The sequence below is a fragment of the Thalassophryne amazonica genome, chromosome 4 (genome assembly GCF_902500255.1).
Source record: "Thalassophryne amazonica chromosome 4, fThaAma1.1, whole genome shotgun sequence".
In the NCBI taxonomy this organism is placed as follows: domain Eukaryota; kingdom Metazoa; phylum Chordata; class Actinopteri; order Batrachoidiformes; family Batrachoididae; genus Thalassophryne; species Thalassophryne amazonica.
The window spans coordinates 109,263,086-109,318,990 of NC_047106.1; the positions used below are offsets into that span (position 1 = coordinate 109,263,086).

At 41.3% G+C, this 55,905-nt stretch overlaps 1 protein-coding gene across 2 annotated transcripts; it reads right to left on the minus strand.

The window, feature by feature from the left end:
- Nucleotides 1-3,994: 3,994 nt before the first annotated feature.
- postnb (periostin, osteoblast specific factor b) lies at nt 3,995-34,453 on the minus strand. Of its 2 annotated transcripts, XM_034168406.1 has the most exons (22): nt 34,250-34,453; nt 33,738-33,836; nt 25,253-25,317; nt 24,925-25,082; nt 22,670-22,834; nt 22,435-22,581; nt 22,012-22,153; nt 19,198-19,410; nt 17,646-17,780; nt 13,593-13,741; nt 13,307-13,443; nt 12,998-13,128; nt 11,211-11,341; nt 8,789-8,891; nt 8,630-8,697; nt 7,845-7,890; nt 7,545-7,654; nt 7,448-7,505; nt 7,317-7,364; nt 4,833-4,919; nt 4,714-4,752; nt 3,995-4,621 (listed from the first exon to the last, which is right to left on the minus strand). In XM_034168406.1, the coding sequence occupies exons 1-22, from the start codon at nt 34,366-34,368 to the stop codon at nt 4,575-4,577; spliced, it is 2,397 nt and encodes a 798-aa protein (XP_034024297.1). In that variant the 5' UTR covers nt 34,369-34,453; the 3' UTR covers nt 3,995-4,574. The 2 variants fall into 2 exon arrangements, with proteins under 2 accessions (XP_034024297.1, XP_034024296.1); XM_034168405.1 differs by having other exon boundaries at nt 7,448-7,654; nt 34,250-34,452.
- Between the last annotated feature and the right edge of the window lie 21,452 nt (nt 34,454-55,905).

Below are 55,905 nucleotides of genomic sequence, written 5' to 3' on the forward strand. Positions count from 1 at the left end.
ACTGGCAGCTGCTGATATTTCTGAATAAATTCAAAGGCAGTCACAAATAACAGCGAGCCAGTGCTTTTGTCTAAAATCAGCCTTCTCTCAGCTAAAGAAATCTGTTGACCAGAGAGGAGGAAAAAACAAACAAACAAACGAACAAAAAAACATAATTTACTTTCACAGCCATAGTCTTACAGACGTGTCACAGGAGTCATGCACAACAAGTTTTGACTTATGGTTAAGATTTTAAACAAACTAATTCCGGACAAGTTATCAAAATTAACGTCATTTCGGTCGATTTTACAAAGTGAAAATATCAGCTATATGTTTTAAAGTATTGCACGAATTCTTAAGGTTTGACATTAAACAGACACACGTACCGAAAGGCATTATGAGAAAATTCAAATGACCTGCTCTCATCACCCTCCCCCATCAAAATGCACAGAACGCTGCCATCTACTGGATGGGAGTGTAAATAAACCAACATATTCAGAATGTCTCAATATAAGTGGATCACAGATCACATCATATGTGGGTTGACGTGGATCATATGCGGCGACAGGGACAATTCGAAGCTGGACGGGGCTCAAATGACAGGTCAGGTGGCTGATTAGAGGCTGATACCTGGCACGTGTGAGGTACTTAGAGGGACATAGAGGCTTCTTCATAGTGGATATGTGATAGATTTAGATGTGGATCATTATTTAAATAACCACTGAAATTTCTGACAAATCCGTGCGTGGCTCATTATTCATGGCTTTATTATTCGGTGCGCTTTACGTTTATATTTATGTTTCATTTAAATGTTGTTTTGGTTCATTTCCTATCCAGGAGAGCTTGCTTTTTGTACAACTGAACTTGGCTGTATTTAGTTTACATTTCTGTCAACAGAAGCTTTATTTCACATAGCTACAGATGAAGACATGGGACATTTTGTCCGTCTATTCTTTTCTGCTTATAGCATTTGGAGTGTTGCAGGGACAGCTGGAGCCTCCCCCAGCACACACTGGGCAGAGACAGGACAGGAATTATTGTTGAAGCATTGAATTAATAAAGTGTAACCCTGTGGACACATACCACCCCAAGGAACTCTGAAATTTATGTTGAAGTTACATACAGTATGATAAAAAAAACAAACAAACAAACAAACAAAACAAGCTCATTACATTCTATGTAATTTGCAACTGTTTCTGTTTATACCTTGGCACAGTTACACTCAGACATTTATATATTTTTTATTTTAACTCATTCCATCCAAGAAGCAATAAATCTGTCAGTGAAGGGTTTTCACGATCCAAACAACAGAAATGTTGGACCTGACTCAGATGTCTATACACAGTTCCATATGCAACATCAGGCAAGTATTTTAACTGGGGGGCCTTGGAACAAACTCCAGTTTCAACATGATTTCACAATCCTTCTGATTTGCCATCACAATTTGCCCTTAAATGCACAGCAATAATGTTGCTTATTTCACAAGAGGCACTGGAGTTACTATTGCACAATTACTGATTCAGTTTGAGTCAAAATTCAGCTTCTTTTCAATAAGGCCCCATATAAAACACATTATTTTATCATCCTTGACATCAGGAAAAAAGTCATGAAGGAGGGCAGATTTTTATTTTTTGTCTGATACAACAAGAGAGAAGGATTTTCTTCAAAAGAAGATGTGCAGCTCCATTGTGCAGCATACCACATGCATACTGGTTGTAAATATCGCTCATGGTCGCCTCGGGGGAACGCTCATCTCATACCATGGCTTCAGCTTCTTGGCTTTATCAGCAATCATTCTTGTGTGTGTGATTGTCAGTGACGAGTGGCAAGTTCCCTTGGCTGTCTTTGGCCAAAGCATACTCACCACCTAACAGACGTGCTGGTTCTTACACCAGCTGTATTACTGTCAATTAAATTTTCCAAAATAATAAATACAAAAAATTGATGCGGGCCGATATTGGCATGTGGGCAGGGATGATAATCTAATGTTTTTTTTTAATGAGGCCTAAATGTAATCTATAAAGCAAGAAGCGTCTGTGTGAGTGCAAGTATGTGGCATGCATATCTCTCTGTTTGTCAGATCAACCTCAGCTTTTCGGATATGGCTTGCCCATAGCATGATGATGCACATCCTTTATTATGAAAATTTTGGGAATTAATTTTCAAAACCTTTATTTTGAAATGTTTATTTTGATTAACATTGTAACATCTGTACTTCCAAGATGGCGTGGCTCGCTGATGGTGATACTGGTAGCAAAGTTACACAACATCAGAAAGTTCACGTTGCTTACACAATTTCACAATAAACTGTTTAATGCCAGCATTCCAGCAAATACTTTTACTGTGAAAGGCATGCTGTCAGTGTTTCTTGCGACTGAGTTTAAATTGACAACACTGAGGAGACATTAGCTAAAATCCATTTTTTTGCTAACAACAACAAATTTCCCACAATTTGTACAAAGTTTCAGGAAGTACGTAAGCTGAATGCTGCGAGTTTAAGTTTAAATAAACTGTGTTCAGGAGGTGAGGGTACTGAGAATTTGCTGTTTTAAATATTCTAAATGTTCTGTTTAATTATATATGAGTCTCTTCCAATAACCTGCTTCATAGCAATCCTTATATTTTCATACAATTGATAATAAAACTGATTTTTGAAAACAATATGATATACTATATTCATAATATGTATATGTCGCGGACATAACGAGCAAAGCTCTTCGGCATCTCACCATGTCATTTAGATCCTTCAGACTTTTTTTTTGAGTAAATGCTTCAGTGGAGCATGAGCATGGCTAAAACCTTTCAGCTATTATGTTAGAAAGATTAAAAAGAAAATAAGATTATAAAATTAAACCTTCACTGTGCCTTGTGATAGAATCACTACGATGAACACTCCAAGATGGCGGCCGCATTTCTTGCGGCTCAGCAACCAACGCCGCCTCTGCTCCTCTTTACAATGTCTATGTTTGTCTACCGACTTTTTACAGCTTTTTACGACAACATCGTCCGCCAGTTTGTGGCCTTTTCTCCACAGGGGCTGAATTTTGTGCCATTTCTGGTTTGTGCCTCCGTCTACCACAGGACAAGCTTCGCGCCGCTGCCTGAGAATGTAACATATCATTCAAAACATAGACCCAAATGACATAAAAAGTGCTTATTATCAACTGCATGTCGATCAAATATCTTTAAATTGTGTCAAGTGGCTTTTGAATGTTTGTATTGGATAAAAATGTATATTCTTTCTCCCTCAAATGTTAGAATGTAATTTGTTGGCTCACATGTGGCTCACATATCAATCCACACATTTCACAATAAACCTAAATGTCCCTGACTCATATGTATTATCAATAATAACTACTGTATTCACATCCATATGTTTGTGCTTGATGTACACTGTGTTCATTCTTTCCTATATCTCTATGTGTGTATATATGTCTGACCATGTTAGATGAATGTCAGTCTTTTAAATAACTGTCTGAAATGTTTTAACAAAATAACTGTATTTGCATGTCTCTTTGTATCTCAATGTCAACCATGTCTTAACAATATACTTTGTCTGTTAAAACTATATAAAGAGTAAGTACACCTCCTTATACATCCTACCTTCAAACACTCGTATGACCATCCATAAAAAATCTATTTGAGCTCCCAATTTTCTATAGCAATACAAACTTCCTACGGGCAGTGCACTAGTTTATTTAATTTGGTTGACTACCGTGAAATTCATGTATTATTTCAACTACATTTTCTCGGTTTGAGTGCCCATGGTAAGATGTTTTTAAAAAGGTTCAAATTACACTCTTTCCCCCCAAACATACAAATTCCAATGACCATAAAAATGATCTGTTTAAAGACCTTGCACTTTAAAGACTAAGATACAGATGTAATAATGAGATTTGTTGATATGTTAGACTCTCTTTGTGAGCCAAATCTGAGTGCATAATAGCCTTACAAGGACATGAGAAATCATTCAAAACCAGCCATCTCTTCAGATACCCTGCACAAAGCCGTATCATGAGACAGAGGAATGCACTTTATTGGTAAATATGTGGAAAATAGAAAGTTAAGAGATCTACAGTTGCATAAACAGGTTCAAATGATTCAAGGGTTGGCAAAGTCACATGAACAAAATTAAACAACATTACAGATAAAGCCTGAAAGGAAATCATCCAAGTTTTTCAATGTTTATCATGCTGAGTTTTACAAAGAAATCTTCCCAAGTAGCACAAAATCTTCTTTAAACCTTGAGAAAAGGCATACAAGAGTTTTGGATGAACAACTTTTTATTGCTACTCTAATGGCTTGGATTTTAAAAAGTTTATTGCTACCCCGCCCCCCGATTCTGCGCCTCTAAAGTCATGACAGAGAGTTCATTTGAATAGTTTACATATGTCAAACACACAAACTCTTCTGAGACATTGCACGGCGATGTTAGATATACATTCAAAGCACCATTAAATTGTTTAAGAGAAAGGTTTTATTTCTCAGTTATACGTCTTACAGTATATTTACCAGTGCTGAGGTTTTATTTGTATCTTCAGGATAAAAGCCAATGGGTTGGGTGTGTCAAGGCTGATATTCCCAGCTGTCCCTGCTCACTGATTGGCCTTAACATGAGCAAGTCTTGTCCTCCTCCTACCAGCTGGTTATAGAAGAAAAAAGGAAGAACACATGATCAAATGCAATTCTAACACAATGTTTGCTTTCCATAAAAGTGCTGAATCATCTCTTTACCTGTAACCTTTCGGGTGGGGACTTTTCTTGTGCTACCTCCTACAAAGACAATACATACATAATATTCAGCATTTATAGATTTTGATAGTCATTGAGATGTACAGGTGAAGAAAACTCACCCTGGATCACTTTGCTAATTTTTTCAGTAGGGAGGTTGAGGAGCTCTGGGTTTGGTTCAATGGTGGTAATTTTTGAAAAGTCAGCTCCTTAAGGAGAAAGGGCACAAACCACAGTGAAGTGAATAGTTCTGTATTTGACACAAACTGTAACAATTATTTATTGTCAATGACAATTAGAGTTGAAAGTATGAATTCTAAAAAGATGAGTCAGTTGTACAGATGAGAAATGGGAATAAAGCAGTGGTGGGCACAGCTAGCCAAAAATTTAGCTTCGATAACAGCTAATCAGTTAACTGAAAATTTATCTTTTATGAAGCTAAACCGATAAACCATGCAAAGAAAATTATCGGAAGCTACAGCTAACCGATAACTTTCAGTATTGTCTCCGGTACTCTTGCAACTACTAACAAGCCGATTTGAGTTTTAACACCACGAGCGATCACAAACACAAACAACGAATCAGTACATCTGTCTTTGTGCACCCTGCCCACTGCTGGAAGCTCCTATTTACTGCATATTTTGTAGCAGTGAAGCAGCTAAGAGGAGCTACGCTCAACTCTAAACACACAAAAACCAAGATGTCATTATTCCTTAACAACATATAGCTGTCCCACCATGAGGCAGAGGTCTTGGAAAATAAAGCAGTTTTGACTTATGGTTTTGATTTATAAATCAATCCAGATAGAATAACTGCATTAATGTCAATTCTGTCATTTGTACAAAGTTAAAACACACATCTTTTAATTTTAAATAATGCACTAATTCTGAAGTTTTGTAACAGACACAGACAGATGCCAAAGGTATTATGGGTAAAATGAGCCTCCACTAACACTGATTGGTTGACTCATTCATTCTATGTAAAAACCAACACCTTAATGTGAGGTGTGTGTTGCTGTTTATATTTAAATGTGCTTTTGTAAAATATGCCATTTTTTTATTTGTAAAAATAGCCATTTGCAAAAGCCAAAAGTCAAGTTGTGATTAGACAACCGTCTGATATAACTGGGGTCAAAATACATAGAACACTGCCATTTACTGGTGCCCAGAAACTAAGACCTTAACCCATAATCCTTTGCACACCAGAGAGTTGCTGCAGTTTAAACAGCATAGAGAGAAAACACGGCAATAATTGTAAATTAATATTATACAACCAAATTGTACATTTCTATGCTTTTCATCCGCTGTAGCAAGAGGCTGCAGCAACTCTCTGGCATGCAAAGAATTATGGGATATCTCAATACTTAGGGCGAATACAGCATTATTCCAAAATGATTACATTTATTTTTTCCTCAAAATTCTACACACAATACCCCATAATGTCAATATGAAAAAGTTTTTTTGTTTTTAAGATTTTTGTAAACTTATTAAAAATAAAAAATCACATGTACATAAAGATTCACAACCATTGGCATGAAGCTCAAAATTGAGCTCAGGTGCATCCTGTTTTCACTGATCATCCTTGAGATGTTTCTACAGTTTAATTGGAGTCCACATGGGGTAAAATCAGTTGATTGGATATGATTTGGAAAGGTACACACATGTCTACATAAAAGGTCCCACAGTTGACTGTACATGTCAGAGCACAAACCAAGCATGAAGTCAAAGGAATTGTCTGTAGACCTCCGGGACAGTATTGTCTCAAGGCATCAATCTGGGGAAGGGTAAAGAAACATTTCTGCTGCTTTGCAGGTCCCAATGAGCACAGTGGCCTCCATCATCCATAAATGGAAGGAGTTTGGATACACTAGGACTCTTCCTCCTGGAGCTGTGCTTTAGAGGTGGATTTTTGGCTAGTCCAAGATCCAAACACTTTCTTGTGATGGACGATAGAAACACATCAGCTCTGCACTCAACTACACCTTTTTAGGCAGATACCCACAAAAACATAAGGCTGTGGGCACTGGGTGTAAAAATGACATCCGCATCAAGTAGAAACTAGCAATGACAGTAGTATTATGCTGTGTGTTGCATTGCACCGGGTGCGAGATGAGTCTGAGTAGCACTCACAGACCTTGTGTATACAGTAGGTGAGCTATTATACCAAGCACCTTATTGAGGATTCTACAAACTCTCAGGATGTCCCAAAAATCAACCCAACTAACCAACTGTGTGACAACCAACGCAAGATTTAAAATAGCCCTGTTAATGTTCATTGAGCACCCACAGAGGTAGGATGTGCACATTCATAGTGTATAGTGCACAAGTGTTTGCACATTACAAAAAAAAAAACAAACAAAAAAACTCCTTCTCACACTCACACACACCGGGTGCAGTTTCTCGTTCAAACATTTTAAACAAAGACTTATCAAACCAGAATGTCTGTGGGATTGTGCTGTCCAGTTAGGCTTTTAGGCCTCACAATCTCATGGCGACTTTTCTCTCTCCACCTATCTGACAATGCTTATATTAACATACCTCCTGTCGTAACATGTGCAACAATTTTCATTAACTTCTGTGGTGAGATGAAAGATGATTTTCACTGACCATCAAGGTTTACATTGGTGGTTCCCCTGCTGATGGAATACTGAGGACCTGCAGGGAACATTTGTTAGTACTTAAGGTAGCAGGTGTTGTACTTTAAATATACTTGCACTGATTCAAGTAAAATATTTTACCTGAGACTACCCTGGTGACTTTGGTGAAGACAGGGTCACCTTCAATCACTCTGGTGACCTTTGTGAAAGATGGATCCCCTTCAATGACCCGGGTAACCTTGGTGACAGATGGATCCCCTTCAATGACCCTGGTAACCTTGGTGACAGATGGATCCCCTTCAATGACCCTGGTAACCTTGATGGGCTCTCGTTGGATAAACCTTTTTGCTTTGGGCACATAAGGAAAAGAAGGCAGCAATCATTATGTGACAAAATAATGGCACTGCCCTTTGACACAGTGAACATACCATTTGCATGCAAGTGTAATGACAAATGGACCTTTCAATTATTGACATTAAGAATGGCATCTATGAGTTGAAACTACAGTGATATAAAGAATACTAAGGTAGCAACTTACTCATAAATGTAAGGGGGACTTCTTGATATCTGAATCCTGAAATGTACTGTAAACACACACACACAAAGCATTACTTAAACTGTATGGTCATATGATTACAAACACAGCCCATAATTAACTAGAGTTTCACAGAGTAAAGGGCTGACCCCTCTTAGGTCCATTTGTTGATTTCTATCAAATTTGGTAGGTCAAGGCTGACTCGAAAATTGCCCTGAAAGATGTCATTTTGGCAAAGTTCAAGGTTAAGGAATTTGATTTTCACCCTAATTTGGCCGAAATGTGGCACCGATTTGCCCTGGCAAGGTCAGCCCGATATCAAGGATTTAGGTGGTGATGTCCTAGTGGTTAAAGCATTGGGCTTGAGACCAGAAGATCCTCGGTTCAAACCCCAGCCTGACGGGAAAATCACAAAAGGCCCTTAGGCAAGGTCCTTAATCCCTAAGTTGCTCCTGGTGTGTAGTGACAGCCTTGCATGGCAGCACCCTGACATCGGTGTGTGAGTGTGTTTGTGTGAATGGGAGAATGTGAGGCTTAATTTTAAAGCGCTTTGAGCATCTGATGCAGATGGAAAAGTGCAGCAGAAATGCAGTTCATTTACCATTTGGGTAACGGTCAGGGTTATGGGGTCAAATGTCAGATTCCCATAGCCCTTACTGTCTTCTTGCCCATCTGTGCTGCTGCCGAGTTAAGAAAGACACCTGTACCTACATGAATTGCATGTCCAATCCTGCCCTTTATAAAGCCCTGCGGCTTTAATAATAAGAAGTTAATTTTGATTATGACACCTTGATCTGCATGTAAGTGATGAGCCGCTTCAAAAGTGTGAGAAGGTTCTGGCTGCCAACGGGGATATCTGGAAGAGAGTGAAGCATGTCAGCCAAACGCCATGGCAGAGTTACAAAAGAAAGGGATTATTAGCAATGTTCACTGGCTGAAAGTTGTACCTCCGGGATACAAGAGACTGTTGACAAAGTGAATAACTCCATTTGTGGCCATGGTATCAGAGTCAGGCACTTTGACAGAATTCACCAGCATGGAGTCATTTGCCTGAGGGATATGGTTAAAAGAATTAGGGACAGGAGAACAGCAACATGAAAGACTCACATGAACTTGCCTTTGGAAATATCAAATAAAATATCAATGGTGCATTATTTATTTTTAACATGAACATTGAGTTAGCAATCAAAAGCAAACAAGCAAATTAAAATTCTTGTACCAGGCACAAAAACCTCAGAAGCTTCTTGTGACCACTGAATAGACTATCATAGGTGAGATAAACACGTGCATGTTTACCTCATTAAATGTAATCAAATGTTTGAAAGCTACTCTGTAAAACATTTTGAAAACATAATAGTCTTACTTGAGCTTAGGCTATCTGTTCTGCTCATTGCTGTGCTTGATTCCTCACACAGTCCAAAGATGTGGTTTATTAAGGTTATGTTACCTCTTTTTATTTCAAGATCATGATCTTTCAGTTTGAGAAAATGATTTATTAATTTTACTCATTCCATAAGACACACAATTTATCACTCAGATCTTCTATTTCTTGTTTTTCTTCTTCTTGTTCTTCTTTTATGACTGATGGTATCCAGCTTCATGGGGCATTACCACTGTCTGCTCTGGTGTGTGAATCACAATACCTCATTCACGATACAGGAGCAGCTTATGGAGCATGTAGAATCATGTCCTCTTGTGGCCATAGATGTGATATATATATATATATATATATATATATATATTCTCTCCCAGAACCCGGGGGAGCAATCCCTAACCTGGTGGTGGACGCCGGAAGTAAGGGATGCCGTCAAGCTGAAGAAGTACTCCTACTTGTCTTTGTTGGTAAGTGGGACCCCGGAGGCAGCTGACAGGTACCGGCAGGCCAAGCGTGCTGCAGCCTGTGCGGTCGCAGAGGCATAAACTCGGGTCTGGGAGGAGTTCGGGGAGGCCATGGAGGAGGACTATCGGTTGGCCTCAAAGAAATTCTGGCAAACCGTCCAATGCCTCATTAGGTGGAAGCAGCTCTCCACCAACAGCTTGCACCTTATTTCTTGGTTTTTGTTTTGTATATTTATTCTGCTGTGTTTTTATGAACTTGTATGATGTGTTTTTATGAATGCAATTTTTACTGCTGACTGCACCTGAATTGCCCCCATGGGGACTAAATAAACGATCAAATCAAATCAAATCAAACCAACACTGTCTATAGTGCAGGTTGGGAGCTGTTGACCCTGACTGGGGATGTTGTCGGGCAGTGGAAGGAATACTTTGAGGATCTCCTCAATCTCAACGTCACGTCTTCCGAAGAGGAAGCAGAGACTGGGGACTCAGAGGCGGACTCATCCATCACCCAGGCCGAAGTCACCAAGGTGGTCAGAAAGCTCCTTGCTGGCAAGGCTCCTGGGGTGGATGAAATCTGTCCTGAGTACCTTAAGTCTCTGGATGTTGTCTATTCCAGAGTGCTGGAGAGGAGAATTCGACCGATGGTCAAACCTCAGATTCAGGAGGAGCAGTGTGGTTTTCGTCCTGGTCGCGGCACACTGGACCAGCTCTACAACGTCCATCGGGTGCTCGAGGGTTCATGGGAGTTCGCCCAACCAGTCCACATGTGCTTTGTGGATCTGGAGAAGGCGTTCGACCGTGTCCCTTGAGGCGCCCTGTGGGGGGGTGCTCCGGTGGTCCGGAGTCTGGGTCCTTTGCTAAGGGCTGCTTCTTCGCATCAAAAGCAGCCACCTGAGGTGGTTCGGGTGTCTGGTGAGGATGCCCCCTTGTCATCTCCCTATAGGGAGGGTTTCCAGGCAAGTCCAGCTGGGAAGAATCTCAAGGGTGACCAAGGACATCCTGGAGGGATTATATACCCCAGTCAGCTTGGTAACACCTCAGAATTCTCCAGGAATAATTGAAGGACTTGACCAAGGACAAGCAAGTGTGAGTTGAGCTCCTTTGTCTGCTGCCACTGAACTTGGATAAGCGACAGGATATGAATGAATGAATGTATATTACACAGGGAATATGGGGAATAAGTTAACTAAAGTATTGTAAGGTTAGAATAGTTTTTAGGTTTATAAATGAAAATAATCACTTGATTCCTTTGTTTGCCTTTGCATTTATTATTTAGGTTGGATGGTCTGTTGGTCCTTCTGTCTTTCTTTATTAATGTCATGATTGCAATAATTACAGTAGCTACAGGGAGCCTGGTCTCATTCCCAGCTGTCGTTGTAGATTTTTTTTTTTTTTTTTTTTTTTTTTTTGGTGTTTTCTTGCCAGGACCATTTGACGTGTTCAGAGGAATGCATGCAGTTTGGCATTCTGCAAGGGGAGGAATGCATCTGACAGTGTCAAGTGTTGAGTCTTACTATAAATACTTACATATATCACTTTGATGTTGCTTCCTTGAAGAGACTTGAGGAGGTTTGTCACTCCAGTTTCCAAACCACCACCAATGAAGACTCCATTACTGATGTGATACAGAAGGATGGTTCTGAGAGCATTTATGTCACCTAAAATACAATCCAGTAGTACAGTTCAATGCATCATCATCATCATTATTATTATTATTTGCACTACTAGCACTGCAACATTGACTTTTAGGGGTAAATGTTAGGTTAGTTGAATGTAATTTGTAATAACCAATGCATTTGAATAAATTTACAGAAAAAAAGAGTATCACTAGCTGAATAATTTTCCTTGATATTTCATGACATTCAATTTTGATGCACATTCTACCAAAGCTACTTTAGTCATCTGAAATATCCAAAGAGAAGGGGGCAGTTAGACTTTCCCATTCAATTGAGAGGGAAAATGTGTCCACACATATGACTAGTACTGCATGCAATTTAAAGTTTGTCCACCCGAGTGAGCAAAGTTCTGAATGGGAACATGCAAATAGGTGAGGTTTGCATATACAACATGATTTATCAAGGTCATTAGTAAATCTAGTGGGTGCTGATAGCATCTGAATTTGGTAAATTTGAAACCGTGGCATTAACTTGCACATAATTTAAAAAAATGATATATTTAACTTTACTTAATGTTGTTTCTTTAAGAACAACTGTCTCTATGTGTTGCAAGTGAACCACACACAGATACATATTGGAGTCTGTGTGGGACATCACAGGATGCACAGTACGTGAACATGCTCATGTGCTGGCTTTACAAGAAACAAAAAACAAAAAAAATCCCAAAACAATCTCCTTTTTTAGAAATGTAATTTTTGTTCCATCTATATTAGGGCCCTGTCCCACTGGCGTTTAGGAGGATTTGCGGATGGAATGCGCACAAAAGTGGCCCACATCCGCCAAACAACCGCAATAACCGTGTAACATTCCTGTATGAGTCGGCCGCCATCCGAACACGTCCGTGATCATCCGCAGAGGCACGCATGTCCGCAGCCAGGATTTTTGAGTGGCTCAAAAATTCTGCTGCGGATGAGATCCGCATCACTGCCTGAACACATACTGAAGACATATGCAGGACATACACAACCAACGTGCCGCATATCCCCTGTCGTTCGCTGATATCCGCAACCGACGGGTTGGCGTGGCTTGGCGGCGGACCAGGACAGCGTGCAAAACAGATATGATGCGTGCCCAGCACGGCCACATCACGGTCACAAATGGTATGTCGCGCATGCAGACAGAGTGGGCACGGATGAAGCGAGTGCATCACGGCTGCTGTGCCCCTCATGGGGGCGCCTCCGCGGTCGCCTTCGCTTCTGTTCCCTGTTATATCTGCTTTTCTTCCTCATGTATTCGCTGATCCACCCCGGGACATTTGTCATTTCCGCCCACCTTTGTTGCGGACGCTCAGCTTTTGTCTCCTCATTTCATGTGCAAATCCTCCTAAACGCCAGTGGGACAGGGCCCTTAGTTAAACAAACTGGTCAGTAATTATGCTGCATTCTGCCAGTGGAATGCAGATAACCATGTACACAGTTATACTTATTCACTCATTCTTGACTCTGTTTTTTTTTTTAAGTTAACAGTCTGTGAACATGCTCGTAGTAAATGAGGGCCGAACTGTCTTTACCCACAGTACTACATGCTTCCAAACCCGTTTGTTTCACTCAAGCACACAGTGAACGTTTGCTGTTCTCATCACAAGTAAGACTGTGACATAACTTCTGGCTTAAAAAATGATGTGTGTGTGAGACCTACTCTTCAACAAGCTCAAGTCGCTGTCACTCAGGCTTGCAAAAGCTTGGTCGCTTGGGGCAAACAAAGTAAAGTCTCCTTCCTGTTCTAACAAGTCAGTCAAGCCAGCAGCTTCCATGAGAGACAAAAAGATCCTAGGGGACAGAGAAGGAAACAGTTGCTTGGCTGTCCCAGAAACCACTGCAGCAACAGCACTTAATCATTCCCATATATTCCATGCAGATTTAATGGAAAGAAATAGAAAGATGCGGTTTGAAAATTCTGCTGTGTTTTAATACCACAACCCACTTCCACTCATTGATCTGCACTTACCTGAAACCTCCATCTTCTGTCAGAATCTCAAACATATTTTTTTCTGCTGGTTTCATCAGAGTCCTCATAAGATGAACGGCACCATTGCTTCCTTCTTTACTGCCTCTCACCAGACAGGAATTCTCAATGCACACAGCCTGCAGAAATAAGCCACAAATCAAAGTCAGATGATTAAAGCTATCTCTCAGAATTATGAATTGAGACAAATAAAAGAATCACAAATATAGAATGTTTTGTGGACACCAGCTGCAATTTTTGGGCACTGACATCAAAAAGGAAGACATACTGTGCGATAGATAAAGACCCGAAGAAGTTTTCCTCCAATGGTTTCCAGCCGTTGGCCATTGTACAGCTGTCCCAACATGATTTTTTTCTTCAAGATGTGGTTCTGCAAGATAATCCTGAGCAACCTCTGATCCATGGACATTACTTTATCTGAAAAAGAAATACAAATACATGCAGCGTAATTTTGAGAACAAATTTACAAGCTTTATTTGAGGTACGTCACAAGAGGTGTAGCTGCAACACTGGGTGATTACCTGCTTTCTGTAACTTCAATTACTGCACTGTTCAGAACATTAAATAACTCACAAATCACTCTTTACAATATAAAATTTATAGACAGACCTGCACATCCAGCTGTGACAGGTACAATCTTGTAAATTTGTAACCCCATATCCTTCAAACATCAATGTTTCATGGTTTGATTGTGGTCTCTGGGTTTTGCAAATATGTATTAAGATTATTTCTGATGGTTTCATTAGTGCAGCAGATGGAAGAATATTTACAGAGGGATCCTGCAAATGGTGAAAGAAGCACAAAGCAAAAAAAAAATAAAATACTCTTTTGGGAAAAAAAAAAAAACCTGATTGGCCACTTGGGTTTTCAATAGGAAGCCAGGTAGGGGTCAACTGAATAATTACACAGAGGTCAAAATTAAAAGATGCTCTAATCATATTGAAAAATAAACCACATTATTTATCTGATCACAAAGATTCCAAAAATGCATAGTTTGGACTATCTGTGACTGAATGTTATGGAGTTATAGGGTAAAAACTGCAAGAATGCTGACAAAGGTCAATTTTAGTTTGTACAGGGGTGAAAAGTTAAAGTTGCTCAAATCTGGTAAAAAGTGATGCAAATTATTGATTGAGTTAATAGGGTTTTAAAAAGGAATAGTTTTCACCATGTGTCATGCCATGTCATCACTACCATCCTCTGTTCACTTCACTGGCTTACTGTTTCTGCCCAGATCACATACAAAATTTCACTGCTTACTTTTCTTTGTTTATACGGTAACGCCCCATCATACCTAACAGAACTCCTCACCCCTCACAGTCCTGCACGTTCTCTTCACTCCTCCAACACCCATCTTCTTCTCATTCCTAGGACTAAATCCCACACCATAGGAGACCGTCATCTGTGGAATGCCCTGCCTCTTCATCTGAGGACGCCACGGACTGTTGAATCTTTGAAAAAGGGCCTTAAAACGTTTCTTTTTACCCAATGCTTTAACTGACATTTGAATTTTTGCTTCCCCTATTGTTCTATTGATTGTTTTAATAATTTGCCTACTTTTTGTTTCTGTTTTTATCAATCTTTCCTTTTAAGTGCTGTAGCACTTTGAGATTTATTGCAAATGTACAGTGCATTAGAAATTAAATGTATTATTATTATTATTATTATTATTATCATGCGTAGTTATCACGTTATGGTGGAACATATGTTATAGAATCCAATGGATGTCGACATTGTTTGACCTTTACTTTGCAGACCAAGCTTTCAACACAGTCAAAACTATTCCATTAGCTCAACCAATAATTTGCACCACTATACCAAAATTGGAGCAACTTTAACTTTTTATCCCTGTACAAACTGAAACTGACCTTTGTCACCATTCTAAGACCCTCATCACACATAACAAGAATGCGCAGGAACCAGGATGACTGAGGCCAACATGGAAAAAATGGCCATAATCCGGATGCAGTCAAGAGGGAAAGAGGCGTGTAGACTGTGGGCGGATCCCGTCCAGACTGCCTCGTCTGGGCGGCGCTGCTGTCAGCGGCGTGCACAGCAAGCACAAAGACTAAGCACAAAGTCATATGTGATTTCACTGTTTGTTTCTGCCTGCAACATATCCTATGCAAATTAACATCTACCCTCAGAGCTTCTGTTAATGCCTTTTTCATGTCCCATGTCTGGCAGCAGGTAACACATCGAGGTGCAACGTGTATTTGATCCAGACATTAAATGTCTCCTTCACATCCCCTACGAACCGCTGGTGGCAGTGACCACCTGTTCTCCATCAGATACAAATGATCAACGGCACAAATCAAAGCCTGTCGCCTGAGTCTCACTGTCCATCCTGTGTTGATGAAAACAATTTCCTGCTTCATTGTTTGTATCTTGTATAAATGCTGTACATCTGGAAAATAAAGAGAGTCTATTCACTTCTAAGCTCATTCAGTGTGTGGACTAATTTTTCTCTCACGCTCACCTTCCACAGCACTGAGATATGTAGAGGTCTTGCTCAACGGGACGCTGCCAGCCTCCAGCAGTCTGGCTCCAAACCTCCAAAGCTCCACACTGGCAACCCACAACTTCTACAGTGGCGCTCCAGATGTGAGCCACTACACTGGTACCCCACGACGTGAGGCGTGAACCTCTACAAGTGCATGCATGAGACCAAATATTCCAAATATTCTGTGTCTGCTACCTTCAACCTGCATGGAATTTAATAAACACAAACCGAAGTTCAGACATCTAATATATACATTCAGTAGCCAGCAGCCAGCTCAACCTGAAGGTTCCTAGATGTCGAACTCAGGTTGGGATTCGAGCTTTCACACATGCTGTGCCACATGTGTGGAACTCTCTTCCCAGTGACATTAAAATCCTAGATTTGGACAATTTTAAGAGACACTTAAAGTTATATTATTTTAAACAAGCATTTTAAGCTAATATTATATTTTATCATTTTAATTATATCTGAGTTTTACTTTTATTTTTATTTAATTTATTATAAGTGCATTGAGATGTTTATTATTATGCACTAAACAAATAAACTGTTAAACAGTATTACTCTGGAATAAACAGGACAAACAATGTTGTAAAGGACAATAATCAGGACGTTACAGAGCAAACTTCACTTTCCACCAGAATGACATGAACAGGAAGTGATCACAGCTCACAGCATTTCCCATTGAAAATAACAGAGAAACAACTAGACATTCTCGCATGTTTACATAAAACAAATACAATAACAACGTCTACAAACCCACATAATATATTGATGAGAGTTTTAGGCACAATATACAAAGAGTTTTACCTTGCGATGTTAATACTGTTGTCTGTGTGCAGCAGTTAAACTGCATCATTATTGGACTGTCTCAGTGCATTTCTCAATGTTACTGACATCTCTCAGACCGGCAACCTTGTTGAGATTTTGCGGGATTTGAAATCTCAATAGGGCAAACGGTAGAACAGTGTTGGGAGTAACATATTACAAAAGTAATGTAATTACAGTAATGTGTTCCTCTTTGCTGTAATGCAGTAATGTATGGCAAAACTAAAAATTTCAGTAAAGTTACACTTGTTACATATTGCTGTGTAGTGCATTACAACACACTTCCAGCCTGAAAACAGCCTTGTGGGGCTGTGGAGTGCTGCTTTTCTGCATTCATTTCCTCAAAACCTACATTGATAAATCCACTATGTGCCCTATTGACGAACAGATCTAAACTCTGATTGAATCTGATAAAAAATCAGGATGTTAAACTTGTTTTATTGTAAAATTGTGCATGCATCACCAGGGGGAGGTGATGGTCTAGTGATTAAAGAGTTGGGCTTCAGACTGGACAAATCACTAAGGGCCCTGGGCAAGGTCCTTAATCCCGTAGTTGCTCCTGGTGTGTAGTGAGTACCTTGTATGGCAGCACCCTCACATCGGGGTGAATGTGAGCCATTATTGTAAAGTGCTTTGAGCAGCTAATGTAGATGGAAAGCTATATATATACATATACATATATACATATATATATATATATATATATATATATGTATATATACATATATATATATATATATATATATATATATATATATATATATATATATATATATATATATATATATATATATATACACACACACATTTTTGAAGACATTTTAAAACAGTTGCACATAATAATAACAACAACCAAACTGCACTACTTTGGAAAAAAAATAATATTATATTATATTATTATTATCAACAACAGAGCAGTTTGGCATCATATTTTTCACCTGCCAAGAGGAAAGCCTATGTATGTAATGATGTAATTGGTACAATGTGACTCACCACTGAAGGCGGCATTGAGAGGAGCTAGTAAAGTGTAGTCAGTCTCTGGCTGCATCTCAGCACTCAGGCCCATATCTGACACCATGTCAGTAAAAGTCGACTGAGAGCTTCCCAAGAGCTCCATCACCTGTTTAGCTTCAATGCCACAGGAAATAACACTGCTATTAAATTACAGGTTACACGAAAAATATTCAGAACCTAAAAGAGCACTCATTACAGAACACACCTCATTACCACCTCAACAACAACAACAACAACACAAAAACCCTATTTAAAAACTGTATGATTCATGGAGTTTCCTCATTCAGTTTTAACTTTCAATTAATAGATTTTAAAATAGAAATAAATCCAGATTAAAATGTTCTTTAAATAAAACAATTATTTAAGGGATAATATTGTACAAAATAGCTTTTAATGTATCTTTCACAGTTTAATGTGCTTGAGAAATCTTGTTAAATAACCCCAATGTCCAAAAAACTGTCTCACTGAAAATCTCCTGTTGTAAACATTAATTGGAGGACGCATCTCATTTCAGGCTTCTGTGACGTGTAATAAACATACACATAAACTGTAATTTTAACTCAGATTCTCAACAGACTACCCCACCCTCAGCATCATGGGATTGCCAGTATGAAAAAGTCATACTGAAATTATTTTGGAATAAATCATTCAGCCCTAGGTTCCACAGACACGGCTGCTTTCACAATTTGAAATAATTTCAATTTATTTTGAACGTATTGAGTTCACCTCTTTATAAAATGTCACTTCAGTGATATTGGAGACTGAACATCTCCAGCAACATAAAAAAACAATTCTGATAACATGCTGTATATGTATTATTGTTTTTACTGCTACAACAACAACAACAACTACTGAATCAATTTATTTTTGGGATGTTGAACTCCGAAACTTTGCTGCTGCAGTTCCAACTAAAAATATAATGGCCTCATTCTAGAACAGGTCCAACACTGCTGTTAAGTTTTAGTGGTAAAGTAATTTATTTTGCACTGCTAATGTTATTTCATAAAACAGCCTGACAGTACATCCAGAAGTGCCACAAATTTAATGGCATCTATTTCTGGACAGAGTCAACCTTGTCTTCAAATCTCATGAAAAATGGATGTGTGGATGCAGATCCAGAATAATTTGTGAATCTGTAATATCTCCCATTAATTTTGATTGTATTTGTATGTGGAAAAGATTAATGTTAATTAAATTAGGTGGTGAGGTAGCTCTTGAGTCAAAGATTTACTTGAATAAATAATTAACCAAAAGTAGATCAACAATGAATTTATATTTTTATAATGTGTCCCATTAACTTCCATATTATTTGTACTTTGGTCTTAGCTATTAGTTACAGGAAGAACAAACAAAAGGCTGTTGGATCTTGGAATGTGCACTCCAATTTATAATACAATCAGTTTTAAATTTCTTGTCCTCATTCATTTTTTTTTTGAGTAAGCTTCTGAACATTTTTGCCAACAGAGGCAGGTGTCAACACAACATGAAGGTTAAAATCATTAACCCTAAAAGGTGGAGCTGGGAGTCTAACCTGAGTCAGGCATGAGAACTTGGTCAATAAGGTGGATGACACCGTTGGTGGTGACGATGTCCTTCTTGCGCACCATTTTGATGCCGTTAACTGTGAGACTGTCGCCATCACAGCCGATCTCAATGCTGTTACCCTCCAGAGTCTCATAAGAGCTGCCAGACATGATGGCCTCAGAACACTGCACGGAGCCCAGCAAGTGGAAATTCACGAAGGCTAAAAAGGTGTGAGACAGTGTTTCAAATTAGTATTTGGTGTTTAGGTAGATGCATATTTCACTGCTTATAATGTCGTCTGGCTGCATGGGGTCTGTTCTTTCTCATGATGCACTGCAGCTGACTATATGAAGCCTTGGGAACCTGAAGACCCTTTGGATCCCTTGGGTTCTTGAGTGAAGGGGGCATGGGATTTTTTTGGTATTTTTCTTTAACTGTGTGTAACATGTTCTGATCACATATCATAGGGTAAGCTGCAGGGTAATAAAATGTTTTGGGGCAGTGCTAATTTGTCCAGCTTGCTCAAGTAAGCAGCTGTTTCCTACATCTCAGTGTTGACGCCAAAAAAAAAAAAAAAAAAAAAAAAGTGGAGATGGTATGGTCTTTTGTTGTTTTTTTCCCCCCCCCACATGAACTCTCGTGACTTAAACAAAAATAAATAAATAAATACAAAAATCTTTGCACTATACACTGCAAATAAATAAACAAAACAAAACATGAAAATACTGTTTTTACACACACACACACACACACACACACACACACACACACACACACACACACACACACACACACACACACACACACACACACACACACACACACATTAAAAGTACAGTAAAACATGTAAATACCTTTACAGAAAATACTGTAAATTGTAGAGTATAAAACCTTTCTAATATGCAAAATAAATAATAAAAAAAAATAATAAAAGAATGCGGTAGGGTTAGCCTTGAATCAGGGATGATGTTTTTGGGAAGCAAGTACACAAATTGTGTGTACCACATTTTGCTGCATACTGTGATTTATTGTGGTCTGAAATAGCAGACTGTTTCCATCCTATTGGTATTTACCCTGCTCTAAACAGATGGGTTTTTTCCTCAGAAAACCTAATTTTAACATAATTTGTGCAAATACAGTAAAAATATATACCATGGCAATATGACATGCAATTAATTGTATTTTCAGAGTAGTTCCTATTGTGTGACAGCACAATGGCACAGACTGTAAGCATGATTGTCTCCTAAGTGAATTATCCCAGGTTCAAGGTTGCCTGATGCCAGTTCTCCTTATATGGCTGGAGCTGTGTTAAGAAAACCCAAATCAACATGTGACTCCCATAACAAACCTGCTGTGGTGACCAGGAGCGAAATGGGAGCAGCATAATAAAATCTCATTGAATGGAATTCAGTGTAAAATAAGTAACAGCTGCATTTAAATTCTACAGAAATAATTAGTTTTAAAAACAGCAGATAATGTTAATTTACCTATATAGATATACAGTGGTCACTCGTTTATCGCGGGAGTTACGTTCTAAAAATAACCCGCGATAAGCGAAATAGTAGTCAGCGTTAGTTTTTACAATTATTATAGATGTTTTAAGGCTGTGAAACCCCTCACTACACACTCTATACACTTTTCTCAAACAGGCATTAACATTTTCTGACTTTTCTCTTGTGTGTAAACACTCTCTTTTTTCTTCTGGGTGAGAAGATTATAAACAAACACACGCAGACCTCTCCCTTCGCTCACTGCCTCCGGGGTATGGATACGGGACCCGTAAAGAATCCAAGTCCTCTCTCGGTGGCTATCGAGCTCTGCGGCTGCGGTCAACATCCGCATCAAAACAGCGAGTGTAGTCTCTGGACCTGTTGCCAGAGTTGGTCACAGCTCCGCACAGTAGAGAGGGGGGCGGTGTGAGTGGCCCGCTGCGGCGCTTACCGAGCCCGCAGACTCAGTAAGCGCATCGGAGGCAGTGAGAGCAACCCATGCTTACTCCAGTCAAGGGGCTTCTGGAGCCTATCCCCGCAGTCATAGGGCACAATGTGGGGTGCACCCTGGACAGGATGCCAGTCTCTCACAGGGCCAGACAAACACATCCACACACACACACACACCTATGGCCATTTTAATGTTTCCAATTCACCTAACCTGCATATCTTTGGAAGAAGGAGGAAGCAAGATCACCTGGAGCCGGAGGGAACAACCCACGCAAGCATGAGGAGACCATGAAAACTCCACACAGAAAGGCCCCAGGTGGGAAGCGATCCCACGACCTTCTTGTTGTTAGGCAACAGTGGTAACCACTGCTGCCTTATTTATTTTATTTTATTTTTACACTGTATCAATCTGTGCAAATGTCTAGGAATAAAAGTATCTGCAATGGACTGACCTGACCTACTCAACCATTAACATGGCATAAGTGTTAAATGTTTTTATGCTTGTTCAGACTTTCCAGACACAATTTTATATATATGTATTGAAACTGGAGAGTTCGTTTCATTACTCATTGCAAAGTAATGTGATGGACAGCTTGCCAACTGAGCACAGGCTCCATATCAATTGTTTAAATGATTGTGGTTTCATCTGTTTTGTATTCAAAAAGGTTCAACAAGGAAAAAAATAATCTCTTGTGGGCGACATGAACCGAGCAAACATGGCACAAGGGAAACATTTTTATTTTCCTGTATCTGCATCACTGAATATGAATATAATTCTGTTTTACTGCAGTTCATATGAAGCCAAAAAGTCAAAGAAATAAGATTTAATTTGAACCATAGGAGAGGAGAGACACACATCTATGCATTAAAGTCTGATTGACCTTGAAGTACTTCCTTGTCGCTCTGAAGTCTCTCCAGCACACCGGAGCCCAACTTCTCAAAGGCTTCGTTTGTGGGGGCAAAGAGCGTGTAGTGTCCTGGCTGACCCAATTTTTCCAGTAAACCACTAGCAAGAGCAACTTCCTATAGAGATATGAATAGAATAGAATAGAAGAGAATGAGTGCAAAGGCAAAAATATTTGCATGAGTTGAAAAATGAAATGTTAAAAAAATTAATCATTAAATGCAATATTTTCACCAGTGCTAATATGAATCATATCTACAGTTTTAGTTAGAAAATGCACAAACTATTAAAACACAGCTCCGCTAACTGTGCTAAGTCTGAAGGGAGTATCTTGCTCTGCCATGTCACTTTAATTTCTTCTGACACTTCTTTTGCAATGAACATATTTCTTTGTACTTACACTGAAGGTTGAGAGGTCATCCTCAACCTCAACAGCATCCTGGATGGTTCTTCCAACCGCACTGACGACACGGTCAATCACGTGCACCACTCCATTGGTGGCAACCTGATTGCCATAGATAATCCTGGCACAGTTGACAGTCACCACCTGCACATAACATCATCAAAACAATTACACCAGTGAAAAACACTGACTTTAACACAAACAGAAAGTGACTGATTATGTTACCACTTACTCCATTGGGGTAGTGGTTGACGTGGAGGCCCAGGTCACTGTACATGGAGGTGACGGTCATGCCATTCCTCAAATCTTTGGTCAAGAGTCGTTTGTTGGCCATGTGGTATTGAAGAGCGTTGTACATTTCAAGGTTGACGTTGCTGACCAATGCGTTCCTAACTGACTGTATATATGAAAACAAGACGTAAACACGCATAATGTAGATTAGGAACATTGAAGTTTTAGGCATCCACAATTCATTTATGAGGAGCAAATGTTCCAAATTCTCCATCCAGAGATGGGTGTGGTGTCTTCTTCTGCAACCCTCCTGTCCTCTGTACCGGCAAAATTTCCTGTATATTCGTTTTGGAATTTGTTTTGTAAATTGTGTCAGTAGCAAGGCCCAAGCAGAGGGTCACCCCTTTGAGTCTGGTCTGGTTGAGGTTTCTTCCTCAAATCATCAGAGGGAGTTTTTCCTTACCACTCTTGCCTGTGTGCTTGCTCTGGGGGTTGGCAAGGTTAGACCTTACTTGTGTGAAGCGCCTTGAGGCAACTTTGTTGTGATTTGGCGCTATATACTGTAATTGAAATAAATTGAATTAAATTGAATTGAAGTGAAGTATTACAATAGAGATGCAGGAACTATGGCAGCAGCAAGAAACCAACTGTAAAGGAGGGAAACTACAATGACTGCAACTTTGCATACAGCAAAGAGCGTTAGTGTCAGTAATGAACAGCAAGTCACAAATTAAGTTACTGCAAAATACAAACTACATCTTGTTCACTTTAGTTACACAGGGACATGTAACCTCATACTGCCTCCAGTCAAGCATTTTAGTTCTGTACATTACATCTCAGCCAGGAGACAAGACTGCATGGACTTCATAAAAGCTACCACACATGAGTGCCACATGGCAAAAAGCCTAGGTTAGTGTCCATATTGGGCAGGGCTAAGTAGAGTTCCCTGTAATTCAGTTTTGACCATAGACTCTATGTACTCTACAAACACAAGGTGGCTTCTCCCATTGCTCTGAAAAGCGGTTTCAAAGGTAAAATGGGGTTGTTCCAAATGTTGTCATTTTTTCAGTGCTGAACTCCTCCTAAGTCCCACTCAGGTCATGCCCACGCTCCATGTCCTTACTCAATAATACGTTGGCTAAGAGTTAGGCATAGCCAAGCTGGTGACTTTTGGAGCCACCCCATTTGAGTATAAACTGTTATGTGTCGGACGCAGCTCGGAGAACCGACCAGCGTTTGAAGGACCCAGTATGAAATAAGCAGAGCACGGTACAAAGGCTAACTGAATTTAATACATAACAGTGATACAAAAATAACAGAAAGTGCGGTCTGGCGTGGTGCGCTCCCAGCAGCGCTAACGGTCCGGAGCCAGAAGCTGTTCGGACCCAAGGACCCCGCCGACACCCCCCAGGTGGCCGCAACAAACCGAGTCTGTGAAAGAAGGAACCATTATGTGAGTCCACACTCTACACACAGAGAGAACACTTAAGGTGTACAAACAGCAAACACTTCCTGGCTTGATTACTAATCAGCTTCCCAACCTGCAGGCATGGAACATCCAGTTCACAAAACTCCACTGCAGTGGAAGCCGATACATGACTAACATACAGCTCAATATAAAAAGGTGTGAGGGACACCACATTTACTGACTGTATAAATGTTAGTCACAAAATCTAACGTACCTCAGGAAGTGTGCTGACGAGCGTGAGACCTCACCCCCTCCTCTTTCACAGACCGTGCATCAAACCCTGGACGTTCTCTGCATCCACTGATGATGAGATGGCTCCCGAGACGACGATCTCACCCGTCTGGTCACAAGGTCGAGTCTCTGGCAAATACACACTGTATACTCCAGTCTTAAATGTCACCATGTTCCAATCCATATAGATGCACCACAGCTGTGAGTCCTGACGAGCCGCAGGTGATCAGGGTGAGGTCCTGATTACCTCAGCAACACAGCCACTCAGTCCCAAATGCAAGCCACCTGGAAGGAAAAACAAAAGACAGAAACAAAAAGGCAGCCAGGCCCCCCAGCCATACAACAATAAACCCCCTTTTTCAGAAAACCTACAAGTGATGTCATGAAGAGTTTGTCCAGTATATATAGTACCAACTCTATGGGATAATACAACACCTCTTATGTGTCTCTTCATCTGGATATCAAGCCTTATCATTTGACAGCTTGGTGGAATTACATTAGAAACATGAAATGTTACGTTAATATTGCTACCGCTTTGTGTTGGACCCTTTACTCACATCCTCCAAAAGGTCCCAGGCCTCATTGCTGGGGGCAAAGAAGGTGTAGGATCCAGGTCCTTCTATCTCAGGCCTCAGCTTAGAAAGGTCTGAGTAATTTTTGGTGACAGTTGCCTTCACCAGACCCAAAGTGTTATAAACATTGTCAATGGGGGCCACTGAGGAAAAAACAAAAAACAAACTTATCAACCTCATTACATATGAAAACAATATGAAAACATTTTTAGTTACAGAAGACAGAATGCATCCTCTACTTTCATTGGTCTGATTTCAAACACTAAGGCTTCTGTACATCTGGAGGATATAGGACAACAATAGCTTATTGTACCTGCAGGGCAACCACGCATGCCATCCAGTTTCATGTAGCCTGGGCAGCACTCATAAAGCACAGTCCTGCAGGCACAGACATCACAAATATCAGTTTTACTCCAGTTTCCCTGCAATTAATGGAGATAGTGAGTGAGTGGATTAAAAAAATTCTACAGGAAACTCCATAAAAATGATGCATAATCAGGTCTGAAATTTGGTCTTCTGATCGAGACAGTGTATCTGTAAAGTATTCATAATGCTTCACTTTTTCCACATTTTGTTGTGTTACAACCTCATTCCAAAATGGAGTAAATTCATTTTTTCCCCACAAAATTCTACCCACAACACCCAATAATGACAATATAAAAAAGTTTTTTTTAGATTTTTTTGGCAAATTTATTATTATTATTAGTAGTAGTAGTATTGTTGTTATAATAATAATAATAATAATAATAATAATAATAATAAAAACTAAGAAATCACATGTACATAATAATAAGTATTAATCACACCCTTTGCTCAATACTTTGTTGAGGCACCTTTGGCAGCAATTACAGCTTCACGTCTTCTTGAATATGATGCCACAGGCTTGGTGCACCTATCTTTGGGCAGTTTTGCCCATTCCTCTTTGCAGCACCTCTCAAACTCCATCAGGTTGGATGGGGCGCGTCGGTGCACAGCCACTTTCAGACCTCTGCAGAGATGTTCAATGGGATTCAGGTCTGGGTTCTGGCTGGGCCACTCAAGGATGTTCACTGAGAAGAAGACTTGAAGCTGTAATTGCTGCTAAAGGTGCATCAACAAAGTATGTAGCAAAGGGTGTGAATACGTATGTGCATGTGATTTCTTAGTTTTTATTATTATTATTTTTAATAAATTCCCCCCCCCCCCCCTCCAAAAAAAAAAAAAAGAAAAATCTAAAAAACATTTTTTCACATTATCATTATGGGGTGCTGTGAGTAGAATTCTGGGGGAAAAAATGAAATTAATCCATTTTTGAATAAGGCTGTAACATAGCAGAATGTGGACAAAGTGAAGTGCTGTGAATACTTTACAGGCAAAAACCAGTACACCTCCTATTTTTGGCTATGTTAACATCTTTCAATGACCACATAATAAAACAAGGACAGACCGGCCTATCACATTTCTTGTGAAGTTTGTTGCTAATCACAGGGAACTGGTGACCGCAAAAACCACTGTTGCTTGTTAATAACACATCTTCAAAAATTAAAATACCAGTGTGATTAATGTGTGTATGTGTTTTTTCACTGGCTGCCGTCCTTGCAGCTGAATCATTGTTCAGTGTTGGTCTTGTGTGTTCCTCATTTCCAGATGAAACTTATTATCTCCTTCATTACCTAAACAGGCCATGTGATTGCTGTCCTGAGCCAAAACCGAATGGAAATGCTGCCTCAAGGGTTACAGCAGTAGCTTTCTTTTACCAAGGCGTCCGATATGAAAGTAAACAATCACTTTGTCAGCATTTGGTTAACCTCAGAGACATTATGTCTTTGGTTTTTCAAAACTTCAGTTTTAGGAAATGTTGGTTAAGAAAATCAGTTTTGCAAGAGTCTGATGTTCTGTATGGAAACCTTGGATCAGAAGAACATTATTCTATTTTTACCAGAGATTTTTGGAGGTTTTTTTTTTACTTTTAGGATATGGATGATGTCCACTGTGACACAAAAGAGATGTTAGTCTTTTCTTAAAGTTGGACAAAAATGTGAGCATAGTCTCCTTTGTGCTTGAATAGCCCAAGGAGTCCTGAAAACCAAAGTGCAGCTGGTAGATATTGTGTCTATGTGTTTTGCAGGTTTTAACATGTTTGAACTTTAAGCCCCTTCATTAACTCTTAGAAGACCCAAATACTTGAAGGTATACCATTCTCTCTTGACTAACTATAAGGTATGTGATAATAAAAACATCATCAAACAACAGATAAAGCACAGAAGATGAATTAATTCCATAAGTGCACAGTCGTCACAGCACATTTTCAACTTCACAAAACACTTAGGAGAGCACTCAATAGAAGGAAACCACCAAGGCCCAAAATATTACACATTGCAATTTAAAAATATTATTAACCCAAAATCAAAATTACTTCTCTCCATATATTCTACAACAACTGTATGGTAATGAAAAAGACATGGTTTTAAGGTTTGATTCATAAACAGTTATGGACGACATCAAGTGGGAGATCATTCCAAAATCTTCCTGCAAATATAGCAAAGGAATGGACTATTTTTTTTTGCGTAAGATGGAACCATAGGACAACCAAAAGTAATGGGGGGTTTTCAAGTTGCAGTAGAGCAGCACCTACAGTAGTGTTCAGAATAATAGTAGTGCTATGTGACTAAAAATTTTAATCCAGGTTTTGAGTATATTTCTTATTGTTACATGGGAAACAAGGTACCAGTAGATTCAGTAGATTCTCACAAATCCAACAAGACCAAGCATTCATGATATGCACACTCTTAAGTCTATGAAATTGGGCTATTATTTAAAAAAAAGTAGAAAAGGGGGTGTTAGTGAGGTTTTGGTCAACAACAGGAACAAGAAACTTTCAAGATTCAAGAAACTTTCTTGTCGCTATTTGGAGTTGTGTGGTGGTAGGAATAGCTTTTTGAACACTTGAATAATGATGTCAGTTTCACAAAGAATTCAAATAATAGTGAAAACATGTTCATTGTGCCTATTGGTCATTGAACTTTCCTAGCAACAAATGTAAAGCCCCGGTCACACGGCACTAACGAAGGACACCAAAGCCAAAACGAAACAAGAAATCTGAACTTAAGCTGACTTCTGAAGACATCATTTAACCGGCGTCCAGTTTCGATTAGTCATGCGCTCCATGAGGCATCATAACATCCGATCAGTCAGCCGCTCAGTGAGGTGTCATAACAACCGATCGGTCAGCCACTCCATGAGGCGTCATAACATCCAATCAGTTAGCCGCTCTGTGAGGCGTCATAACAACTGTTTAGTCAGCCGCTCTGTGAGGCGTCATAACAACCGATCAGTTAGCCGCTCCGTGAGGCATCATAACAACCGATCAGTTAGCCGCTCCGTGAGGTGTCATAACATCCAATCGGTTAGCTGCTCCGTGAGGCGTCATAACAACCGATCAGTTAGCCGCTCCGTGAGGTGTCATAACATCCCTTGCATGACATGTGTGTTGCTTGGTAATGGCACATTCATGGGGCACTTAGAACACGTGGGGCCATTTGCACAGCCAGGTCGAAAGTGGTCACCTGCTCTCTACTCTCGTGCTGGCAGCATGAATGGCCCAGCCTTTTCTAAGTGCCCCACGCTTGGTGTTGGATGTTCATGGGTGGCACCTGGACTTCAGCCGAGACTGGGTCGACTGGCCATTCCTCTGGCATTCGACGACTTTCGACCGCTGGTGTGAAGGCTACTTCGATCGCGGCATTCAGCCATGGTTCGACATAGTCGATGATTTCGTGCAGTTGCTCGGCCACGGTACAATATGTCCAACCTACGTACGACATTCCATTCAAATGCTGTGAACACAAGCAGATGGCAGTGGAACCTCATCTTACCCGCCGTTCGAATGGGTTTCCAGCACGAGCGGCATGCAAACATAGAGCGCATGTACCGTGCCCAAATGAATGTGGCAACTGCTGTATGAGGCGTTCGAATGCTGCTCTGATCTCCCACGAGTGCCATTTGCCTCCTCCTTCGTGCACTATTCTGCTTCAATCGTGTTATGTGTGAAGGGGCCCTTAATATTGTTCTGTGAATAGTCACTACTATTAATTCTTCATTTGGCCATTTATTAGCTGAATAGTGTGATTCACAGAACTGCCAAACACTAATCAGCTCCACAATCACTTTAACTACTGTCAATAGTAAGTCCCTTCGGCTGCTCCCTTGTTTGCAAGCAAATAACTGCATTTTAATAAATGTTTTCACCACAACCAGTACAGCAACAATCAATGCCACATGGAATGAAGCACAGCCACCAGCATGAATTGGTGTGATATGTATTTCAAATTAAGTTCAGCTATTTTAATTTTCTTGTTCAAACAATTCAGAATACCAACTATGCTGAATAGTTTTGTTTGTTTTTTTTTTACAGCTTTGTGCTGAGTGTAAGCTCGGGCCTAATGCGTTTTAGCAGCACATCTAACTTCTCTCTCTCTCTTTCTTTTTTGTAAGAAAATCTATTTAATCAAAGTACCCAAGATATTGCCCTATTTTTAAAATCAAATCCTTGCATTTGTAAAACAGTTGTTTATACCCTGCCTAAAAACTATATATGCAAAGCCAACATTTTCCACAAAACTTTCATCAAATTTGGCTCCACTAATATTGCGTATTTTGTGATTTTTCCACAAACATATGTTTAAGTCCTTGGCTCCGCCCAGTTTTGCAGCTGTGCTCCAAAATTTAATGACATCTCTCATAGCCAGACCCAACCGTTCCCAAAGGTTTCAAGACAACTGGCTCATTAGTTTTGGAGTAATCCTGTTAAAGAAAAACAGCCGGACTTAACCAAACCAACAAATCAACTCCTTATGTTTCACAAAGTTGAACACTTACAAATGTTACAGGGAGACAAGTAGCAGTAGACATGGGAGTGAACTACAAACCACTGAAGTGACCCAGCTGTAAACAACACTAACACCATCAGCAGAGAAACGTGCACACCAGAAAAGCTTGTGTGTTCAGTGGACCACAGTCAGCACGGTAAATACTGTTTAATTATCTTCATGTGATCGTGGTCAACATTAATAAGATTCAGATTTCTATTTGTAAACTGAATATAATCACGAGCAATACAGGACTAATCTTCTCTTCAAGATGGACTCGACTCTAAGCAGAGACTCGTTTTGTGGTCTGGGTCTCCTGGGTCATGACTAACTGTTCCTGACTTACAGCTGCATTTGAATCAAAGCTGAATGGAGCTGGAGGAAGTGGGATGAGATCATAATATGCCCCATTTGGGTACAGTCAGCAAAAGCCTCGCTGTACTGCTCCCCCACACAGACCGACAGTCGGAAACTTCGGACTTGCCGTCACCATGTCTGTGAAACGTGTTTCAGCTGAATTTATGTTACCATTTTCAAACACACATGCCCCCCCACTCCTTTACCTCAGTTTGATCCATCGCTAATGCTAAGTTTGGTTTTTGATTGACCGAACAGTTCTTGGAACTCTGGAAGCACAAATAATCTCAGTGGTTGAATTAAACCTCAGTGGGTGAAGACAAAATTTCCTGGCTCTGTAAAGATTGATTACCAGTGAAACATAAAGCTGAACTCATGCAATGGAGATAAATTAGATAATGTTTCCTCACAGTTTTTTTTACCCGTGGCCAAAATATGGCCATCGGGTATTATGAAGACTTTGCGTTTCTGTTTATCTATCTGTTCTCAGCATCACTCCAGTTCTATTACTGCCAGGGTCTTCAAATTCACAGGGAACATTCTTGGGACACAGACCTTGGACAAGTTCAGATGGCTAACTTTGACCTATTTTAAAGGGGTCAACAGGTCACATTCTGTTTCTGTAAAACAAAACAAATGAAAGTCATGATGAAAGTCAGGGGCAAAACATGAGGTGTTTTTAAGACTATACAAAGTAAATTCTACTGAGTAAAACAGACTTGCCTGGTCTATATCTGATCCCACTCCAAATAATGTCAAATAAACTCACATTGTTAAATCATCTCTGTCACAGAATAAATGACACTTATTAGAATTAGTGTTAAACAACTTCATTTAATAATGTGACCATGCAGTTAACTTGGCACTATATGGAGTCCCGGTAGAGTATCTTTTATTCTGCCAAATATATTGTGGAGTGAGATTTCATGGCATTTTAGTGAAGTCATCATGACATCACTCATGCCACATAATAATAAATGAGACGTTGGCCAAGCCCTCTCAGTTGAAGCTATATCCTGGAAATAACGTTTTTAAAAAGACTGGAACATTATTTCATAATGTCTTTTTGACATCAAAGTGGCATCACTAAGGGCCCCTTCACACATAGTGCGAAGTTTAGACGAAGTGCACACTTAGTGCGCATGACGTAGGAATTGTGTACAAACCGTGTAATGTCGTCCCTGTCGCCAACGCCTCGTATACCTGTTGCTACAACTATTTACGCACAAAGCATCTGAAAGACAAAGTGTGCACTGTGAAAACCCATCGCACCCTCTCGCGGCAGGTGCCGGCCAAATTTCAGGTGACACACACGAACATCTAACACCACTCACATGGCACTTAGAAAATGTGTGGCCAGTTGCATTCTTGGCACGATAGACTGCAGACAATCACTTTCGTATTCACAGAGAAATCTGTCTAAGTCCAACACGAGTGTGGCTTTGGTGTGTGCACTGAGATGACAGGTGTGTCCTCCCACAGAAGCGGCTGTGGAAATCTGTGGATTGGAACAGTCCAGCTGGACACCACGTACTGTGTTTGGATGGACATGGACAAACAACTGCCCAGTGTGATGCACGTGTGTCTTTTTGCTGTTATCAAGTAGACATAAATAAAAGCCTGTGGTGATGTACTGCAGTGAGCGCGCGCACATGGCGCGCACTTGGACAGGCTCCTCCCAGGTTGAAACGGACCCTCAGATCAGAACAACAGGCGTCTCACTGACACGTCACCCACGTGAGCTCTGTTCCACGATGCAGTTTCCTGCAGCGTGTCGTCCACAAGACACATGCACGCGGCTGGTTGGAGACGGGCCAGCAGATGTGGATATGAATGAGACGAGTGAACTGCTTCTCATTCATGAACAGAACGGTAACATATTTGTATTGCTCATTTGATAAATTCTGTGTTTTCATATAGTGTGTGATTTTAATTTTTTTTGTAATACTTCCATGTCCTTCCTGATATGAGGCAGATTCCCACAGCTTTCAAAGAACAGCTCCGTAGCTCAGTGGTATGCTTTTGAAAGGCCTGAGTTCGCGTCCAGTGAGTGGTGTGTTTTTCTCTTTTTTGTTGTAAATTATTCCACATAAGCGGCACGATGTGGTTCCACAGGTACCAGCTGGTTTTTATTTTTACCACATAAGCAGCACGATGTGGTTCCACAGGTAAAGGCTGGTTTTTATTTGTACCTCATAAGTGGTGCGATGTGGTTCCACACGTACCTGCTGGTTTTTATTATTTTTATTTCTACCACATGGGCAGCGCCATGTGCTGCACCTGGCAATGTTCCTGCTTGAAAGACACCAGCAGGTTTGTGCAGGCCTGCCCGTCGGCGCGATGTTTCGTGCGCTAATTTCGAACTGTGTCGCCGTTTTTGTCCAAACACCATCCAAACTTCGCACTATGTGTGAAGGGGCCATAACCAGTGTTATAACCGATAACATCACAATGATTAATTATTGGAAATTGATTATTAACTCCTGCTTGTTGACTGCGGGGAATCATGAATTTGTCTGTTTTTCACAATCTGTAAAAGTCAGTTACATTCTTTAATATGCTATTTCTTTTAATAAAATACAAAAAGTCCTCTGCAACATTACATTTTTGCTTGAAAATGAACATCTTGAAATTTCTAATTTGGTATTTTACTAACAGACATGCAGAAATCCAAAAACATATTTGTACAGAAACACTGATGTGTTACTTTTTCACGCTACTGTATATATAAATTATTCTTTAAAAATTGCAAAACCCACTTGGATCTGCACTAATGCTTTAGTTTTTTATTCAATTTGCAAAATATATAAAAAAAACAACTTTTTCACATTGTCATTATGGGGTATTGTGTATAGAACTTTGAGGAAAAATGAATTTATTCCATTTTGGAATAAGGCTGTAACATAAAATGTGGAAAAAGTGAAGCACTGTACATACTCTCCAGATGCACTATATGTCTGGACTTTTTTGTTTGTTTTTTTTTTTTTGCTGTCATGTTTGATATTATTCCTAAAATTCATAAATCCTGAATAGAATTCTAAAGTAAATGACACAGAACTATATATATATTTATCAGCACAGAAAATAAATAATAATGCTCAAAAATGTAATCAAATTATTACAGAGGGCAAACTTTAGCTGGCTCTAGTCCATGTTTAAACATTAAAGTGCTGAGAAGACTGTAAGAAGAAGAAGAAGAAGAGAAGAAGAAGAAGAAAAAACAGAACACACTCTGTGACATGATTGAGCAGAACATTTTTCCAGTTGGCTTACTGGAGCCACATCACATCTTGGAATCAACAGCTCACCGCCGGCATCCCGCGATGGCTGAGCTCCTTCTGTAACTCACAATTTATAGCTCTGAACAGGACATTCTCCTACACAAAGACCCCCAAATGTGGTTTTCATTTTACATGCTATTAAGAAAGCAGATGTTGGTCACCATGGAAAAATTTTCGTTTTCATGAAATCCTCAGAAGAATAAAAGTAGATGGAAACACTGAATGCTGCAAATCAGACTCAGGTTTGTTTGTGATATCCATCTTCACATACAGGAAACAAGTTGGACTTCTGAAAATATGAAAGCACACTCACGCTTTCTTTCCACAGATGGCCCCTCGGTACCAATTACGACATGTGCTAAAGTATTTCTTCTTGGTCCCCATGACTTGCTGGAGCGCGCACACATTGGGTCTGATGAGCAGCGAGGGTGAGATGGAAAGAGAACATTAATCATTACAAGAAAACTACGACAGCCAATCAGCACATACTGCATGAATTATTAGGTGATAAGTCCTGCTGATAAACATGAATAATGAATGATCTCACATGTTCATCTGAATAAAACAGGACTGCAACATTTAAGAAGTTTCAACAGCAACAACAACAAAAAGCTGTGCAATCCCTTCCTCCCTTTTTTTTATAATACATGTTATATTATTTCATATCTGATATAATGCAGGTTTTTTATAAAATGTGACATAAATGTGTTACCATCCTCAAAAGGTTCATTTTCCTGGATAAAAATTTGAAGTACTTCTCACTGATTCCCACATGCTCTAAAATACACCGTATGTGTAACACTGAAAAATGAATTGTGCACTTACCCTTCTTTTCTTGCTCTGATGCGACTATGGGCAACGATTTTGTCATAAGCTGATGATTCAGCCTCGTCAAAGGTAGAGAGCACAAAGAGTGCAAAGGCAACCACAAAAAGGAACTTCATCTTCGGATTACCATCCAGCTATTCCCAGCCCAGAGTGATGGGAGCAGGCTCAGGGTGGGAGTTTATATAGCATGAGGATCACCCTCCACTCATGGAGGATGACAGCGCTTCATGTCTGGACCAGCCAGAGTCTCCAAAACAAAACTGTGCTACACTGGGACTCATTATGTAGTGGTGGGTTTTTAAATGATGATGCACACATTTATAGAAACAGTCAGAAAAGATTAACTGTCATACATATTATTTTCTGTAAATTAAGGAAGGTAGCGTTTTAGAAAATTTTCAAATTTCACATATTCACATTTGAATTTTATCCACCATCATGAGTTTACACATGCTGAAGTGCTTGGATGGAAACTAACAAAAACATTTATTATTAAAGACAAATTATAGATTGTAAACATGTTGAAATAAAGACACACTGGACATTAGGTGTTTTATTTCAATCTTGCACTCACTCATTCATCTTCAACAGTTTATCCAGGGCCAGGTCAAGGGGGCAACAGCTCCAGCAGGGGACCCCAAACGGTATGACAATTCTACACGTCAGATTTGGAAATAATGACGATAAAGTAAAAAAAAATAATAATAATTTGAAAATTGCTTTGAAAATTGCTGTAAAATAATCATTTGAAAATAGTAATGTCAGTGAAAGAACAAACCTGTAGTTAGTGTGCTTGATGCAGAAGGCTCCTGGGTCAAATCCCACCCCTGCCACATTTCTCTATGTAATGTGGAGTTGTGTCAGGAAGGGCATCCGGCGTAAAACTTGTGCCAAATCGACATGCATCCACCTTAGATATGCTGTCGTGACACTGAGTGAAAACAAGGGAGCAGCCAAAGGGACTTACTTTTAGTGAAAGAACAAACACATGCGCTTGTTCTTTCACACACACACGTGCATTTGAACAATTCCATGAGTACTTTTTGTGCACAAAAGTTAAGGAACAAATAATATCTGCACAATGAGCAGCCAGATGAAGAGGCAGGTATATTCTCAAGAAAGGTTTCTTATTTGGCCTGAAAAAAAGAAAGAAAGAAAAAAAGCATTCCACAACCTGTGCTTTGAACAAATGCTTAAGTGCTGAATGCCACAATACTTCAGAAAGCAGTTTGCCCCACCTAGTGGTGAGTAAGAGAAACGTCTCATTCTGCCGCACTGATACAGCCAACATTGTGTGTGTGTGTGTGTGTGTGTGTGTGTATGAATCTCGGGGGGGGGGGGGGTAGTTTAGAGTTTCTCAAAGTTTTTCAGAACAAGGGTCACTTAACCAATTAAAATACAATCCTGAGGACTGCCTAACTCCCAAATATCCAACCAGAAGTGCACTACAAATTACAACCTAATTTTAAGCCTGGGGTTTTGTGTTATGTAGTTTGAATTTTTGGATTTGTGTGTAAGATTTTGAGAAAATGAGTGGAGATTTCAACAAATGTGTTTTAGCAATTGGAAGAAACTGTAATCTTGAAAAGCCCTTTTGAACTTAGTTTGGATTATATTTTAGCTTATGAAAATCCACTTCTAACAGGACTTTGACCTTGAAAAATTTTCCAAGTTAAAAATTTGTGGAATTGGAAACTAGTGTTGGCGGAGGCTTGCGCTCTAGGAGCAACAGTGCTTTAGTTTAAATTATGGCAGTTTACAATATATTCACACTGACCACTGGGGGTCACTCACATACTACCATGTGAACAACCAACCAGTCTTTCTCAAACAGTGGTATGTGGACCACTGTCTGAGAAAGACTGGTGTGTACAAATGAAAAAGAAGTTTTTTACCTCCACCAATGAAATTGGAGGAAGTTATGTTTTTGCCCATTTGTTTGTTTGGCTGTTTGTTTGTTAACAACCTGGAACCAAAATTTTGTTCATATATCATTATGAAATTTTTTTACTGAAGATTCAGGCAAGAACTGATTCAGTTTTCAAGGTCATAGGTCAAAGTCAGGAAAAATCCATATCTTTAACACTGAATGAATTTTCAAAAATTCATAACTCTGTCAAAAAAAAAAGAAAAAAAAGATCAAAGCTCTTTCATATTTGAGAGTGAAATTTTTTTCCAAGGTAAAAATTTGTGGAATTGGAAAGTAGTGTTGGCGGAGGATTGCACTCTGTGAGCACGGTGCTCTAGTTGATTAATGTGTTAATTATTTTCTGGATTAATCCTTGAGTTGACATGTAACAATTGACATGTAACCTTGCTGCCTGTTTTGGCCAGGATCCTCTTGTAAAAGAGATTTTTTTTTATCTCAATGAGACTTTTTTCCTGGTTAAATAAAGGTAAAGAAAAGAAAGAAAGAGTTGTTAAGTCCCTAAAATGTCAGAAAATGGTGAAAAATGTTGACAGCTGATGAGAGATTTTGAGGTGATACTGTCACTTTAAGGACTTCCCACGGAGCGAGACGTCGTGCAGCACTCCCAGGCGCCGTCGTCAGCCTGTTTCAAGCTGAAAACCTCCACATTTCAGGCTCTATTGATCCAGGACGTCGTGAGAGAACAGAGAAGTTTCAGAAGAAATCGGTTTCATTTATCCGGATATTCCACTGTTAAAGGAGATTTTTTTAATGAAAGACATGCGGGCGGGTCCGCGCGTCGGTACGCAGCCGGCGCGGTGCGGCGGCACAGGAAAAACACCTCCGTGTTGATAACCATTTGTAAAATCCAGGCGGCTTTTGATGGCTTTCAGTGGAGTGAGTATATGAGAAATTGTTTAACAGCTGGACATGTTCCAACTTGTCCTTAAGGCTTCCAACGGAGGTGTTTTTCCCGTGGCGGAGCGTCGCGGCGGCTGCGAGCCGACGCTGCAATCCGTCTGCACGTCTTTCATTAAAAAAATCTCCTTTAACAGTGGAATATCTGGATAAAATGCTGAAACCGACAGGCGAATGACGTCACCGACAGGTGTGGAAAAACTCACGCATGCGCACGAGGGTTCAAGCATGTCTGATGTAAAAACATATGAATGAAATCCATATAGTTTTTGAAAAAAATAAAAAGGACCTATACTTTATGGACAGCCCTCGTACTTCATGATGCCTTATGTTCTTACCAGTTGTGTCGTGATTTCAAAGGTCCTAGAGCAGGGGTCTTCAACTCCAGTCCTTGAGGGCCGGTGTCCTGCACCTTTTATCAGATGTGTCCCTGGTCCACCACAGCTGAATCAAATGGCTGAATTACCTCCTCAGTATGCAGTCAAGTTCTCCACAGTTGCTGCTAATGACTTCTTTAATTGACTCATGTGTGTTGAAGCAGTGACATATCTGTAAGTTGCAGGATACCAGCACTGGAAGACTTGAGTTGAAGACCCCTGTCCTAGAGACATGAATGTCACTGCTGAGATAAGTGAGTTTCTTAACAGTCCAATAGATGTACTGTTGATGACTAAAGCCCCGTTTACACATAGATGGTAAACTCTCCCGGAAGCGTCCCGGCAGAGATTTTGCCTCCCTCTGGGCTGTTTTAGGGATCAAACACCGCCGTAATTGGCGGCCGGCGTTGTATCCCTAACCAACGGCATGTAAAACGGAGATAGAGCCCACATCGGCGTCCTCAAAGGCGTTTTAACCGCCGACAGAGGCAGACAAAACGGCGGCGCTAGCGGACAGTATGCTGTTCTAAACGCCACCTCCCGGTTAATGGCGTTCCAAATGGCCGATAGGCAGCGGTCAGAATAAAAACGCTAGCGCGCTGCATGCAGGTCTCTCACTCGGGGCCAGCTCCAGATATTTTTGCAGAGAAGCTCCAGTATACCTCCTAAAATAAAACTGGCAGCGGCAAGGACTTACCAAGAGGTCTGGTTCAGGGGTAGCCCTGTGGTGGAAATGAGCAACACGTTGAGGAGGGGAAAAAGAGAGAAAAGAAAAGGCTGAGAGGTGAGCTCCCTGTCACTCCCTCCCCCTGCACTGACTGCTGCTTCAGCCTATTATATTCTGGGGGCAGTGCCTATAAGCAAAAGTTCCTGGAGTAACGCAGGATTTGCCTGGATAAATCCAGCGGTACACAGGGCATTATCGGCGGCAGCAGAACACTGCCGTCCTGCGATTGTAAAGGATAGAACTGAGTATTAACCCCCGTTGCCTGACGTGTGCCAGATGCTACGGCGTCAAAACTCCGCTTTATTTGGCGGATTTAGCTGCGTTTTATCCGCGTATTTGCGGCTAGTACGTCGCTCAAAATGCCAGCGAAATGCTCCGCCCCTTTCCACCGCGAAAACAGCTGGAACTACCGCGAACTTCGGTCTACATACTACCCGCGGACAAAACCGTCTATGTGTAACCTGGGCTTAAGTCCAGGAAGGAGTCTCCAGACTCTTTCACAAGAATATGATTGATCTCTTTCCTGACACCACTGGTATTACAAAACCATGATCAATGGTTTTGGATCATCATATTCTACTTGATAGGCTGGAAAATCACTTTGGGATTACTGGGAGCGCCCTTGCATGGTTGACGTCATACTTGACCAGTCGTTCTCACTGTGTTTTGTACAGTAACACTACCTCTAACCTTAGTGACATGAAATTTGGGGTTCCATAGGGGTCCGTTTTAGGCCCCCTGCTTTTCTTTCTTTATATAGTACCCCTTGGGCACATATTGCAGCATTTTAGGATTACCTTTTACTGCTATGCTGATGATACTCAGTTATACATGCCGATAACTTTTGGTAATCTCGTTCATATAAAATCCTTAGAAGATTGCCTTACATCAGTGAGAAGCTGCATGTCTAGAAACTTCTTACTTTTAAACTCTGATAAGACTGAAATGATGGTTCTTGGTCCAGTGAGACATTTGTCTGTTGAGACATCAATTTGACCAGTTAACGCTCAACCTAAGCTCGTTTGTCATACATCACACTGACAAAATGAGGAACCTTGGGGTAATTTTTGATCCTACATTGTCCTTTGACCTCTACATTAGAAATATTACGAGAACTGCTTTCTTCCACCTGCGAAATATAGCGAAGATTCGTCCCATCCTGTCTATGGCTGATGCTGAGACCCTGATCCATGCGTTTATCTCTTCAAGTTTGGACTACTGCAATGTTCTATTTTCTGGTTTACCGCAGTCCAGCATTGGTGCTCTCCAGTTGGTTCAAAATGCTGCAGCCAGACTTTTGACATGAAGCAGAAAGTTCGACCACATTACACCCATTTTGGTATCCCTTCACTGGCTTCCTGTCCCAGTGAGATAAGGTTCTACTACTAGTCTATAAAATTGTTCATGGACTGGCACCTCCCTACCTAGCTGACCTAATTAAACCTTACGTACTGGCCCGGGCTTTGCGCTCTCAGTGTGCAGGACTACTTTGTGTCCCTAGGGTGAATAAGAAGTCTACAGGTCTTAGAGCTTTCTTTATCATGCCCCTGTTCTGTGGAATAATCTCCCCACATCAATAAAACAGTCAGATACTGTGGAGACTTTCAAGTCCAGACTTAAGATGTACTTATTTTCCCTTTTGTATAGCTAGCATGCTGGCATAGTATAGTTCTGCACTTTTTACTCTTTTAATTCATTTTATTAGGAAACGGAGTGTGCCGCGGACTCAACTTCTGTCTGGGTCTTTTAGTGAACCTTAGGGCTAGTGGCTGGCGATCACCTTAGTATTTCTTCTGTTTTTCTTGTTATTTAATGCTGGTGAATTATTATTTCTTGTCTTTCTGGTGCCTGATCCTGTTTTTCTCTCTGTTTAAGGTGCAGCTCCATCCAGAGATGGGTGTGGTATATGTGCTGAAAACCCTCCTGTCCTGTGCACCAACAGCATTTCCTATATATTTGTTTTGTGAATTGCTCTGTAATTTGTGTCTGTAGCATGCCCCAAGCAGAGGTTCACCCCTTTGATTCTGGTCTGCTTGAGGTTTCTTCCTCAGAGGGAGTTTTTCCTTACCACCACTGCTCTGGGGGTTAGTAAGGTTAGACCTTACTTGTGTGAAGTGCCTTGATGCAACTCTGTTGTGATTTTGCGCTATATAAATGAAAATGAAAATGAAAAAAAAAAAAAAAATGACCAATTAAACTGAAAAATTGAAACTGATACTCCAGATGCTGAAACCAGAAACTAGTAGCTGAAAGCATTTGACACTTTTCAAATTTATGGAGGACTGAGCCATTTTCACCACAGTTACTAAATGGTCAATAAAACACCCATCCAGCCCTGTTAATGCAAGTGGTTGGATTAAAATCACCAAAGACCAGAGTAGTGTCACCTGTGGTGGACTCCATGGCTGTCATTCACAGGTGACTTAAATGCCGATGCGACTTATATATGTTTTTTCTCTTCATGAGAAAGCTTTTGACAGGTATACCTCATACTCTAGTTCAATTTATAGTCCAGAAAATGCAGTACATGTTAATTAATCTATCATAGCATCCTCCAGCATTATGTCTATGCCTGCGCAGGTCCGTTTCCTTGACGTAAATCCTCTCACTTGTGTTTGTTTAATTACACAACTTTTTAATACCACAGCCATTTACAGGAAAGAACAGGTGATATTCTGATTAGTTAAATTTATGTTTGGCACAAAACCCCATCCCTGACTAATGAAGATGATCAATCCAATTCCCGTGCACCCAGCATGAAGCTCTGCACTCAGTTAACCATATTGACAGTAAATAGACCTTGGATACAGCCCAAAAGCATTAGTGCTGCACCGTCAGGGGGCCGATAGGGCCGCACTGTGTTGTTGGTGCTGATTTACAAGTGTTGCATCGTACCGTGTATGTGTTGCTGTGACAACTATTTTGACTCTCTGTGGCTTTACCACAAACTCTGTTTATATTCTACTGATTAATACAATACAGCAATGACAACCAGAACCATACATATAAAGTGATGAGGCTCCATGAAGAGGAGGCTGTGTGTCCTTATATACTGTTTAATATTGTTTGTAAGTCATTTATGTTTCCATGAATTTATGAGAAGTTGTAATTTGGGATTTTTTTTTTTCCTTTTATTTTGGCCGGGTTTTACACTAAGGGCTGATTGGGCAGGAAATGTTGGGGAAGTGTCGTGACACGGACCCACAACAGGGGGCGTTAATGAAGGGACAATGGAATAGCCAAAAAGTAACAATTTAATGTTGTGAAGGTGCACAACGTGATACAGACAGATACAAATATGTGTTATATCAATCCTAACAAAAGGTGACGTGTGGCAGGCTCGAAGATAGGAGACGTCCGGTGAGAGAGAAGCCGGAACCCACACAAGCCTCACCACCAACAGACCTGAAGAACACCGGAGCCGCCAAGCCCTGCACCCCAGGTGAGGTGTGGTATGGTTTGATCCGGGACACGTGGAAAACAGGATGGATCCGCAGTGAAGCTGGCAGCCGTAGCTTCACTGCGGCCGGGCTGAGGACCTTGGTGATGGGAAAGGGTCCGATATATCTGTCCTTCAGTTTGTGTGATTCCACTTGAAGGGGGATGTCCTTTGTTGATAACCACACCTCCTGCCCAGGCTGGTATGCAGGGGCCGGGGAACGCCGGCGGTCTGCATGGGCCTTGGCCCTCGTCCGGGCCTTCAACAGGGCAGAACGGGCGTTCCGCCACACCCGGCGGCACCTCCTGAGGTGGGCCTGGACCGAGGGCACACCGACCTCACCCTCCACAAGCGGGAACAATGGGGGCTGATACCCCAAACACACCTCGAACGGGGAGAGGCCAGTGGCAGATGACACTTGGCTGTTGTGGGCGTACTCGATCCAGGCCAGATGGGTACTCCAGGCCGTCGGGTGCGCGGAGGTAACGCAACGGAGGGCCTGCTCCAACTCCTGGTTGGCCCGCTCTGCCTGTCCATTCGTCTGGGGGTGATACCCAGACGAGAGACTCACGTGGCCCCCAGTTCCTTGCAAAAACTCCTCCAGACCTGAGAGGAGAACTGAGGGCCACGGTCTGAGACGATGTCCGCTGGTATCCCATGCAGACGCACGACGTGGTGGACCAGGAGGTCTGCTGTCTCCTGGGCCGTAGGGAGCTTCGGGAGGGCCACGAAGTGGGCCGCCTTGGAGAACCGGTCCACTATCGTCAAGATGGTGGTGTGGCCCTGGGACGGCGGGAGGCCCATGACAAAGTCCAGGCCGATGTGGGACCAGGGGCGATGAGGCACCGGTAGGGGTCGGAGGAGTCCTGAGGTCCTCTTGTGGTCTGCGTTGCCCCTGGCGCAGGTGGTGCAGGCCTGGACATAGTCCCGGACGTCGGCTTCCATAGATGCCCACCAGAAGCGCTGCTGGACCACTGCCATGGTCCTACGCACGCCAGGATGACAGGAGAGTTTGGACCCATGGCAGAAGTCCAAAACCGCAGCTCTGGCCTCTGGTGGGACGTACAGCTTGTTCTTCGGGCCGGTCCCCGGGTCCGGGTTCCGTGCCAGGGCCTCCCGGACGGTCTTCTCCATGTCCCAGGTGAGGGTGGCCACGACAGTGGACTCGGGGATGATGGTTTCTGGGGGGTCTGACAGCTCGGCCCCGACTTCCTCTTCATGCACCCGGGACAGTGCATCCGACCGTTGGTTCTTGGTCCCGGGGCGGTACGTAATCTGGAAGTCAAAGCGCCCGAAGAACAGTGACCAGCGGGCTTGCCTGGGGTTCAACCGCTTGGCGGTCCGGATGTACTCCAGGTTCCGATGGTCCGTGAAAACTGTGAAGGGCACCGTCGCTCCCTCCAACAGGTGTCTCCACTCTTCAAGAGCCTCCTTCACCGCCAAGAGTTCCCGATTGCCGACGTCATAATTCCTCTCAGCCGGGGTCAACCTGCGGGAAAAATAGGCACAAGGGTGGAGGACCTTATCAGACTCCCCGCTCTGGGACAGCACGGCTCCTATCCCTGAGTCAGAGGCATCCACTTCCACTGTGAACTGGCGAGTAGGATCGGGCTGCACCAGAACTGGCGCAGTCGAGAACCAGCGTTTCAACTCCCTAAACGCGGCTTTGCACCGATCCGACCAGGTGAAGGGGACTTTAGTGGAGGTCAGGGCTGTCAGGGGGCTAACTACCTGACTGTAGCCCTTAATGAACCTCCTGTAGAAATTTGCAAAGCCGAGGAACTGTTGCAGTTTCCTACGGCTTGTTGGGTGGGGCCAGTCTCTCACCGCCGCAACATTGGCCGGATCAGGGGCGACGGAGTTGGAGGAGATTATGAACCCCAGGAAGGACAAAGAAGTGTGGTGGAACTCACACTTCTCGCCCTTCACAAACAGCCGGTTCTCCAACAACCGCTGTAGGACCTGACGTACATGAGTCTCAGGGTCCGGAGAAAAGATGAGGATGTCGTCTAGATACACGAAGACAAACCGGTGCAGGAAGTCCCGCAACACGTCATTAACCAAAGCTTGGAACGTTGCGGGGGCGTTTGTGAGACCGAACGGCATGACCAGGTACTCAAAGTGACCTAAGGGGGTGTTAAATGCCGTCTTCCACTCGTCTCCCTTCTGGATCCGAACCAGGTGGTATGCATTCCTAAGATCAAGTTTGGTAAATATTTGGGCTCCATGCAGGGGCGTGAACACTGAATCCAACAGAGGTAACGGGTATCGGTTGCGAAACGTAATGTCGTTCAGCCCTCTGTAATCGATGCATGGACGGAGTCCGCCGTCCTTTTTACTCACAAAAAAGAAACCAGCACCCATCGGGCAGGTGGAGTTCCGGATCAACCCGGCAGCTAACGAGTCCCGGATGTAGGTCTCCATTGATTTGCGTTCCGGATGTGAGAGGTTGTACAGCCTGCTGGATGGGTACTCAGCGCCCGGAATCAAATCGATGGCACAATCGTATGGTCGGTGCGGGGGAAGGGCGAGTGCCAGATCTCTGCTGAAGACGTCAGCAAGATCGTGGTACTCACATGGCACCGCCATCAGATTGGGCGGGACTTTGACCTCCTCCTTAGCTATCTCACCGGGTGGAACCGAGGATCCTAAACACTCCCGGTGGCAGGTTTCGCTCCACTGCATCACAACCCCAGACGGCCAATCAATCCGGGGATTGTGTTTCAACACCCATGGAAAACCCAAAATCACTCGGGAGGTAGAAGGTGTTACAAAAAACACTATCTCCTCCCTGTGATTCCCAGACACCACCAAAGTCACTGGCTGTGTCTGGTGTGTGATTAATGGAAGAAGAGTGCCATCTAGTGCTCGTACCTTCACAGGGGAAGGCAGAGCCACCAGAGGGAGCCCTACTCCCCCCGTACGGCTCCGGAGGGCTTATGTATGCTTCAGGGGATGGTGGGGGGGGTCGTTGAACGACCAGTGGAACATTTGTGTCTGACAAAGGATCAGCAGGAGGAGGTGCTGCAGCAGCGCCTTGATCGCATGCCTCCACCCTGGCGGTGAGAGCCTCCATCCTCTGATTGAGGATAACGTTCTGCTCGGTGACCAGATCCAACCGAGCAGTGAAAGCGGTCAGTATTTGCTGCAGCTCCCCTAACACGCCTCCTGCTGGTGCCTGTGCACCTTGCTCTTCCATTGGCCGTTCAGGCTCGAGTTGACGCCCCTCGGGATCCATGACGCTGGCCGAGAAATCCTGTTGGGGAAGTGTCGTGACACGGACCCACAACAGGGGGCGTTAATGAAGGGACAATGGAATAGCCAAAAAGTAACAATTTAATGTTGTGAAGGTGCACAGCGTGATACAGACAGATACAAATATGTGTTATATCAATCCTAACAAAAGGTGACGTGTGGCAGGCTCAAAGATAGGAGACGTCCGGTGAGAGAGAAGCCGGAACCCACACAAGCCTCACCACCAACGGACCTGAAGAACACCGGAGCCGCCAAGCCCTGCGCCCCAGGTGGCCACTGTCTTCAGCAGTCAGACCCGGTACTGCTGGCAGAAAACAGAAACAGTTCTGGATGAGTGTGAGTCCGCACACTCAGTAATCCCACAGTCTGTGTTCAGTTAAGGAGGGAGAACCTCCACCTCCAATCACACACTTGTGCAGCTCCTGAGTTAACCACTTATCTGAGTGGGGTGTGAGGCGAAGCCGTCGCAGTCCACACCAAACGCCAACTCTGCAGATAAGGCACACCACAGGAAAACGGCTGCAAAAAGAGATCAGACTAATACTCAAAGTTTAAGTCAGCAGAGAAAATTACCTGTATGGTAGACGATTTCTTGGCGAGGAGGTGGAGTTGCAGTCCGGTCTTTATAGTGGTGGTGATGGGTGACAGCTGGTGTTGATTGATGACAGCTGTCACCTCCAGCGGCTCTGACGCCCTCTCGTGCTTGGAGCCCGCACTCCAAGCAGGGCGCCATCTGGTGGTGGTGGGCCAGCAGTACCTCCTCTTCAGCGGCCCACACAACAGGAAATTGTATATAAATAACTCCTCAGTTCATGACCTGTTTGTGTACCAACATTTACAAATTAAAATAAAATTTTGAATATGGAGGTTCAGCATCTATAAACCTCTGTTCCCGATCCCAGAAGGTTACATTTTATAACATGAAATTCCAGTGTGGGAGAACACGGTTGCATGCAAATGTGCTTTAGTGCATGCTAGTGCACAGATTGACGACATAATGTGCAGTGTTTGTACCACACGACGTGCAAAAACAACCATAGCATATCTATATAGACACTGTAGCAGGTCTACAACTAACGTGGTGCTTCCAGCAAACATCCCAATGATGTTGTAGCATGTATGACTATGTTATTGGCAAATGTTAAATGCAAATGTTTACCAAAGTATCTCAAAGTTATAAACTGTAAACAGAGTTTTCCATCCTTTCCAAGCTTTTACTGCAGACATGGTGATATGCCAATTTAGAATCCTAACCTTAAAATCTGCCCTCACATGGACAGGGAGCCTTGGAAGTGAAACAAGGACTGTAGTTATATAATCAAATATCTTCATCCTATTCAGACGTTTTGCAACTGTGTTCTGGATCATTTGAAGACTTGTCATACCACCACTTGGGAAGCTAGAAAATAAAACATTACAGTTATCATTTATGGAAGATTTAAAAAAGCATGAATAAATTTCTGTGCTGCAGCTATTGAAAGATCTGTCTAATTACTGCAGTGCTGTTCAAATGTAAAAGTGCATTCCTAATTACCTCTGCCAAAGAAGTTGGAGGAGGTTATGTTATCACCCCTTTTTGTTTCTTTGTCTGTGTGTTTGTCTGTTTATGAACAGCCCACAATTTTTCATATATCATTGTAATATTTTTACTGAAGATTCATATGCTAATAAGCAAGAACTGATCCAGTTTTCAAGGTCATAGGTCAAATTCAAAGTCAAGAAAAATCCCTATCTTTAACATTGAACAGATTTTCAAAAATTCATAACTGTCAAAAAATTTGTTCAATTTCAATTTATTTTCATATAGCGCCAAATCACAACAACGTTGCCTCAAGGTGCTTCACACAAATAAGGTCTAACCTTACCAACCCCCACAGAAAGCACACAGGCGACAGTGGTAAGGAAAAACTCCCTCTGATGATTTGAGGAAGAAACCTCAAGCAGAGCAGACTCAAAGGGGTGACCTTGGGCCATGCAACAGACACAAGTTAAAAAACAATTCACAAAACGAATATACAGCAAATGTTACAGGTACCCAGGACAGGAGGGTTACAGAAGCAGACACCACTCCCATCTCTGGATGAAGCTGCACCTAAAACGTAGAGAAAAAAACAGAATCAGGCATCAGAAATACAACAGATACAGTATAATTTGTCAGCATTAAGCAAAAAAAAAAAACAAAAAACAGAAGAAATACTAAAGTGATTGCCAGCCACTAGCCCAAAGCTAATATAATGAATGTAAAAGAGTAAAAAGCAAGACAACAAGAAAAACAGGATACTAAGGTGATCGCCGGCACTAGCTCAAAGCTTCACTAAAAGACCCAGAAATTAGATAAAGTTTTGGCCCCAGCCCACTCCGTTTCCTAATAAAATGAATGTAAAAGAGTAAAAAGCATCATAACATACTATGCCAGTATGCTAGCCATATGAAAGGGAAAATAAGTGCATCACTTTTTATTGGCTCAGGGATATCATTCTGCAGAACAGGGGCATGATAAGCTCTGTGACCCGCACACTTTTTATTCACCCAAGGGACACAAAGTAGTCCTGCAGCCTGAGAACGCAGAACCAGGGCTGCTACGTAGGGTTTAATTCAATCAGCTAAGTAGGGAAGTGCCAGTCTGTGAACAGTTTTATAGGCAAGTAGCAGAACCTTAATATCTGGTCTCCAGTGTTGCCACAGTTACTTTGAAAAAGTAACTTAGTTACTTTACTGATTACTCAATTGTAAAAGTAACTTAGTTACTTTACTGATTACTCAATTGTAAAAGTAACTAAGTTAGATTACTAGTTACTTATTTAGTTACTTTTCCCAGCTGCCGACAACAACCCTCTGCCACCTCAACATGACAATGATACCTGTTTTGCCAAAACTCACTTTATAGTCACCCTTTCTTGACTTCAATGAAAATAAATACTTGTTTTATAAAAAGTAAAATAAAGACGTCTTTCTTGACCTCATATTTAACTGTTGACAGCACTGTAACAGTAAAACTTGCAATTTCGAGCCTACATTGTTTATAAAGGTAACTATTAAATTCTAACATTTTCTAACATTTAAATTCTCTCTAAACATTTTACTTGTCGAAATTATTATTATTTTAAGCAATATTAGTTGTAGTAAAAAACGGCTTCAAAATTGCACCTTTAATCTAGGGGTGTTGTGGGGGGGCACATCCTTGCCCCACGCCCCCATTCCATCTGGATTCGCCCCTGCTTTGGCGTTTGAGCACAAAGAATGGATAACATTTATTTATGCAGAAAACATGACCAGATTTACAGGTAAGAAAGTTTTATTGTGTTTTCACATCATGTGGTCCTCAGAAAGAGAGTTTAGGTGCATTTGAGTGGAAAATAGTGTTAGTTGTTGACACGTCGCGGAGGATCAGCTGTTTTTAACGAGACGATACAGAGCGGCTCAGCTCAGAATTCTAAATAAAGGAGGAAAAAAAAGTATAAAAATGTCTTTGTAAAGCTCAGTGCAGGTGTGCTGATCACCGCGCTTTAAGAGACGACAAGTCGAGCAGCTGCAAAAAACCGCGGATTAAAAGCTTTTCATCCACGTTTTTTTGCAGCTGCTCGACTCGTCCTCACCTCTTAGAGGGCGGTGATCAGCACACCTGCACTGAGCTTTACGAAGACATTTTTATACTTTTTTCCTCCTTTATTTAGAATTCTGAGCTGAGCGCTGATCCTCCGCGACGCATCAACAACTAACACTATTTTCCACTCAAATGCACCTAAACTCTCTTTCTGAGGACCACATGATGTGAAAACGCAATAAAACTTTCTTACCTGTAAATCTGGTCCTGTTTTCTGCATAAATAAATGTTATCCATTCTTTGTGCTCAAACGCCAAAGCAGAGGCGAATCCAGATGGGATGGGGGTGTGAGGCAAGGATGTGCCCCCCTCCCCACAACACCCCTAGATTAAAGGTCCAGTTTTGAAGCTGTTTTTTTACTACAACTACTAATATTGCTTAAAATAATAATAATTTTGACAAGTAAAATGTTTAGAGAGAATTTAAATGTTAGAAAAATGTTAGAATTTAATAGTTACATTTATAAACAATGTAGGTTTGAAATTGCAAGTTTTACTGTTACAGTGCTGTCAACAGTTAAATATGAGGTCAAGAAAGAGGTCTTTATTTTACTTTTTATAAAACAAGTATTTATTTTCATTGAAGTCAAGAAAGGGTGACTATAAAGTGAGTTTTGGCAAAACAGGTATCATTGTCATGTTGACGTGGGTTGTTGTCGACAGCTGGGAAAGTAACTAAAAAAGTAACTAGTAATCTAACTTAGTTACTTTTACAATTGAGTAATCAGTAAAGTAACTGTTACTTTTTCAAGGAGTAATCAGTAATCAGTAATTGGATTACTTTTTCAAAGTAACTGTGGCAACACTGGTTACAGCAGTCTCTTTCTTTTACCAAGGCGTCCGATATGAAAGTAAACAATGACTTTGTCAGCATTTGGTTAACCTCAGAGACATTATGTTTTTGTTTTTTCAAAAATGTAGTTTTAGGAAATTTTGGTTAAGAAAAGCAATTTTGGATGTGAACGTCTTCCATTTACAGATGATGGAGGTCACTGTGCTCACTGAGACCTTCAAAGCAGCAGAAATGTTTCTGTGTACCCTTCCCCAGATTTGTGCCTCGAGACAATCCTGTCTCAGTAGTCTACAGACAATTCCTTTGACTTCATGCTTGGTTTGTGCTCTGACATGCACTGTCAACTGTGGGACCTTATATGTAGACAGGTGTGTCTCTTTCCAAATCAACCAAATCATCCAATCTTCTGAATTTACCTCAGGTGGACTCCAATTAAACTGTAGAAACAGCTCAAGGATGATCAGTGGAAACAGGATACACCTGAACTCAATTTTGAGTTTCATGGTAAAGGCTGTGAATACTTATGTACATGTGATTTCTTAGTTTTCTTTTTAATAAATTTGCAAAAGTAGCAAAAAATAAATAAATAAATAAATAAACAACAAAAAATCACTGTCATTATAGGTATTGCGTGTAGAATCTATCTATCTATCTTATCTTATATTATCTATCTTATGATTCAATATAATTGATATGGGTCCATATTGTGTTCTGTGTCTGACTGCTCTCTGGTTGTTTGCGCCTGGTTTTCCACACTGCTGCAGCCAATTGACTGATTAGTGCTGGGCTTCATAAGGAGCTCTCTAACTACAGAGTGCCACACTGTTTCATTTCCTTGTGTTGGTTTTTCTGTTCTCCCAGCTTTTGTGATCTCTGCTTACCTAGCCTTTTGTCACCTACCTTTGACCTTGAGCCTGTTTTGTGACTAAAAATAAAGTAAGTCCAGTTGCAGTGGAGAGTAAGATTGGATGGATTGATTAAAGGCTGTACATTGGTGAAGTGGATTGATTTTGTTTACCCAGCTTGTGAAAATTCCATGTCTTGTCAAAAACATTTGTGTGACTACCTCTCTCGTGTGTTCAGGGCCCTGTAACTCACCCAGTCCTTGTAGCTGTGGTCAGATCCTCACTCACCACCTTCCTGAAGTAACTTACTCCAGCATCCAGCTTCTGATATTGCAATGTTTTAATATTGATACACATTGAATACTTCAAAATGTGGTTCAGTTCCTGACCTGAATTTTGGTCTGTTTTAATTTCTGTCAGAAACCCACATTTATTATAATAAGTTTTATGAACAGCTGTGGTTAATATAAATGTTGATTTAACAATTTCAGTGTTCAAATCCAATATATTTGTTAAGATTGATTCAATGTCATATTTCAGCATGGATCAGTGTTGGAGTGACATCATCTGGGAAGGGCTGTCTAGTGTGACATTAAGTTGAACCTCCTCCAGGCTTGCTACCCTGAAATCAGTGGACATAAGAGATGGAATGTCCTCGAATCACATCTTGCTCTATAGATCTGAGAGAAAAATAAAACATTCACTTTCTCTGAACGCTTAACAGAGACAAAACCTAAAGTCAAAGAATCATACCATTTTATATGTGACTCTTGTTTCAGATGCCAATTGAGAATGACCAGCATGTTTATTTAAGTCATTCTAAAGAATATCAGAGGGATGTTAACACTTTATATTTCACACAAAATATCTTCTAATACTGTATATCTTAAAGAAAACATTTGAGTTCCACCAGCCAGGCTGAATGGATGCAGACAAATGACTTAGACAAGCTCACAACAGTGCTAATTAAATTCAGTGTGGCTTTTACACTGTGAAAGAGAACATTGTCTCAGTCAGTTTATCACGCTGACACACACACTCTGCCAGAAATCAAAGTATGTACTAAGTGTAAAGACAGTTTTCTTCCTTTTGAATTTCATCAGGAAGATGCATGTACAGTAAATGAAAAAAAATATGACATTGACCTAAAGTGAGTGAGCTGTGCACATATAATACAAAGATCAAAACAGATGTTTTCTAAAGATAGTGTAGTTCCTTGGCTGCTATGGTAACAGAAAACCAAAGACTTACACCAGCAGGTTCCTTCATCTATGAACATGTGGTAGAATGAGGCCCAAGAAACTAAAGCTGACTTTAAAAAAATGGTTTGCGTGAGTACACATGAAAGATTCTTTCACATTCTGTGCACAAGGCCCTTCAATAGACTATCCATTCACCATCCTTTTGTGCCCCTTCACACGTAACATGATTGATGCCGACTGGTGCACAAAAGAGGAATCGTATGCCACTCGTGAAAAATTTGAGCCACCTTGTACACCAGTCGCCACAACTATTCTGGCACAGCACATGAACTCGACATTCAAGTGCCGCTTGTGGAGGAAACCCATTCGAATGGCGGGCAAGATGAGGTCGCACTGCTATCTGATCCTGGTGACAACAATCTCACAGCGTGTCAAGCACAGTGTCGACATTGTGCCACGGCCAAAGAGCTGAACAAAATCATCAATCATGCCAAATTGTGGCCAAATGGTGTGATCGAGGCAGCATTCACACTAGTGGCCAAATGTCGGCGAATCCTGGACGAATAGGTTTCCGTCACAAGCGGCTGGAGTCGGCCAAAATCCAGGTGCCACCCACGAACAAGCAACACCATTCACAGGGCACTTAGAAAAGGCAGGACTATTCACACAACCGGCACAAGAGTGGAGTGCAGGCGACCGCATTCGGGCTGGCTGTGCAAATGGCCCCACATTTTCTAAGTGCCCCACAGTGTGCCATTACCAAGCAACACGTCATGCAAGTGTGCCCTCCCCCGCAACACAAATGGTGTGAGAAGTGTGTCGTCCCGCCGCACCATGATCCAACATTGTCAGATGCGGCTGAGGTGGCCGGAGTGCGATCGATCATGTGGACGGCTGTAATGTCAATGCTGGAACTTCACGCTGTGTACTCGCAACTCGGCTGGAGAACACATATCATGCCATGGACAACATGAACAACACTCCACGCAATGCACATGTGTGGGCTACCTCTCATGACATGCACAAATCACAGCAGTCAGATTTTCATCTGTCATTGCTTTTAAAAATCATGTCTGCTTCTACCTGGTGCATTACACTAAAAACAGGAAACATGACCTCAATATGTACTTTGTTGCACATGATCAAAATGTGTCCAAACAACTTAATTTTGTGTGTGTGTGAGATTATATGCAACTGATGTACAGCTATAAATCCAACAGACTTTTTCACTGTACTGTTTAGAATGCAGACTCAGAAGTGAAGCGTTTTCTAAAAGGATCTGCATAGAAAGTGTAAAAGTGCAGTAGTGTTCTTCCAAAGCTTCCTGAGATGAAGCAGCTGAGTGCCACATTCCTGACAGCTGTTTCTCATCTCTGTCCACAGTCTCAGCTGCAAGGACAAACTGCATATTGGTAAATCCTAAGTGACGGTCAACGATGGTCTGTGAGATCTTAACTGTCCAGTTTTACATCAGATCCACAGGTCCCGAAGCTGTAGTTCCTTTGTTTGTTTGTTTTTATCATTTCAATTATGAATATGATTTTATTCTGCACCACTATAATTTTATACATTCGGATGATGACAAAAAAAAAAACATTCAACTGGGCCATCTGTGTCACCATGGGCGCTGCCATTTTGAATGTGGGCGATGTGCCATACCATCCATTTCATCTGCCATGAGGACCCTGTCGCTTGCAAAGTCACTTCCGGCTTACTTGCATGTCGATCAGTATCCACCTCGGCCGCCGTGAGGTCCCCGATGCCTGCAACATCACTTCCGGTTTGCATCTGCGTTGATCAGTCGCCAGTGTTAATATTTTTTTTCCTCAAACTTTATTGGAATTTACAAGACAAGCAAGGGAAAGTGTCAAAACAACAGCCACACTGAAAACAAGGACTCGCCGGTGTTACTAAGCACGTTGCTAAAACCTCACAGACGAAGTACCTGGATGTGCAACTGACTGAAAATGTGTCACGGATTTCAAAGTAAGTAATGCCCAAACAATTTAAATTTACAGGGTTCAGGATCGTCTTGAAGCACAAATCTCAGAAAGGGTACAGAAACATTTCTGGTACTTTGAAGGTCCCGATGAGCACAGTGGCCTCAATCATCTGTAAATGGAAGAACCCATGGAGGGCTCTCAGACCATGAGAAATAAAATGGTCTGGTCTGATGAGACAAAGATTTTACTCTTGCATGAATACCATCATTTTTGGAGGAAACCAGGCACCACTCATCACCTAACAATACCATCCCTATAGTGGTGGCAATATCATGCTGTGAAGATGTTTTTCAGCAGAAGGAACTGGGAGACTAGTCAGGATTGAGGGAAAGATGAATGCAGCAATGTACAGAGACATCCTGGATGAAAACCTGCTCCAGAGCGATCTTGACATCAGACTGAGGCGAAGGTTTGTCTTTCAGCAGGACAATGATCCCAAGCAAACTGCCAAGATACCAAAGGAGTGGCTTCAGGACAACTACGTGAATGTCCTTGAGTGGCCCAGACCTGAATCCGATCGAACATCTCTGGAGAGATCTGAAAATGGCTGTACACCGACGCTCCCATCCAACCTGAAGGAACTTGAGAGGTGCTGCAAAGAGGAATGGGCAAACTGTCCAAAGATAGGTGCACCAAACTTGTAGCATTATATTTAAGAAGACTTGAGGCTGTAATTGGTGCCAAAGGTGTATCAGCAACGTATTGATCAAAGGGCATGAATACTTATGTCCATGCAATGAGTAATCTAACACGTTAATCTTTACAAATCAGTAATCAGATTAAAGTTACTTCTCCAAGTCACTGTGCGTTACTATTATTTTTGCATTGTGGGTGGATAGCAGCATTAAACCTGATCCGTGGGCAGGGGGTCGGGGTTCAACTGAACTGCCCACTTTAAGCGAGCTGTAAACTTCTCATCCGCAGTTTTTTGTAGCAGCTACGACTCGTCCTCACCTCTTAAAGCGCGGTGACAACAGCACACCTGCACTGAGCTTTACAAAGACATCTTTATGCTTTTTTCTCCTTTATTTAGAATTCTGAGCTGAGCCGCTCCATATCTGCTCGCTAAAAACAGTTGATCCTCCGTGACGCGTCAACAACTAACACTATTTTACACCCAAATGCACTTAAACTCTATTTCTGAGGACCACATGATGTGAAAACGCTATAAAACTTTCTTACCTGTAAATCTGGTCCTGTTTTCTGCATAAATAAATGTTATCCATTCTTTGTGCTCAAACGCCAAAGCAGGGGCGAATTCAGATGGAATGGGGGCGTGGGGCAGGGATGTGCCCCCCTCCCCCACAACACCCCTAGATTAAAGGTCCAGTTTTGAAGCCGTTTTTTACTACAACTACTAATATTGCTTAAAATAATAATAATTTCGACAAGTAAAATGTTTAGAGAGAATTTAAATGTTAGAAAAATGTTAGAATTTAATAGTTACATTTATAAACAATGTAGGTTTGGAATTGCAAGTTTTACTGTTACAGTGCTGTCAACAGTTAAATATGAGGTCAAGAAAGAGGTCTTTATTTTACTTTTTATAAAACAAGTATTTATTTTCATTGAAGTCAAGAAAGGGTGACTATAAACTGAGTTTTGGCAAAACAGGTATTATTGTCATGTTGAGGTGGCAGAGGGTTGTTGTCGGCAGCTGGGGAAAGTAACTAAAAAAGTAACTAGTAATCTAACTTAGTTACTTTTACAACTGAGTAATCAGTAAAGTAACTAAGTTACTTTTTCAAGGAGTAATCAGTAATTTGATTACTTTTTCAAAGTAACTGGCAACACTGTGTACATGTGATTTCTTGGTCTTTAATTTTTATTAAATTTGCACCGCCCTCCCCCCAAAAAAACTTTTTATGCTGTCATTATGAGCTGTTGTGAATAGAATTTTGAGGGGAAAAAATGAATTTACTCCATTTTGGAATAAGGCTGTAACATAACAAAATGTGGAAAGAGTGAAGCGCTGTGGATACTTTCCAGATGCACTCAGTGACATGCGGTCAGGGGAGGCAGGTGAGGCCTCACTTGTCATCGTGGAAAGAAAAATGTAAAATGGAAAAATAAATTAAATGGTTATTTATCCAGTTATTTGTACTATACAGTTATTTTCCTTTAAATTTCACCAGTTTTAGATTATTTTTTATTCAAAATCGCTGAATTTACACATTTGCCATTCAAATACTGAGAAGAGATGTGCGGTGAGGCAGCAGCCAACCGTGCCTCACCTTGGATTGCGCAATCAGTGGTCTAACTGCTGGCATGCTGTGCAGTGAGACTGTATTATTGTCTCTTTGTATGTCGCTATTAAAAAGGTCAAACCCTTTGGCTGTATGAATTTAAAATGCATAGTTTAGCTGATGTACATAATGTACAGTGTTTTTTGTGAACAGCTGTATGTGTGTGAAACGCATTTCGTGTGCTGAGAGATCATAAAACAGTTGCAAAAAGGCACTAGATGAGGCACGCAGTTCTCCTGGCTCATGTTAGGGGGCACTAGTGATCCCAGGGATTCTTCTTGCAGCAACACCTCAGCTGCAGAATAAGTGACAGCAAACTACAAGAGCAGCCATTCA

Excerpts from the sequence above, each read along its gene's own strand:
- postnb (XM_034168405.1), bottom strand. The coding sequence starts at position 34,368 with ATGAAGTTCCTTTTTGTGGTTGCCTTTGCACTCTTTGTGCTCTCTACC. Across the intron at positions 8,698-8,788 it reads CAGTCTCTTGTATCCCGGAG|ATATCCCCGTTGGCAGCCAG; the intron begins GTACAACTTTCA and ends ACTCTCTTCCAG. Across the intron at positions 4,622-4,713 it reads CCCCACCCGAAAGGTTACAG|CTGGTAGGAGGAGGACAAGA; the intron begins GTAAAGAGATGA and ends TTCTATAACCAG.